The sequence below is a fragment of the Pistacia vera genome, unplaced genomic scaffold (genome assembly GCF_008641045.1).
Source record: "Pistacia vera cultivar Batoury unplaced genomic scaffold, PisVer_v2 Contig127, whole genome shotgun sequence".
Taxonomy (NCBI): domain Eukaryota; kingdom Viridiplantae; phylum Streptophyta; class Magnoliopsida; order Sapindales; family Anacardiaceae; genus Pistacia; species Pistacia vera.
In genome coordinates this window covers 527728-599816 of record NW_022195325.1, presented here as the reverse complement: position 1 = coordinate 599816, position 72089 = coordinate 527728, and the positions used below count along the sequence as shown (strand labels likewise).

General features: G+C 33.6%; 3 protein-coding genes, 1 long non-coding RNA gene and 1 pseudogene across 5 annotated transcripts; 3 read left to right on the top strand and 2 right to left on the bottom strand.

Annotated features, from left to right (window-relative positions):
• Nucleotides 1-19533: 19533 nt before the first annotated feature.
• On the top strand, nucleotides 19534-31414 carry LOC116121628 (probable polygalacturonase At1g80170). Its single transcript, XM_031407573.1, has 10 exons — nucleotides 19534-20107; nucleotides 20662-20793; nucleotides 20910-21080; nucleotides 21170-21190; nucleotides 21331-21538; nucleotides 22208-22289; nucleotides 22366-22474; nucleotides 22609-22725; nucleotides 23020-23692; nucleotides 31359-31414. The coding sequence occupies exons 1-9, from the start codon at nucleotides 19895-19897 to the stop codon at nucleotides 23347-23349; spliced, it is 1383 nt and encodes a 460-aa protein (XP_031263433.1). The 5' UTR covers nucleotides 19534-19894; the 3' UTR covers nucleotides 23350-23692; nucleotides 31359-31414.
• On the bottom strand, nucleotides 24523-27202 carry LOC116121629 (annotated as a pseudogene).
• Nucleotides 31415-43394: 11980 nt separating the features above from the next.
• LOC116121631 (probable polygalacturonase At1g80170) lies at nucleotides 43395-48741 on the top strand. The gene is made up of 9 exons (XM_031407574.1): nucleotides 43395-43669; nucleotides 46025-46162; nucleotides 46278-46448; nucleotides 46538-46558; nucleotides 46699-46906; nucleotides 47555-47636; nucleotides 47713-47821; nucleotides 47959-48075; nucleotides 48363-48741. The coding sequence occupies exons 1-9, from the start codon at nucleotides 43457-43459 to the stop codon at nucleotides 48648-48650; spliced, it is 1347 nt and encodes a 448-aa protein (XP_031263434.1). The 5' UTR covers nucleotides 43395-43456; the 3' UTR covers nucleotides 48651-48741.
• A 1702-nt stretch (nucleotides 48742-50443) lies between these two features.
• On the bottom strand, nucleotides 50444-53024 carry LOC116121685 (peptide deformylase 1A, chloroplastic). The gene is made up of 4 exons (XM_031407622.1): nucleotides 52617-53024; nucleotides 51887-51976; nucleotides 51731-51798; nucleotides 50444-50970 (listed from the first exon to the last, which is right to left on the bottom strand). The coding sequence occupies exons 1-4, from the start codon at nucleotides 53007-53009 to the stop codon at nucleotides 50730-50732; spliced, it is 792 nt and encodes a 263-aa protein (XP_031263482.1). The 5' UTR covers nucleotides 53010-53024; the 3' UTR covers nucleotides 50444-50729.
• An 11242-nt stretch (nucleotides 53025-64266) lies between these two features.
• On the top strand, nucleotides 64267-66578 carry LOC116121705. Of its 2 annotated transcripts, none has more exons than XR_004126758.1 (5): nucleotides 64267-64394; nucleotides 64861-64981; nucleotides 65494-65538; nucleotides 65647-66257; nucleotides 66369-66578. It is a non-coding gene; the product is annotated as an uncharacterized LOC116121705 (long non-coding RNA). The 2 variants fall into 2 exon arrangements; XR_004126759.1 differs by having other exon boundaries at nucleotides 64267-64403.
• The last annotated feature ends 5511 nt before the right edge of the window (nucleotides 66579-72089 follow it).

Here is a 72089-nt window from a genome sequence, read left to right as displayed (position 1 = left end):
ATCCTTGATTAATTATGAACTGTTATATCGTGTTTTGGAGAAAAAATTAGTACGCTTGTATACATAGCTATTTTATCATATAAATATGATATTTTTTCCTCCATGTAAAACTCTTTTTAATTTAACTTTCTTATGTGTCAGTTAATTATCTTCGTTAGGATAAATTAAATTAAATATATAGTAAATGAAGAAATTTGAATTGGAGTAATTGATTTAATTTAAATGAATAATTGGGGGTTCCCGTTGTCTCATATATTTCCAAATCGATACCGGCCATTGCTTCACCAACCCCATAACAGAGAACAGCCAAAAAGACAATTCAACCCATGCCAATACCAACCATTCATACACTCTCAAAGGACAATAATGTATTTTTACGATATGATAATTAATATAGTATGTAAGTTTCAGTTTCAAAGCGTTGAAATTTGAAATTTTGAAGGGTGGATAATAATACACTTATACACGTGTTTGGTAGGTCTCACTTCTCAGCAAGCCAAATCAAATCAAATAAAAATCATCAATCAATCAATCAAATATTGTGTGCTACTTTTGATGTATTCTGGAATTTGATTGTCTTCACATGCAAGCTCAAGTTAATCCCATCTATCATTATTTTAGTTCAATTTAATTTAATTTCACGTTATTTACTTTTTTTTTTTTTTTTATAAATTTAAAACATAACATTTCTAATAATTTTTTATTATTATGAGATATATTCAGACCAGTTTACGCATATCTCAATTAATCATTCGAGATTCTAAAATTATTAACTGAATACAAGCTTTAGTAATCACCCTTATTAGCAACCGTGGAGACTTAAATTCAAATCCTTAAACATTCCTGGTATTGATCTCCATTTCGATATTAAAAAAAAAAAAAAAAAACTCTTGTACAAACACTTTTGTGCAATGATGATATTAATACCAATTTAATAATTTGATTATATTAATTAAATTTCATAAATAACATTTTAAATTAATCATCTGAGATAATTATAAATGACCAGCTATTTGGCTGATATTTTTAATCAAATCATACATATATTTATCTCTTGCTTCCTCATCCTTTTTCCTTTTTTTTTTTTTTTTTTTATGTTTATGGCGTAATTTCTAAAAATAAAGTCTGTTTGTTTTATTATTTTGGATAAAATTTTGGGAATAATATTAGGTAGTTGGATAGGAGTATTACGACGTAAAGTTTAAAAATTTATAAAAAAACCCCCTAGGTTTGCTAATTTAATAAACACCCCAATATATAAAAATATTGTAAAATGACAAAAACACCCCTACCACCCGCAGTGCCAGATTTCGGCCACCACCGCCAGAATCTGGCCGAAAAATTACGTAACGACACATACCGATCGGATCTGGCAGGTATTCGATCGATATGGCCTTTTCCGGCCAGATCCACCACGGATCTGGCTGGAAAAGGCTAGATCTACGGCTAGATCTATAGCTAGATGTGGCCGTCGACGGTCGAAAAAGTCCATCTTTCCAGTGGTGGTGTAGACCATTGTGACAGATTCTGACTACCACCGGTGGTGGTTGCCGGGATCCGGCAAGTATTGGTGGGTGGGGGTATTTTTATTAATTTTTAAACTTTTTTCTAGGGGTATTTAATGAAATTAATAAATTTAAGGGGACTAAAAGTAATTAAAAAATAGACTAATATTTCTCAAATAATGTGCCAAACAATATTTGGGGAATAGGATTGGGAATATGAGTAGAAATAATAAGCCAAACAGAGCCAATGATTTTTCTGAAAGCAAAAAAGGGTAAGAATTTTTCAGAACTGAAGAGTATTGTAGAAAGAGAGAATATTGACACAATTAAGAAGTTTTGGGCAAATATCACTCTAGTCCACGCAGATTTTCTAATATTGGGGCTTATTGGTTTATACACATCAATAGGAAGTTGAAGTGATATTTTCCATGAAAAGTAAGACATGTCACTCATGCCATGGTCGACATGTTGTTTTAACATAAATGACGGAGTTCCAGAAACGAAAAAAAAAAATTCTTTATGATAAATATCACTTAAGTCCATTAAGATTGGCACATGTTTAAAATTAAAAAAACTAGGGGTAAGATTGATATTTAGAAAACATACGACATGTCATACGCCGAATAAAGCATATTACCTGTCATATTGCATGATAGAGAGTACAACATGTCATCTACAACGAAGGAAGACAACGACATGTCATACATTATATCTTGCGTATGACATGTTGTCCATGAGAAATCGAAAAACCTACATGTCATATGTTTGTCGTAACATACAACATGTCATTTGCAATGATTTAGAGAAACGATAAGTCATACGTGGGCTACAGTGGATGACATTTCATCTGCGAGAAATGGAGGAAACAACATGTCATACGCAAGATAGAGAGTATGACATGTATTTGCAAGGAATATATAAAGCGATCCGCCGTACGTACGATGAAGAGCATAACATGTCTTTTGTTTGCATTCAGAAAGATTGAAATGTCATACACATGAAAGAGAGTATGACATGTCATCCTATAGAAATCCAGAAACTATCATGTCATAAATTGTTGAATAATTTTCTTCCTTGCACGTTTTTATTTTACTGAGTCAATTTTGTCCTAGTCTTTAGGGAATAGATTATTATTATTTTGCAAAACATAATCAAGTAGGCTAGTTTTTAGCAGTTGGTTTTGCTATTTTCTATTGGATATAAACCTATAAATAGGCTGTAAGTTTTCTGAATAAGCAATAGCTTGAAAGTAATTTCATTTCTATTAAAGTTATTAGTGGTATTGAAGTCACTTTTGGAGAGTAAAGAAAGAGAGGTTGAAAAGAGCAAAGTCACGCGAAGGTCAAAGAACAAAGTCATGTGAAGGTCGGAGAGCAAAGCAAACAGTGAGAGTCCTCAAATAAACACAAAGTAAGCAACAACCATGGCTTCAGATTTCAATTTTGGGTAGGCCGTAATCCCATGTTTCAATGGTCACTATGACCATTGGAGCATGCTAATGGAGAATTTTCTACGGTCTAAAGAGTATTGGTTAGTCATTGAATCTGGAATTGGAGATTCTGCAACAGATGTAGTCTTGACGGATGCCCAAAAGACAATTGGAAGGAAGGAAGTTAAAGGATTTGTGTGCTGATGTGGCTTATGATTTGCCACATTGGAAGTAAGCACTTTGTCAAAGGGTCAAAGGAGCATGCAATGTCGTTTCAGTTTTGGACCAAGATACATATCGTGTCTTTTGGTCCTTGAGTCTTGCAAAAGCTTCTCATCTCTCTCTTTTCCTCACACAATGCATGGTTGAAGAATCTTCTGGATTGTTGGCCATCTCACGGCTATGGAGAAATCAAAGACAAGTGGAGGCTGTTTTAGAGAAGGATGATTGTGTATTTAAGTGTGACTGCTGCAGAAAAAGGAGGTAGATCTTAATTGCAAAACTTAGGGTTTTCAATTTGGGTGTGTTCCTTCATTTGTATTCTTGTTTGTTTGTTGTACATCTATTGCACATTCTTGGTGATTGAGTAATGAAAATACCCTACTGTGAGCCTTGGAGAGTGGATGTAGGCTACAAAGCCGAACCACTATAATCTGCTGTGTTCTGTGTTCTTCTTTGCTTGTTTATTTCTTTCCTTTTGGTTAATCAATTAGTCTATTGATTGTGTTATTTGGGCTGAAAGTGTTAATTAGTAAACCCTAGGATCCTAACAATTTGAAAGCAAAAAATTACCTTTTCAAGGCAATTGATCATCCCATCTTGGAAACAATTCTTAATAAAGAAACTTCCAAGGATATATGGGATTCTATGAAGAGAAAATATCAAGGCTTTTCTAGAGTGAAGCGTGCACAACTTCAAACCTTGAGATGGGATTTTGAGACTCTACAAATGAAGGATGGTGAATCTGTCACTAGCTATTGTGCCAAAACCATGGAGATAAGAAACAACATGCGATTCCATGGTGTGAAGATGGTAGATGTCACCATTGTGAAGAAGATATTAGGTCCCTTGACACCAAAGTTCAATTATGTCATTTGTTCAATTGACGAATCCATAGACATAGATGAACTCTCTCTTGATGAACTTTAGAGCTTCTTGTTAGTCTAAGAACAAAAGATGAACCAAAATTCAACTACAGAGGAGCAAGCTTTAAAAGCTTCTACCTTTATTCATTCCTCAAATTCTAGAGGAAGGGGTAGAGGTAGAGGTAGAGGAAAGGGAAATCAAGGCAATAGAGATGGTGGCAGACACTTCAAAGACGATGATGATCAATTTAAAGGCAAGGGTAGATTTGACAAATCTAAAGTAGAGTGCTTTAGATGTCATAAACTTGGCATTATCGTTCCGATTGTTATAGTAAGTTGCCTAATGACAAAGAAAATGGGGAGAGATCAAATTTTGTAGAAAATAAGGAAGTAGAAACTTTGTTGATGGTGGTTCAAGCTAATAAGGAACCCGAGTCAAATGTTTAGTATGTGGATACGGGCTATAGTAGCCACATTTGTGGAAGTAAGATTCTTTTTCTTATTTAAATGAAGGCTTTTCATTTTACCTTTTGGTGATTGTTCTACTGTGAATGTGATGGGAAAGGGTGATATTAAGATAACAACCAAGAATGGTTTTGTAGAAACAATTTCCAATGTCCTCTATCTTCATGACTTAAAATGCAATTTCTTAAGTGCTGGTCAATTGCAAGAAAAAGGTTATGCAATCACTATTCAGAAGGTTACTTGTAAGATATATGATCCTCCTAGAGGAGCTATAACTGTTGTCCAAATGAGTTCAAACAGGATGTTTCCATTGAAGATTGAAAGTGTTCGAACTTGCTTGATGGCTAAAGTGAAAGACTCTTCATGGTTGTAGCATTGTCGCTATGGCCACTTGAGTTTTGGTGGACTAAAGACCCTTCAATAGAAAAATATGGTCACAAGTCTTCCTCAAATTGCTATTCCTTCCAAAGTTTGTGAAGAATGTGTTGTTGGCAAACAACATCATTCTCAATTCCCTTAAGGCAAGTCATGGAGAGCAAAAACTGTCCTGGAGCTGGTTCATTATGATATCTGTGGACGAATAAAACCATATTCTAATGAGGTAAAAAATACTTAATTACTTTCATTGATGATTATGCTCGAACAACTTGGGTTTCTTTTTTACAAGAGAAATCAGAAGCTTTTAGTGCGTTTAAAAGCTTCAAGGCATGTGTTGAGAATGAAATAGGAAAGACCATTAAAAATCTCGGTATTGTTGTGGTGGGGAATATTCCTCAAAAGAATTTGAAGTTTTTTGTGAAGATCATGACATTCGAAGAAAGCTCACAGCCGTTTATACAGCACAACAAAATTGTGTATTAGAGAGGAATAATAGAACCATCCTCAATATGGTGAGAAGCTTACTGGCAAGAGGGAGAATTCTAAAGAATTTTCTGCCAAAAGCAGTAAATTGAAGCATTCACATCTTGAACAGAAGTCCTACTTTTGTCGTTCTAAACATGACATCAAAAGAGGCTTGGAATGGGTGGAGACTAACCGTGGATCACTTCAGAATTTTTGGTTGCATCACTTATGCATATGTTTGAAATGAGAAAAGGAAGAAACTTGATCATAAAGGTGAAAAGTATCTTTCTCGGTGTCAATGAAACATCCAAAGCATATAAATTGTTCAATCCATTGACAAAAAAGATTGTGACCAGTAGAGATGTTGTTTTCAACGAAGAAAGCACTTAGGATTGGAATAGGCAGCAGCCTACTCCAATCATTTTGGATAATGATGTTGAAGAAAAAAAAAAGTCAACTCTAGCAACCTTTATGCCCAAAAATTCAACTTTAACAGCGGCTGAAACTTTACCAACAACAGCAAAAGCTATTGATGCAACAGCCCAATCTCTTTACCGTGTTCGAAAAGGGCCCACATGGATGAAAGATTATGAGGTAATTGGAATTGATCAAATTGAAGATCCAGTCACCCATTTAGTTTATTTTCAAATTATGACCCTACAACTTTTGAAAGTGCTATCAAAGAATCAGAATGGAGGAAGGCAATGGATGATGAAATTGAAGCCATTGAAAGAAACGATACTTGGGAGCTATGTGATCTTCCAAAAGGGCACAAAACCATTAGTGTAAAATGGGTCTTCAAAATAAAACTAAGGGAAAATGGTGAAGTTGATAAGTATAAGGTGCGATTATGGGGTTGACTATACATAAGTTTTTGCTCTAGTTGCAAGACATGATACAATCAGATTGGTGATCACGTTGGCGGCACAAAATTCTTGGCCTATCTTTCAACTGGATGTTAAATCTGCTTTCTTGCGTGGACACTTGGAGGAACATGTATTTGTAGAACAACCTCCTGGTTAAATTAAAATCAGAAATGAGCATAAAGTGTGTAGATTAAAAAACTGCTCTTTATGGATTAAAACAAGCCCCACGGGCTTGGTATAGTTGCATTGAGGCTTATTTTTTGAAAGAAGGTTTTCAGAAATGTCCATTTGAGCACACACTTTTGTTAAAATTGGCAATGAAGGGAAAAAGCTTGTCGTCTGCCTATATGTAGACGATCTTATATTTATTGGACATAATAGTGTCATGCTTGAAGAGTTCAAGAAGTTTATGATGATTGAATTTGAAATGACTGATTTTGGTATGATGCATTACTTTCTCGGCATAGAAATAGTTCAGTTTGCTAATGGGATCTTTATTTCTCAAAAGAAGTATGTACGAGGAATTTTGGATAGTTTTCAAATGAAGGATTGCAATCCTATAAGCACTCCAACTGAGTTTGGCTTGAAGCTAAACAAAGATCATGAAAGAAAGAAAGTTAATAGCACACTTTACAAACAAATTGTAGGTAGTCTAATATATTTAACTGCAACAACACCAGACATAATATATTCTGTGAGTCTAATAAGTAGATATATGGAGAATCCAAAAGAAATGCATTTGTTAGCTACCAAAAGAATCTTTTGTTACTTGCAAGGAACTAGAGATTTTGGGTTGTTCTACAAGAAGGGTAAAAGATTAGAATTGTTCAGGTTTACTGACAATGATTATGCATGAGATCAAGATGATAGAATGAGCACTTCAGGTCATGTTTTTATGTTGGGCACATAGGCTATTTTGTGGTGTTCCAAGAAGCAACCAATTGTCACCTTGTCAGCTTTTTTTGCAACAGCTTGTGTTTGTCAAGCTATCTGGCTAAGGAGAATTCTTGAAGATCTACATTTCAAGCAAGTAGGAGCTACTGTAGTGTTTTGTGACAACAACTCAGCCATCAAACTTTCCAAGAATCCTGTGTTACATAGAAGAGGCAAACATATTATCTTTTTAAGAGATCTCAGCAATGATGGAACAATTGATCTGAAGTATTGTCGAAGTGAAGATTAGCTGGCTGACATATTTACTAAAACTCTCAGACCTCTTCCGTTTCAAAATTTGAGAAGGTTGTTGGGCATTTGCACCTTGGAAAGTTCTAATTGAGGAAGGAGTTGCACACATAAAATGAAGCTCAAAAGTTTTTCGGTTTAAGGGAGGGATAGTTGAATAATTTTCTTCACTGCATGATTTTATTTTATTGAGTCAAGTTTGTCCTAGTCTTTAGGGAATAGATTATTATTATTCTGCAGAACATGGTGAAGTAGGCTAGTTTTTAGCAATTGGTTTTACTATTTTCTGTTGGACATAAACCTATAAATAGGCTGTAAGTTTTTTGAATGAAGCAGTAGCTTGAAAGCAATTTCATTTCTATTAAAGTTATCATAAATAAGATAGAGCGTATGACATGTCAATCTGAAAGAAATATAGGAAATATTGTATCATATGCATGACATAGAGTATGATTTGTCATTCGCTTACTAGTATTATAATAACATGTCGGATAGGGAAACAGTTAATTTTAGAAAACCCTAATTTCATGTATCTTTGTGGGCCTAACTGATATTTACCATATTTTGGGATTCTAGGCTTTTTTCTTTGCCGATAAACCATCTATACCTTGAGAATTGATAGGTGTAAAATATTTTGAGGAAAGCATAAAAGTGCTTTTGTTCATGAGTTAATTGAAGCCATGATCAGTTACAATCATTTTATGTATGAGAGCAACAAAAGTGAGATATGAGTGGATTTGCCTATAGGGGTGAGCATAGGTAACAGTTCTACTCGAAATCGATGGGTAGAACCAGAAGCGGAACCAGCCTTCACAAGGTAGGGTCTCGTTCTAGTTTTTGCATGAGCAAGAATCGGAACCAAACCTGGAACCTAGGATTGGAACCAAGGTCGAATATCCGAGGTGGAACTTGTCTTGGAATAGGGACTAAACCATAATATCGGTAAAGTGTGCAGGGCTTATTGTAGTTGAAAAAATTTAAAATGCAATGATGAAGACACGTGGGTGAGGTGGCTGGGCGGATTATATTAAACCAGACGGAAAGATGCGCGTTGCGCGAGTATGTTTATTATATTTTGTTTATGTTATTATTTTTTTTTTTTTTTGTGTTTTAAATATATATTTTCTATATTGAAGTTCATTTTATATTGAATTGATAATTAAATAAATCAATAAATAAAATATTATATATGAAATAAATATTATATATTTATTGTTGTTGTGTGTGATTTTTCTACCAAGCTCGGGGAGTTATGAGGTAGTATCTCGACCCAGAATCAGTCCGACCCTACCGGTTGTCCGACCAGCATAAGCTCGTCGAGATATAGCTTGACCCAGCACAAGCTAGTCGCGAACAATCCGAATGATCATTCCATCAATTCCCAGATAATTTCAGATCTTAGATATTACAGGAATAATCAAATTGACAACAATCTTTGCGCAATCACAACACCCAATCGAGAGAATATCAGACTTACATTTCAATCTAATTGTAATCCCTTTAACTTCACTCTTGCTTCTTGTACAAACTTTGTATATAAACCCCTCAAATGATGAAAAAGGGGTAGGAAATTCTGATAGAACTTAGACTGTAAGCTCTCACAGCAAATACAAAGTGTAGTGGACGTAGGCTTAAGAGTTTTCTCCCCGAATCACTTTAAAAATCTTTGTGCCATCTTTTTCTTTACATTCATTATTTGTTCATTGCTGATTTTCTATAATCACGCACACACCAGTTCTGATCCCACCAAGGTCGATCGGATCACTCTAGTTGGTGCAGATCTCTGTATCAACAATTGTTGATTGTATAAAGAAATATTATGTACAAAAGAATTAATATTAATTTTATCATATTGTATAAATGAAAGTTATGTTTTCAACATTTATGATAATTTATTTATTTATTAAGATTAATGACTTTGTTTTTGGTGAAAAAAGTAAGTCACGGAATTGAAAGCTTAGTTTACTGTAATATGCTATTATTGTACCAGACAGGTTTGAAGTTGATGTTTTGATCTAGAGATTCTTGCAATAAGAAGGTACTCAAGATTTGCGAAAAAAATATTGATTGGCAATTTCATTGCATCAATTATCATGAAAAAAAAAAAAAACTTTTAATATAGTATTAATTGAAAAGGGTTACATTTGGTAAGGGAAAATGTACAATAGATAGTCTATTCTAATTGTCCTATACAAACTAATGACTTTGCATCTTGACTGTTAGCATTAAACATGATTGTTAAGCAATGGTTAAAATTATAGGATTAAACAGGATTGTTCAACAATTGCTACTGTTAGTGTTTTTGTCATCTTATGATCTTGCCTTGTATCTTGCATAATATTTTCCTTATCTGCCAATGTAGCCACTCTCTCTAAAGGTGAACACCTTCATAATGTGTGAACACTTTAGAGTCTGTGTGGTCATAATGCATCTGATAGATATTTTTCTCAATCATACATTACGCACCCATTTTGCTTTTTAGACAATATTATTCCTTGTTGATATTCTATTATGTGCTTTTCCACTTGTCCACTTTTTACTCGGTGTGTAAGAAAAGTTGTTTTGCTTTGTTTGTGGTCCCAAAGATTCTTTTCTAAAAAGCAAAACACAAAAATTTAACTTTTAACTTTTTTGTCCCCTAACCCTTGACGCCTTGTTCTCTATATATTCATACTTTTATGGTGTCTTCATTAAGAAACCTATTTGCCTCTTAATCATCACTGAATATCCTCTAAGGGTTTTGTATTGGTCTAAGGTTTCTCATATATATATGCTTTAGTAGGCTTAAAATTACATTCTCTTACATTGTCTTTGTTGTGACGATTTTGGAACATGGTTCCATGTTGATGCTTGTACGTGTGCAAGCTACTATTCTAAAATTGATTCTTCACTGTTGAAACTTGAGAGGAGCTCAAGTGCGACCTGGTGGTCTCATGTGTGAAGCTTGCTATGGTGGCCTGAAGTTCAACCGAAGAAGAGAAGATTGATGTGTTGAAAACAGGGAGTGTTTTGCAACTATGCTTTTCTTGCTTTGTATTTGAACTCATAAGTTTACATAGCGGATTTGCTTCTTCTGGACTTGGTCCCATGGATGTAGGCATGTTGTCGAACCATGTAAAAACGAGTGCGTTCTTTTCTTGCTTTGATGGATGTTTCATTTATGCCTTGAACAACTCTTATGCACAATATGAACAAGCAACCCATTCTGCATCAGTTTTAATCACTTGATAACCCCTTTAAAACTTTCAGCTACAATTATAGTGAAATGGTACGGCCAATTGTTAGTAATAATAGCAACATGTTTTGGTAATTTAGTAAATTATTTGTAAGTGTGAGCTGGCATGTTTGAACCTGTTTATTTATTAGTGTTAAACCGGTTTTTTTTTTTTACCGGGTATTTAACTGGTTTATTAGTTTGTTTAGGATTTTAATTTTTGCGTTTCCCTTTTTCATTTTGCATTTGTTCACGGGCATTGTTAGTTTTTTTTTCTCTCTTTGAAGATTGAAGATTGTGTTAGCAGAGTCTAGTGCTGCTATTGCAATTTACTTCAAAGATGATTACAGTGTTGGTCCTATTTCTTTGTTATATTTTGTTTCGTTTATTTTTTTGTTACTATTGTTGACTATTAAGATTTTAGAGAGTAGGTTTATTGTGAATTATAAGTTTTTAATTTGTTAAACAGGCTATTTCGACAGAATGCTAGATAATTAAACCATTATTTTGTTTTTTCATGTCGAATTTGTTGCTATTATTAATAGAATAGTGAGTTAGGGTTTTATATTGTAAGGAAATTAGGTGAAGTTTAATTGTTATTGGAGTAAATTAAGCAAAAACATCAGTTTAAAGGAGATTTTGTTACCAATCTTTCAAAGTTGTCTTTGATGTGGGTCCTTAGAAGTCGACTGTTTAGATCTAGTATTTAGGCATTTTGATAGTGTTGCAGAGTATGAGTTAGTGATTAAAAGTTGTTGCTGTTTTTCAGTTTATTTTTCATTGATGTGTTTCCTATTTAAAAGCTTTTAGTTAGTTGAATAATGATATAACAGAAAAAGTTCTATTCTAACCAGGGAAGTTTGATTGTTGTAGGAGGTTTATTTTTTCTTGTTTTTTGGTTGTAAATCTTTATTTTGTTATAATTAGTTGTTAACATATTTTAGTTATTTGTTTTTATTTATTTATTTTGTGTTTCTAATAAAGTCTTAATCTTGATAGAATTGAAAAAGGAAAATAGTGTGTGAATGACGTAGATGTTTCTTCAAAAAGGAAACGGAAGAGAGGCATTAATTAATGCTAATGTTAGACGTTCTACAAGGCTTCAGGGTTCGGTTTCAGATAGTCAGCAATAGAAAATTGATCGTTTGATTGATTCAGTTGTGTTTACTGAAAGTGAGAGAGATGATGAAGCTACTGTATTTGAGGAAGTAACAGACAATGTACCAGTTTCTGAAAAGAAGAAGTTGGAAGACAAACTTGATTACTTAACAAAACTTTTACAAAATCAAGAAACAAAATATTCTCCTCGTGAGAATGTCTGTCTTTGTCATGCAAAATACAAAAGCATGTATTTTGACTCGAGAAAGAAGGTATCATAATTGTTTTAGAATATGTTTGTTTTTTTAATTATTTTAAATGTCATATTTTATCAAGTATTATATATCGTTTTTGTGTTTTTTTTTTTTATTGGAACACAAATAGAAAGCTTAACAAATGAAAAACATCAGTTGGCTTTGAATGTAGAAAATTTGCAGGGTAGACTTGAATCATTATGTGTTTCTAAATGTAATGTATTCCTATTTAACTTTTAATTTGTTGATATATAATTTTAAAATTATTCTTTTTATTGTAGGCTGAAAAGTGTTATTCAAAGGTGTTGCAGGAAATGAAGGCTATGTCTTTCTGTTCATATCAAAGAATGCCTAATAAAAATGTAGTACAAGTATCATCTGCAGCAAAAAATGTGGAGTAAGAAAAAAGAGGCAGAGGTAGACCATAAAAAAGAGGGAGAACGAAAAAAAATAGATTTTAGCAAAATGATGATATAAAAATGCAGAACTTGTTTAACTTTTTAGTCAATGGGCACGCTGATGTTAATTGATATGTTGATTTAGTATATTAAAATGAATGGTTCAACAATAGGTCTACAGTTATCCAAATTCAGCGTATAATATATCTATTAAAGCCATATCTGTCTAGTTTTCAAATATTCAAACCGTTCATCAATTAGATTTTTATTGAGTATGTTATAGCCAATTTACTACTAACTATGCAATGAAAATCGAGAAACGAGAGAAACCGAATTGTGTGTGATGATAAAATAAATTGTTCAGCAATGGGTTTACAGTTATCCAAATTCATTGTATAACATATCAAATTAAAGGTCTATCTGTGTAGTTTCAAATATTCTAACCATTAATCAATTGGATTTTTATTGAGCAACTATCATCAATTTACTACTGACTGTTCAGTGGAAACTGAGAAATAAGGGAAACCAAAATTTGTGTGATGATAAAATGAATGATTCGGAAATGGGACTATAGTTATCTAAATTCAGCGTATACTATATCAAATTAAATCTTTATCTGTCTAGTTTCCAAATATTCAAACTGTTTGTCAATTGGATTTTTATTGAGTAAGTTATGAGTAATTTACTACTGACTATTCAATAGAAACCGAGAAATGGGAGAAACCAAAATGTGTGTAATGATAAAATGAATGGTTTGACAGTGGGTCTATGGTTATCCAAATTTAGAGTGATAATATATCAAATTAAAGTTATGTCTGTCTAGTTTTCAAATATTCAAACCGTTTGTCAATTGGATTTTTATTGAGCAAGATAAGACTAATTTACTACTGATTGTTCAGTGGAAATTGAGAAACGGGAAAAACCTAAATGTGTGTGATGATAGAATATATCAAATTAAAGACTGTCTGTCTAGTTTCCAAAGATTTAAACCACTCGTCAATTGGATTTTTATTGAGCAAGTTATGACCAATTTACTACTGACTGTTACAATTCTATAGTACAATGAATAATGGTTCGACATCTGGTCTTTTGTAATTCTACAGTACAATCTTCCTTTGATATGTTTATTGATCGTATTTTGTTCGGCAACTTGCTTGCAACAATTATGATGAACAACATGAAATAAACTTTTCATATAGTGTTAACTAAAAAGGACATTAAAATATTACAATTGTTAATGGATAATGTTCGGCAAATGGTCTATTGTAATTGTAATGCAAAACTCGACTCTTACAATTAAACAAAATGGTTTGGCAAGTGACTACAATTATAGAATTTTCAGCAATCCTACATGGCAATCATATTGAGATTTTCAACAATCCTACATGGCAAGCAATAACAAGGGTGTGCTTCAGAGCCGGCGCGTTATTTGTATATTAAATAATGACATTGTTTTATCTTAAATAAATTAAAAAAAATCTAAAAATGATTTAACATAATATACTAAATAAATTATATTATGCAAACATTATTTAATGCCAAAATGTTACCATAAATGCATTTTTATACCATAAATATCTTGGAAATTTGAATTATTTGTAACAAAAAGAAAATAAAGCGAAGAAAAGTATACACTAAATGTCGTCCTAATTAATCTACTTGATAACATTTAGTTAGTCTCCGTAATGAACACATCACAATGTTAATTAACAGAACGTCAAACCTTGAGTAGCCTCATTTTAATGTATAAATACATGAAATTAATACACAATTTTGTATGTACGGAATTGTTGAAGAAAAGAGTTCCAACATTTAGACGCACTCACACCCTTGATAAGTTGGCAGCATAACACTGATCTCACTCTATTCTTCATAAAACCTGCACTTCGATGCTGCCAACTTTTCATTGCGGATTTTGAATACCTCCTCTCTCTTATATATTCTCGAACACTTCCATTTCTTTGTCTTGTAGCTTTATGAACTCCGCCGTTCTTTCAGTTTTGTGTAATAAAAACATCATCAATAGATACCTAGAACAAAATATGCCCAGATTCTAAGTTCGTCTATTGTATTTGTATATGCATTCTTGGCTAATTATTATTATACCTTTGCTTTATGTCTTCAGTGCTGGAAGTGTTTTCAATTGATTGCTTCGCTTTCTCCCGCTCACCTTGTTGTAGCATTTCGAAATCAACCCGACTGGAGAAAACAATTACCATAAAGCTACTTCCTCATTGCTTAACTGAAAAAAAAATATTTACTTTCAGTAAAAAACTTTAACTTCTTGAATTTATGAAGTATCATAGTGAACTTTGAGACTCATAAAACTGCATATTGATTCAGCCAATATAACATATAAAACCCTTTTAATATTAGAGAAAGAAAACCCTTTTAGATGAGGCTATGTTACCTGAAACCAAGATATTTGCTTTGCTATATAGAGCTGTGCATAGTCTATAAATTAAGATAGAGAGAAAGCACTAGAAAGGAACATATCAACAAATAAAAAGACAAACCAATTCCAACAATATATTAAATCTTGAATAACAACATATAATGATAATATCAATAGTTTGAATTTAAGTGAATGCGAGGGGACAAACATATATATATATATATATATAAACAAAGTTTTGTTGAGACCTTTGAGATATCATTATTTAATTGTTATTAATATTTAGGTTAATGTGAACAGACTAATATGAATCTATATCATTTAGTTAGACATTTTGATGCCCAATATATGTTATTAATACTAATAAATAGCAATTTTAGAACTGCAATTGAAATCCTGCGTGTATATTTCACATATTCATGAAGCGTTTGTATCTAAGAGTTGAATGTGGAGGGATTAAACCTTTGGAATGCCTAATGAAATAAAATCACTAATTTATTAATATGTCATTAATAAAATTTTGAATAAAATTCTTTATGATTAAATTTTGGGAGGTGAAAGGTTAGTATTAATGAGAATATATATATATATAATGTCAAACTTAAAGTTTTGATTAATTAAGTGCATAATTAGAATTAGGATCTACGTAAAAGTGTTTTAATTTTATTAAAATAATTATTTTTGAATAAAATAATAGATTTGATTGAATAATATTTGCTTCAATTATCAAGTTCTAAATATAACTATAGTAAATTAGTAATTATATAAGATAAATAGATGAACATTAATACATTATTTAATTAAATAATTAAATATTTAATTATTTATAACATTATAGTATGACAACTCATGGTATATTAAGAAAGGTAAGTGTTTTGTAATCAAACTTAAATAATTGACATTAGTACATGATAATTTAATTATATATTAAGAAAAGTAATTATATATGATAAATTGATGAAAATTAGTACATTACTTAATTAAATAATTAGATATTTAATTAATTATAATATTATAGTATGACAACTCACGGTATATTAAGAAAGGTAAGTGTTTTGTAATCAAACTTAAATTAATGAAATAAAACAAATTTAGAATCATACTAATTATTTAATTAAAAATTCATAAATCATTTTAATATTAATATTTAATTTGATTCTTTTGTCACAATTTATGTTAATTTAATTTATGGGTAAATTCAAAAACTTCATTTTCACTCTAGCAATTATAATATTATATAAATTATTTTAATTAACTCATAAGTATGATTGTATGAATCCAAGTTCAACGAGCATTAAAGATAAGTGATTACTTGTTAATTTATTTAAATACAAAAATCCAAAACCACCTACTAATTGTGTATGAAATATTTTCCTAAATAATTTAGTTATTAGTAATTATATTTTATTTCTCTATCTAAAAAAAATATTATAATGTTAAATTTTTGAGGGCTTGTGATTAAGATTTAAGAGAATCAAAATATATTAGATTCATTAATTAAGTATATAATTTGAATTATGATCTAATTAAAAGTGTTTTAATGTTATTAAAAAAAATATTTTTGAAAAAATAGTATATTTGATTGAATAATATTTACTTCAATTATCAAAATCTAAGCATATCTATAGTAAATTAGTAATTGTATATGATAAATTGATGAACATTAATATATTATATAATTAAATGATTAAATATTTAATTAACTTATGGGCAAGTTCAAAAACTTCATTTTCACTCTAGTAATTATAATGTTATATAATATTATTTTTGGAAAATAAAGTTCACTAAAATTTAATTCCCAAAATTAATTCCACAACTATACTTTGATGTAAAATTTAACATATATTATTTCCAAGGATCTATGACTGTGATTAGACACAAATGAATGAGTAATGAAAATCGAAAATTACTAAATGCTCGTTTTCTTAAACTTCAGGGTGTAGTTGTAAACATTGTTTTAAAACTTGGCCCGACCGGGCCGGTTGAACCGGGACCCGACTGGTGAGTCGGGCCGGGTGAGGCTCAAAACCGCATCAGTTGCCCACTTACACTCGCAATTGGATCGATGCACTGTAGTACCCGTTGGTCCAACCGTTATTTAAAAAAAAACCGGGTCAACTAATTTATAAAATTAAAAATTTAAATTAAACTCTAAAACAGTAAAACCCATAAATTATAATTATATAAATTGAACAGTAAAACCCCCCTATCCCAAAGCATCTATCAACATTCCCGCCACCCCCCCCATTTTAACGACATTTCCCACACTTTTGGTCTGAAAGTCTGAAATTGAAATCTTCCACCGGATCTCCCATTCATAGTAAAATCTCGTCGCTTCAGCCTTCACCGTCAACTGCTTACTTCGTCGTCAGCTGGGGTACCGCGAATCTCCTCCCATTTCGCAATCTTCTCTATCCTCTCACACTCTTCTTCACCGCCGATCTACGATGTTCATCCGTCGTCGTCAATCTTCTCGGAGCTACACAGTCGATCTCGTCTTCTTCTTGCCCAAGAACTGTCACCTCTTCCCCTCACATTGCTTGAATCTCAGCTATTCATAGTTGCATTGTTCACAGTTGCACTATTCACAGCTGAGCTCCATCTCTCCGACGGTCAACTCAACTGTCAACGGCAACTCATCTTCACCAGCACCGGGTAATTGTCACGATGTCACCTTACTGATGTACATTCCACTATTCCAGTAGCAAACCTTTAATTTTGTTTTGGTGAATGATGAATGAACACTTGATTTGAGTTGTTAATTTTGTTTATGTGATTTCTTCCTTTATTTTGTTTTTTTGATTTGTAATTTGTTGTATTATTGATGTAATGATGTTTGATGATGCTTTGCTAAGGTCTTTTTATTAAGGGGTTTATAATTTGGATTCAAATTTTGCAATTTTACATTCTGTGAACAGTAATGTTGCTGACATCATCATGTTGACGTCAACATGATGATGTCATCGGTTGAATCAGCTAGTTCAACTGATTGAACCGGTCAACTTAGGACTCCGTCAGCTTGTCGGGTTTTGTCTCAGGTCGGTTTTTAAAACATTGGTTGTAAATTTTTAAGGTTTATTTGATATTTTTTAAATTAATAGGGAGTAATTAAATTTTATAGGGTACCCGAGTAAGAAACCTAAGAATCAGAACAGATCGGTTTCAGTTCTGGTTCCAAATCTTAAGAACGGTTTCGGTTTCGATTCCGACAAAAAGTATAGGGTACCCGAAACCGTTCACCCGTAATTGCCTAACAAGTTCCATGAAATTATGTAAACTCTATGTTGTCATTATTCACTTGATGTTCTGGTGAGCTTATAAGTTGACAGTAATTATATCTAAACACACATCAGTGAAATTTTTGGGTTTGAATAACAACAATTGTGAAGTGGTTCGGTCTTAATGATAGTCATAGTTGTGATTGATTGAATGAGTTGCCATTATCATGTACTATAAGTAAGTAGAAAACACTCCATCTGTCATCATGTGATGATATCTTGTATAATCAGTATGACATGTCAATCTGCACGGAATTATAGGAAACGCCATGTCATACTGATTAAAAAGAGTATGATTTGTCATCCGTCTTAGAAGTATTATTAAGTTTATAACGTCAGGTCGGCTACAATAGAAGGATAATATCAATTACACCCACTGTGGTTCAGTAAATATCACAAAAACCTTAATTTCATAAATGATATTTACCATATTTCTTATTGTTTGCGATAGCAGTAAAAATATTTCGAGGAAAGCATAGAAGTGATTTTTCTTACTGGATGTTGGCACCTGAGTGGCAGAAATTTAAGGTCGAAGCTTTTGATCTCAATTTTCGATTATTGCATAGTTTGGCTGCCTCATAGTAATAATAATCAATCCTTCAACAACAATTTAGTGCACAATTATGGTTGTGATTATCAGAGTTAATTTCAGAAAGCAACAAAAGTGAGAAAGTTTCTATTGATATCTTCTATGCAACTCATCTATGGATTATTTCCATTGTTGAATGTATGAAGTTATTTTGTTAAAAATCGGTAGTCTAGGGTTTTTATTGGTAGTGCTTTGATATGTCTGTATGGTTAATTAACATTCATTAGTGACGCCTAGAAAGTGTTCGATGAAATTCCGTTGAAGAACGATACGTGCAGAATTGCTCTTTTATGAGTTCATTGGTTTTTCTTGAGGCTAAATTATGGGTTGAGTGACTTGAATTGGTTAGATTGACGCCCGTATTGAAGTTGGGGTATGACCCACCAGGGAACTGATGATACGAGTAGACTATAGTTAACGAATTAATTGTAAAAAAAGGACATTCAAGAAATAGTGTCATTTCACCCTCATGTACTCATCCTGTTGCTAATGTAACAAGTTCAGGAATAAAGATGGTGTTTCATCAATGAGTTAACGACTTTTTCCCACCCAAAAAATCCGGCTTGAAGAGTTAGCCGTGCGAATGGAGGTGGTGGTGGGAAATGGTGAGTGATGACAAAAAATGGAGGTTTGGGCTTTGCAGAGGAGGTGATGGAGATTCTGTGAGAGGTCTCGGAAGTGATTTTGAATGTTGGGATCGGCCGAAAACCGACAAAAACCATCGGTTGTGACGCTGCTAATGTGCATCATCTCTTACTAACATGCACCATCTCTTTTTCTTTTCTTCTTTTTCGGTGATCAAATGTTTGTTAACCATTCTGCCCTTACTAATAATAGACTTTTGATCATTTTGCCTTTCTCGTAACGAAAATTAATATCAAAATTATGTTTTGGATACTGAAATGGTATTTAAAAAGTGGGCGAGTATGGATTTGTGAGTGGGCCATTTTTTGGTTGGGAACACATAAGTCACCCCACATATAATTTGTGATATTTTTCCAACTCAAAATGCATTCAAATAGTGCTTACATGGTAATAATTCATATACAAACAATATACATGTCATTTCAATTTCGAGTAAAAGATGTTGCAAAAGATGCCGACCCCGTGTTGCTTTTCAAACGTGTCATGCTTTGGCATATTTCATATTTTTATAGTTACTTTTTGACTTCACGAGCTTCTTTACATTCTCCAACAAAGTCTGTCTCTTAAATCTAACAACAAATCTTTATATACCCTCCAAATCTTTAACCAACTCTTCAAGTAGTTAAGTTCATGTTCTTTTAACAGAACATGGAGCTTCGACTTCCAACGTTTTCTTCATGTGTTACAGTTCTAATTCTTGCATTTGTCTGTTTGTCTCTGAGTTTTGTGTATGCCGAAGGCTTTGACTCTCTGTTGGAGCTCCCACGTTCTGGCTTAAATAGAACCCGACTCAGATCCAAAAGGGTCCTTTTTGTTGCTGATTTTGGTGCCAAAGGAGACGGTCTCCATGATGATACTGAGGTAAGTTATCTACAACTTATAATACATGGTGATCAAAGCTTTTAATTGTGTTTTTAATTTAAGCTGAGGAGTCGGTGCTTCGGTTAGTTTGTTTTAATATCTTGGTATATGAACTTAGAGAGAGTAATTTTGTAATGTCTGTGAATTGTGAGTTGTCTTGGAGAGTCGAATTTTGTATAGTTTTAAAAAAAAACTGCAGTTGGTTGAGGAATTTCATGATTATGATGTCAAGTTATGTACAATAAAGACTAGAGTTACTGATTAGGAATTTCTTTCTGGGAAATTTGAACTTGTAATGGCCAAATTATGAGTTTCATTTGTGGAAATAATTTGTAAATTGAGTTGGTTTAACCAAATCTTTTGTAGTCCGAGGAAAGCTTGATATGGAGAATCGTGAATGATCACCGTTAGGGTGTTACTGTGGGATGCAAATATTCTTTTATCTTCTTCTGTTGGAAATTTGATGCAGTACTAATTTTTGCTGTTTCACTTTGTTTACTAATAAATGGAAAGATAAAGCATTTCATATGTTACGGTGCATTTTATGCTTTCAGGCTTTTGAAAATGCTTGGAAGCTAGCATGCTCTTCACGAATAAGAATTGTAATTGTAATTCCAGCTGAGTATACTTCTCTGATCCGTCCTATTGACTTTTTTGGGCCATGCAAATCGAAAGTCACTTTGGTGGTAAGAGCAAAAAAGTTTATAAGAACTGATTTTTCATAAATAATATCTTCCTATTCTATGTTAGTGCCTGAGATCAATTTTGTTCAATTTATTTCAATGGCATTGTATTTCTATAGATATCTGGTACAATTGTTGCCCCCAAAGATCCTGATGCGTGGAAGGGTTTAAATCATCGGAAATGGCTCTTCTTTCATGGGGTGAACCTTCTTACTGTTGAAGGAGGAGGGACAATCAATGGGATGGGATGGGAATGGTGGGCTAGATCATGCAAGATCAACCCTGCAAATGTATAGCTGTATTGCACTTTTAGATTTTTGTCTACTTTACAGTTACTTACCTGCATTTTTCTGAATCTGATTTATTTGATATATTGCAGCCATGTCGACATGCTCCAACGGTTAGTGCTGGTTTATTCTTTGATCAATGTATTTAGTTCTGCTCCTCTGTGCACCTTAAACACCCCTAATTATGGCTCCAAATGTTACTTTTCCCATATGGTTTTGTATGCTTAATATCTTATAACAACCACGCTTGCAGGCTGTTACTTTCCACAAGTGCAAGAATTTGAAAGTCAAGAAGCTTATGATTGTCAACAGCCAACAAATGCACATTTCATTTAGTAGCTGTCTTCGGGTTGTGACTTCCCAACTCAAAGTGATAGCACCTGCCGCTAGCCCTAACACAGATGGAATCCACATTACGGCATCACATGGTGTTGAAGTCAAAAATTGCATTGTAAGAACAGGTTGGTTATTCTCAGAAACTGCTGCATATCCGAGTGGTTGTACAATTTTTTTACCACGGCTAAAATTCTTCTCATACTCATTTAAATGCAGTAAGTTTCCTTTTTGTAGAAAATGTGGATGATAGTCTGCTTCATTTTAAGACAACAAGATTGTGGATTAGGATTTTTGGTTGTGATTGCATGTCTGTTTCGGAAAAGTGATTGTCATCATGAGTTAATAAGTTGAAAGTTTGTTTTGAGAATGAAATATCAGTATTCTAATTGTAATTTATGCCCACCTATAATTGTAATGTGCAATGGATTTGGCTACCCTGGTTACAATCTTTAAAGTATTTAACTTGTTTCCATTCTATTTAGAAAAACTTGATCAGTAGTACTTTGATGGAAACTAGTCCTACTCCTGGTTCAGATTTACTAAAGACATGTATTAGAGTGGATAGTTTATGGATTTCTTAAATAAGTAATAATACTCAATCTGGTCTGTTTACATTTGAGAAAACAATTATATCGCATCTTCAAACTCCATACAGTTAAGTTGTATGAGGTCACATCTAGTTTTCGCTTCTTTGTGACCTAACAAAGGTAAAGGTTGTATGTCCTATTTCATGAAAAAACCGTTGTTTTCTTTTGAGATCCTTATCTGTTTTATTCTTAAAATTCTTCATCCAGGAGATGACTGTATCTCTATAGTCAGCAATTCTTCACGAGTCCAAATAGAAAATATTGTCTGTGGACCAGGCCATGGTATAAGGTAAGAACAACTTTCATCCAAATTAGACCATGGGTAGAGTTATTGACCTTTACTCATTTAGATCATTGTCCATCAGCATTGGAAGCTTGGGAAAATTCAACTCATGTTCACAAATTCAAGATGTAACGGTTGATGGAGCGTTTATTTCCAACACCGAGAATGGGGTGCGAATTAAAACATGGCAGGTAGTTTTCCTAAGATGGTAGTCTCTCTTGCTCCACCTATATACATATACATGTAACTGTCAATTTATGTGTTATAGAAACTCAAACAATAATATATAGTAAATTGATTCTGTGCTTTCTTATATCTTCACCAGGGAGGTAGTGGTTTTGCCACTAACATTTTGTTCCGGAATTTGTTGATGGAAAACGTATCGAATCCAATTATAATAGACCAATACTATTGTGATTCTTTGACACCATGTGCAAACCAGGTAGAAAATTCTTACTTTTGTTCAAGTTCAAGGTTTGGGAATATCAAATCTTTTCAGCATATGTCAAAAGAAACATGGTTATAATGATAGCTGCATGTCACTGAAAACGCTATAATTGGATATTTCTTGTTTAGAAAATCGAAACACTGCTCTTCATGGTTTTTCGTTTTGAATTTAGAATTTAAACAGTCTTGCATACCTATTTCTTGTCTATGAATTTCGCTTGACGTATTTGCAGTTTGTGAAAGGAACTGTTTTGTTTTTATGTGTATCTATTATCCTGATGAAATGCAGACTTCAGCTGTTAAAATAGAGAACATATCCTTTGAGCACATTAAAGGAACTTCAGCCACAGAGGAAGCAATAGTATTTGCATGCAGCGATTACACACCATGTGAAGGCTTATATCTGGAAGACATTCAACTTGTGTCACACTCTAGGGGAATCACAAGTTCATTCTGTTGGAATGCTTACGGGTCAAGTGTGGGTTTAATATACCCGCCTGCTTGCTTCACATGCACAGAAGGGTTAATTCGACAGTATGTCTCATCTAACTACACTTTAAGTACCAAAGGTACGCTTTTCAATCCTTCTAAAGAGACTAGAGAGGTCAGTCTTTTCTAATATGTGCAAGGCCACGCCCTTTCTAGTGCAAAGTATGTTATGGTACAGGGCTCTGCGTTCTGCATATTTTTTACAGCTCACCAATGAGTATGTTGAGTAGGGTTGTATGATTATTGTTGTATATAGTATTATGCTATTTACACGAATCAAGTTTCATTTGAGCAATATATAGTGTTCTTCCATTTCTTTTACAGTTCAATCGATGAGTTTGTTGAGTAGCATCACTTGAGAGGGGATTGTAATGTACGGCGGTTCAACTCCATCATATAATTGCAAATTTCTTTGAACATCAATATGTGGCTGCCAATTTGATTATCGCCATAGCAATAATGATACTCGGAAGGTACAAATACATTTCAAGTTTTTCTCAAAATTCTACTAATAAAAAAAGAATACAGAGTTTTCTACAGATTATAGAATTTGTAAATTTCTCAGTTCAGATTATTAATATCTAGGAGTGAGTAGTTTTGGGTACCTTACACTTTTTTAAGGAACTGAAATCGACTAGTTCCTAAGATTTGGAATCGGAATCGGAACTAGCTGGTTCCCGTTCCTAGAAACCTGGAACCAGAACTTGAAACATAGTTTCTGCTTCCGATTCTCCAAACCTTTTTACCCCCCTACTTTTTAAAAAATGACAAATACACCCCCAAAACAGTACACACCCAACAGTTTATAAAAATTACAATTAAGTCTTGATTCCTACCTAGATACTTGGACCTTGATTCCGGTTCCCGGTTCTTGCAGTGCTAGAACCGGAATCGGACCCAGAAATTCTTGGTTCCAATTTTCCAGAATCGGAACTTGACCCTAATGTGGTCGGTTTTGATTCTACCCTTTACCCATGCTCATCCCTAATAATGTCTTATGTAACAGTTAATCCGATAAATCTGTCATATGAATTCATTGGATTACAAACAATAAACTAAAATCTGTGAGCATCCTGAAGCTAATATCTTAAATCAACATAATTCTTGTTCATAACATCTAATTCTTTTGCTTCCTGTACTTTATAACTCATTTAGAATTGAGTCTCTCCAGAATACCAGTCGGAGACCACAGTGAAATTTGGGGTTGTTGTAGCTGGAGAAATAATAATAGTTAAGCTCTGAAGCAATACAATTTAACATATCACATCCTAGTAAACAAACATAAAATTCTTTATATTCAAAATGATGTTCAATCAATGCCCATTTCAATTGAATCATAATAACAGTTACAACTGCTTCAAATCTTTCTGCAATAAACAAACAATTTGATACATGATAGGAAATACAGTGAAATGAAGAAATTTTTTTCCCTGCATTTCCTAAAATGCAAAGATAAAAGAACATGAACGATCTCTAAAACAGTGAACTACATCCTGGAGCATCACCAAAAGTCGCGATAAAGCCTCTTGACACTAAAATACAAACCTTCATCCTTGTTCTTCAGACTAACAGTTCAGCTCTATAGGATGAGCTAGCGAGCCCCAAGCTTGGGGCATCCCTCGGCAAGAGGCAAGTCCAAATTTTCTGTAATTCTAAATGTTTTCAGTACCATCTTATCAACATAGAGGGTTCCCTCTAGATGATCACACTCATGCTGTAAAATCCGTGCCTGCCAACCTGTAGCATCTACTTTGATGGGCTTGCCATCGCGATCCAAACCTGTAACCTCAACATCTAGATATCTCTCCACGACCGCTCTATATCTGTCAACACTGAATGACACGGCAATAAAATAAAGAAAAAGGATTACGAAAAATAAACTAAAATCTTTCGTAGCATCAAAGTCAAGGTTCTAACTGAATTTTCCGAAGTGCTGAAATCGTCCTTTTCATGTCTAGCAACTTGCATATATTTGTCAGTATTCATCGACTAACAAGAGAATCTATAATATAATTCTAAATTTACAATATCCAGATGAAAGAGAATAATTGCACACAGATCAATTATTTGGAGGATGGAAACTGACTGAACACCTGTCATATTTGATTATCAACAACTAATTCCTCCTATCAATGACACGAGTACCATTCATAATGCTTATTATCTATCAAATAACTCCATTATTTTAAGGAATTCATCCTAAACGAAGGATTTAAAACTTTAGAAAAGAGAATGGAATGATTAAATTTCTCTTAAGTTATCTTAAAACATCTAAACCATATTTGCGGCTAGTATGATTTTAATTTTAGTACATTTCTACAGCTTGTAGGAAGTTTAAAGGAAAAAAAAAGGAGAGATATTGCATGCTCGGGTAGGAGCAAAGCTAATTCATCCACTGTAATACTGAGTTTATAGAATTAAAAGTTGTGATAATGAACTGTACAACAGAAGGTAGAACTTGGACTCTAAAGTTTTGTGTGTCATCACATTTGACATAAAATAAGAATGGACAAGGCAACAGAGATCTGAAAGAGAATAATATCTACTCGGGAGAAAACCATTTTATAGCTGAAATTAACTGTTTAATCTTACCTCAAACAGCCCTCAAAAAATAGTTCAGTCTTGTTGCTCTTCTTTTTAAGCTTCGGGTTCAGAATCACCTGCCTCAAAAGAACTAATAGAGCGTAACTGTAAAGTGAAAACTCTTGGATGATAAGGATACGGTTGCCCTTGGATGAATTAACATACCAGAAGATTGAAAGGGTGTCTATCTTGTGCTTTAATTTCTTCCTTGGGCTGATAACTGATATATTCTCTTGTATCTTCTAAAACTATAATCTGCACAGATGAAACATGACATAGTTTTTACATAAATATGGTTTGCAATATCAGTATGTAGATTGGTTTGGAAGTACCAAACTCGCGGCCAGTGTCCCAGTTTGCACATATGTTAATACTTACTAACTAAAAGAGGTTCTTGTATCGTATACATTTCTTTTTTCACTTTATACACCTTATCTTAGAGAACCAGATAATTAGGCAAAAATTTCAAACACCATACATCAAGTACACTCATACAAAGCAAAAACTCAAAACAAAATTTCTCTTAGACGTTCAAGGTCTAAACCATTACTCATAAAGCACTAGTTTTACAGTACAAAAGATTTTCTTTGAGCACATTCGCATCAATGACCATCCACACGTCACATTATAGCCATCAGATTTCTCCAAAATTATACTCAACATTTCAGGATTTATCATCAATATAGGGAAAAAATACACATAAAAGAGTTGAAAATTTTATTTTATTTTTGTCTCAAAAGAACATCATCCTTTACTTGACATAGCTGAAAAAAACCGAACCATTAAAACAAACTACCAAATAAATTATGCATTAACTATCAACTTAAGCTTTCTCTAACACAGTTTAATCCTACTCAAAAACTTAAAAATGCAAGATGTAATTAAAAAACTTACTCTTAATGGGATTCCAATCTGAGGAGCAGCAAGCCCAACACCAGGAGCCGACTTCATAGCCTTAACCATATCGTCAATAATCTTCTGGATCCTCTCCGACAACTTCGCGGGCTGGCTCATGCAAAACAGGGTCACCCGCTTTTACTATCTCAGGTAAGCTAACTTTCTTCTTTTCTCCCAGACCCAGAAGCCAACCCGCCCTTCTAACCGTAGAGGACGTCCGGGATTTTCGGGTGGTGGAGAATGGGGCGGGGGTTTGGAGAGAGATGGGTATTCGGGTCGGGATAAAAATTGGGGCGGACTTTATATGTTTCTGGGCCAGAGTTAATGAAAGCAGACGGCCTGAGAAACGATGGATGGTCTCCATGGTGGCTGTGGTTCGGTTTTCTATGGGCGTGGCAATGGGGCGGGGCGGGACGGGGATTTCATTCACCGTACCCATCCCCACCCTCAAAATCATTCCCCACCCCCGCCCCATCCCCGTTACGAAGATGACAGGAATTCCCCTTCCCCGTCCCAAAGGAGAATGTTAGACGCCTGTCCTCGCCCCGTTAATTTTATATAAACATAAATTAATTTGAGCATTACCAAACACAATAGTTAATTCTCGTCCACATAACAAACACTTAAATTAATCGTTTAAACATAATTTATTATATATAAATATGGGTCAGGGTTTGTTCATGTTCAATTGTTTAAGGTGAGAGAAATTAAGAAAATATGAGTTTATATAGGTAGGATAATTTTGTAATTATGTGAAATATAGGGATATTAGTGAAAAGTAAATATATATATATACATTTTTTTAATTTTATATATTATATACGGGGCTGGCCGGGGGAAATGAATCACCCACCCCCGCCCCATCCTTGAGGACAGGGATTAAAACACCCTCCACCCCCGCCCCTATCCCCGAAAAAATCGGGGTTTCCCCGCTCCATATAGGGCAGGGCGGGACGGGTCCTCGAAATCCCGGTGAACATATAAATATTCACATATAAATATAATATTCACATACAAATATTAAGTAATTACCCTAATTTCTATATTGGGCTTAGTTGATATTTTATTTTATTCTTTGCACCCATACGTCTCAAATTATAGTCGAAATTTCCTTAAAATTCGAATATTATTTAAACCTTAATATTGCTTATGTTTTCCTTCAATACAAAAAGAATCTTATTCACTTAGTTTTTGATACGTCAAATTCAAAGCAATAATAGGAATTTAATATGGAAATAAGATAAGAATAAATATATTAAAAGAGTTAAAAACACTTTCTCCTAGTGTCTGGGCTAAGTAAATAAAAACCAAAAGAGTCTTTAATGAGGTCTAACCTAAACATTCTGTCTTTTAAATTTCACGCAATGGTAAAATTGAAAATTTGTAATAATAAAATAAATGAAAGACAAATGAATGATATTAGTAAGGGTGGACTGGTTGGAGTACCCGTCCAAATTCCATGAAATCGGAACTGGAATCGATCGGTTTCGGTTCCTAAATGTCTGGAATCAAAACTTGAAACACATGTTTTGTTTTCGGGTACCTGGAAAAATTACAAGGACCCCCTACTATTCACAAAAATGAAAACGTACCCTGTGAAAATAACAAATACACCCCCAACTGTTTACAAAAACTACAAATACACCGGGTTCCTCCCCACGTACCCGGATCTCGGTTCTGGTTCCAATTTTTGAGAATGGGAACTGACCTTGATAGGGTTGGTTTCGGGTAGGAACTGAAACCGAAACCGGAACCTTGGGTACCCGCCCGATTTCGGTTCTACCCTAAATTTCTATACACCCCCTAGATATTAGGTTCACATATAAATATAATATGCATTTAGAAATTCATAATATATATTTGAGATATTTTTAGTAATTTTCATTCAAGGTTAACATGTATGTTTATCTAGGGATGTATACAAGCCGAGTCGAGCTGAGTATCTTGGTACTCGAGCTTGGCTCGTGATGAACAGTAGCGAGCTCGAGCTCGAGCTCGAGCCGAGCTCAATCGAGCTTTAATATTCCTGTTCGAGCTTGAGCTCGCGAGTCTGAAGTGGTACTCAAGCTCGAGCACGAGCTCGAGCCTAATCGAGCTCAATAGTTTATTGTATTTTCTCTTTCTTCTTTTCACCTATCAATATCATCTCTTTTTTTTTTTTTTTTTTCTCTTTCTCCCCTCATTTTCTCTTTCTTCTTTTGATCTATCACCTCATTTTGTCACCTCAACTTTTTTTTTTCTCTTTTTCTCCCTCTTCCCTTTTCTTACTTCTTTAGATCTTCTCCTTCGTCTGTATTTTTTTTTTCTCCCCATTCTCTTCTCTTTCTTCTTTACTTCTTCCATATTCTCTTCTCTATTCTCACCTCCTTTTCTCTTTCTTCTCCTGCTCCTTCAGATTTTCTCCTTCATTAATTTTCTTTCACATTCTAAGCTCGAATGGAACCGAGGATTAATCAAGGTGAAAGAGATGAGTTTTTGTTTGAGCTTTGAAATGGGTTTTGAGTTTTTGTCTGTGAATGGGTCATGGGTGTTGTTTGTAATTTTGACAACTTAAAAATAAAACTTTTAAAATCTTGCAAATTGCCCCATAAGCTCGTTTAAGCTCGCGAGCCTGACGAGCCGAGCTCGGTCCGAATCGAACTCGGCTCGTCACTGTTTACGAGCTACTAGAGCTCGAACTCGACTCGACTGATTTCGAGCAGAGCTCGAGTAGCTCGCGAGCTACCCAGCTCGTGGCTCATCCCTATGTTTATCCATGTGAAACCTGTACAATATTATGACAACCAATTCACATATACCTACCCTAACTATCTTATAACAATAAATTTGCACCCTAAGTCTTGAAAACTAATCTACTCTGACACACCCATCCTTTTGTTCTTTAATTTTTTGCATCTTCTTTTTTTACATGCATAATCAGTCATCACCGTATTTTTTTGTCTTTCAATTTCTTTGTAGTCATATTTTTAGAATAATCTACCTGCCGACATGTCATTTCAAGATATAGAAATACGCCATTACCATTAAAGTATTTTTGATGTGTAATGTTGTTGTGATATCTTGCAACAACGAGAAATACAAGAGCCTTTCTGGGGAGTTTGCGCAAAGGATCTATGTTGCATGAGACTGTGAAATATGTTGTTGAACCCTTGGCTGATGACAAAAATAATGCGTTAAAGTAAATAAAGAATATACAAAAGTAGTTTTTAAAGTGGTTCAGATACAAGGTGAAATTCCTACGTTCATTGTATCTTATTGATGTGTTTATAAAAGATATTTGCTCTTAAGAGACAACTGCTCTATAGCTATGAGAAAATGAAATTCTAGATCCTTCATTTGGGATGGCAGACCCCTAGTTATAGTGTTGTATGGGTGATCTTACTCATGAAGCAACCCTCTTATCCTCTTATCGCATGACACATGGCCTAGCAAACCATTCCGTTGTAAGCTTATTAGTGAAATAGTCCACTCATAGCTCAATTGTGAATCTTATTGTTGAAGTAGAGCCCGGCAGTCTTATAGAGGAAGCCACCCTTCCTTGATATAACACATGGCCAAACACTTGCATGGTCATAAACACGTGGCAAGAGTTTAGACACCCATTGCTTAGTCATAAGACATGTGTCGAGATTTCATGCCTAACCAATATACCGTATAACATATAATGTGTTAGAGCAGGTACCGTACAATAGTGATCAGAGGCAAAGCAAAACATTTTTACCATATATATATATATATATATATATATATATATATGAATTCTATACAAATTCAATCAGAAGAGCAAAGTGGGTGTCGTCCACCTTTCATTGAAATTTGAAACCAATTAAACAACCTCAAGACCCTAGGCAACAAAGGGAGGCAAGATTTTCAGTCTTAGTCCTCTTGAAGCACTTGGTCAACTATTCAAAGTAAAATGTTTGATTTAGATATCTTAAGATTATTTTCTGGGTTGAGTTATTTTATTTTATTTTTTTACTTTGAATAGATTAATAAGGGGATATGTTCATGAATTGAAGAAAAAAATAATGTTATACATAATTTTTCAATTGGTGTCCTCTCTTAAATCCATGCACGTACATATGATATGCATTTAGAAATATTCACCTTTTAAAAGAATTATTGAATCAAATAACATTTACAAGCATTAATTGAAAAGTCATTAAAAAAAAAAAAAAAAACAAAAATATAGTAAACAATTCATCTTGGTTGCATGGGGAGTTGATTTTTTTTTTTTTTTAAATATATTCTATTTGAGTGAAATAACAATTGTGTGAATTATTTATATATCATGATTAAATAAACAGATTATATAGATATATATGTGTGTTCAAGAAACTTTCATTTCATTTTGTCACAATTTATTATAGTTCAAGTTTAAACTATGGTGCGTAGAGTCTATACCCTTCTAGTTAGCATAGAACTCAACCTGGTTGACATTGAACCCACTCCCACATTCATAGGGGTTACATACTCGGTGCAGGTGCGGTGTGCCAATAATAATTGCCAATATGCAATGCCTAATCATTTTCCTTTGAGGGTGCAATATATGCCAAACAGACCTATGACTTTTTAACCTAGAGTAATAAATTTTTGATTTTTCCTTTTATTTATTTTTTATATAGAATCTATTTTTTTTTTTTTTTTTCATTCTTTTAGTGCAAGGTTTGTAGACATCGTGGTTGTTTAATGATGGTGGGAAAACCAACGGCAACAAGACTTAGAACCGATAACGACTACAACATAGTCGTTTTTTACTGCAATAACTTAATGTTGATCGGATGTAGTTTCAACATTACATGTGTTATGCCTGAAAAGATAGGTCTGACGTGGAGCCTCGTCAATAAAGTATGGTCAGAGCTCAGAAGGATTCTGTACTGTCCAGGCGCGGCCACGTCGCCCCTAGCGCAAGTGGTGTGGCTCCTGTCAGTACAGTTGGTGAGTGCCAGGCTAGCAAGCGGCTGGAGATTGCCAACGTGTCAAAGCCCTGCATTAGTCGAGGAAATCCCTCGAGCAGGTGACCAATGAGACACAGAGAAAGATTTGCACGACACCTACCCACTTGCAGCTTTTATAATCATTACCTTGAACTCTCCCACTATAAATAGAGGAATTCTCTCTCATTTTGGGGGATTAGTCAATTTTACGCTTAAATAGCTCTCTCTCTCTCTTTCTCTCTCTCTCTCTAAACTGTAACTAAGCTCGTTGAACGCGACCTGGCTTCTCTCTTATCAATACAATAGCAGTGGACGTAGGATTCACTTTTGAGCATCCGAACCACTTTAAACATTGCTCTTTACCTTTTTATTTAATTCGATCTTTTCATATCACGTATGACTTCTAAGTTCTTTTAGCATTTTGCATGTGTGAGTAGTTGATATCAAAATCAAGCACCAACAGTTTGACGCTAAAAGGAGGGCCTGATTTAGTACCTACTCTTCATCAGAGAAATTCTGACTAATCGGTCCCATAACAACAAATGGCTCGTAGCTTCAAATCTGAGCGAACCAGTCATGGTAATGAAGCAATCCCCCAGGTATAGGAGGGTACTTCTCCCGAAGTGCCACCAGTCCAGCAAAATATCATAAGAGATATTCCTTCAAGCTCATAGCCCGACCCAACTATCATGAGTTACCTGGAGAGGTTCAATAATACTCTTCAAACGGTTAGCCGAAGGCTAGACCGATTGGATCGGGTCGTGCCATCCGAATCCAATGAGGCGGTGCTACCGCCAAAAATACCTGCAGGTCGCGTGAAAGCGCAGAAAATGGCAAAAGCCCATGCCTTAAAGTTTTGATTAATTAAGTGAATAACTGGAATTATGATCCAAGTAAAAATGTTTTAATTTTATTAAAATAATTATTTTTGAATAAAATAGTAGATTTGATTGAATAATATTTACTTCAATTATCAAGTTCTAAATATATCTATAGTAAATTAGTAATTATATAAGATAAATTGATGAACATTAATACATTATTTAATTAAATGATTAAATATTTAATTAATTATAACATTATAGTATGACAACTCAAGGTATATTAAGAAAGGTTAGTGTTTTGTAATCAAACTTAAATAAATGCCATTAGTACATGATAAATTAATTATATATTAAAAAAAGTAATTATATATGATAAATTCATGAAAATTAGTATATTACCTAATTAAATGATTAGATATTTAATTAATTATAATATTATAGTATGAAAACTCAGAGTATATTAAGAAAGGTATTCACAATTTATATTAACCTGACAGGCTATTCGCAATTTATGTATGATAAATTGCGAGATTTTGTCGCCATTTTTTTTAATTATTATTTTTTATTTTTCTTAAATTATTTTAATATAATATTATTTTTTATTTTTAATAATTATTTTTTATCAATATTATATATATTTTTTAAATTGGGCTACATCTTTAACCCTAGAAAAGGGATTTAGTTCATAATTGCAATAATAAAAACCATCATTGTATTCAATAACATGAGTTCAAGAAAGAAAAATATAAAAACTTCTCTAATTGGCGAATGAGAACTACAAGAATTTCGATCTCCAAAATAGTAGCCATCTTTTCTCCTTCTCTAATCCATTAAAAACTACTTAAAGACCCTTATTTATAGTGCTAGGGTTTGGAGGTTACTTAGGAAAGAATTAAATGCCTTAACCCATTGAGTTTCGGACTAGGAGAATGCAATAACCCAAACAGGCCCGTGACCCATCGCTGTGGCGATAATAAACGGTTGCTGCGGCGATTGTTCTTTCTGTCCCATGAGTCCGTGATATTCAGAATTTAGAAAAGTCTTCAACATGAGCTCTCTGAATAAGCTTTCCAATGCCACAAGAATTGTTGAATTCCGATTTCTACAGCTCAAGTTATGATCGAAACATCGAAGCATACTCATCTTAAAGGATTTCCAGATCTACGTTGTATCTTCAACGTATCACAACTTTCTCGTTTCAACTCCGATTCTTGCACTGTTTGTTCATACTTGTCATGAATTCCATCGACATCATTCTTTTTCCATCAAATATCGGTTTGAACCTAAAAATACTCAAAATACACCTGTGATCCCGTAAAAGGTATGTATTAAATAATTAATTCAAATTCCATAAATTAAACACATTTTTCCACAAATAATCCAATTAAATCACTAACAAAATATATACTTTTAAGCTCTTATCACAACCCCCAACTAGCTTTTTGCTAGTCCCTAGCAAATTAAGCGATAAAATTAGTCTCTAAGCTTAAAAATAAAACAACCAATTAAAACCTATATCTAAACTATTTTAAATCACTTTCGTAGATTGACACGATTGCATTTAGCGTATGCAACAAGCCTTTAAACCCCTAAGCGGCTCTAGTTGGACGAGTTGTAGTCTTGTGAGGGTTTCCAGCGATGATAACCCCAAACATCCACACTAAACTTAACCTAAACTCCAAAAATAAAAATAAACATAAAAAGAATTGAAACTAACAAAAATTCTTGGATCAATTCATAAAGTTGTCTCAAAATCGCATATACACAAAACAAATAGAATAATTAAAAATTGCCTAAACTCACAGACAATGCAAACGTCAATTCCATTTTCGTTATCAACCCTAAAACATTCATACAACCATAAACCATTAGTCTACAAAACTCGGATGGTTTTATGCATAACATTCATGAACAGAATTTTGATCTCAGTATTTGGGTTATGACTTTTATGTGAATCATGGAATCAAACTCCATAGGCTCACTTTTCAAATCACTCTCCACTAATGTAGAATTTCACATTACCTTGGATCAATAGGTCTTTGTAAATGTTGTAAGGTTAGGCTAGGGTATGAGCTCATGAAGGAATGAAAAGGGAAATTAACAAAAATCAAATTAAGAGACTTAATTTTCATTCATTCTTATTACTATCATACAAAAACACTTCCCTTTTTCACTCAATAGCTTCCCAACCTTTATCGAGGTCTTTCTTTTCGACAGTAATAAAACCCATTTGCATAATTCCAAATCTTCACAATGCTTTTCAATGCCCACTTTTCTTTTCTTTCTCTTTTTTTTTCCTTTTTTTTTTTCCTTTTTTTACAACAATAATATGAAGAAACTAGAAAACACACACACAACCCCACTGATCTTACAAGCACTCCACAACCCCCAACCAATTTCTTCGCATAAACCTGGGTTGTGGCAAAACTACAGTTCCTCACCAATACTTGTACTAAGCTTGAATAACAGTTAAGTCTCTTAAGGATTAAATGGGTAGGATTGTGTTTTAGGCTCATAATCAGGGTAGGGAAAAAATTAAGTTCAAAGAAAGAAAAACAAGGCTAAATTGTGTTTAAAAGGCTCAAAGGGTTAACTAGCGATGATAATAAAAAAGGTCGGCTTGAAAGACTCAATCGGTCTAAAAATAGCCTAAATAATTTCCTAAGTGATGTGAACTCTAGGATTTCGCCTCGAGTGGTTGTCAAATGAATTCTAGAGTTTGTTGAGATCACAAAAAATGTTCATGGAAAATTTACACATAAAACGTCTCTAAGTAGGTAAACTTAACCACTTCCAATCCACAAATCGCTAGGGTCTCAAACTAAATGTCATTAACATTTACAATCATCCGTAATTAAAGGCAAAAATTAATTTCCTCCATTTGTTACATGTTATTGCAATCACATTCCTATCATAGCCATATAAATTAATTCAAGAATAGAACCAAAATTCAAAACAGAACACAAAAATAAAAAAAATAAAAATTCTCATAAATCCATAAATTCAAAGTCTTTGGGAAGAAACTTCCCTTACCCCCAACCTAAAATCTAAATTTTCCCCAATGTACAAATATAAACAAAAGGAAAAAAGAGAAAAAGAAAAGTTACCCCTTTTTGCAATAGTGAATTGCGAATATGCGTGACAATTCGATCACCAACACGTTTCATTCCATTGTTCTCTTTTAATTCTGTCAAAACAAAGAAACTTGTAGTGCACCTCATAAGAAACACACATCACGTGTTAAATTTATGAATTTAGAGAAACAACCACAACATCAAAATTATTTACACAAAACAGAAAAAAAATAAAAATAAACATACTTGAAAATTAGCACTTGCAAAAATAACACACTAATCAATAAAATAAAAATAAAAATAAAAAGCTTAGGTTGCCTCCCAAAAGCGCTTGGTTAAAGTCATAAGCTTGACTTTTCATTTTCTTCAATCCGGATCATCTAGGAAAATCCAAGCCCTCATATCCTTAATTTCACCATTTAGATAGAGCTTTAATTGTTGTTCATCTACATCTCAAAGTCAACCTCCATAGTCCCAGAGTTGACTAAACAATTCTCTAGGGGTGAACTAGGGTAGTTTTCTTCTAATTTTTTATTCACTATGTTATCAAAGACACTAATCTCAAAGCATGTGTCTAAGTCGGATGGATGCTTCTTAACATAAAAAACATTAAACTCTACTTACTCATCTTCTACTCTTAAGATTAGTTTCCCTTGATGAACATCTATCAATGCTTTACCCGTGGCTAGGAAAGGTCGTCCTAGGATTAAAGGCATTTCCTGATCTTCCTCCATGTCTAACACTATGAAATCTATTGAGAAAATCAGTTTATCTACCTTAATCAAGACGTTTTCTACCACCCCCCTAGGATATGTTATTGATCGATCTGCCAATTGGAAAGACACAGTGGTTGGCTTCACTTCTCCTAATCCAAGTTTCCTGTAAATAGAAAACGACATCAAATTTATACTTGCCCCTAAATCACATAAGACTTTATCAAAATAACAACTACCAATAATACAAGGGATAGTAAAACTCCCTGGATCTCGTAGTTTAGGTGGTAGTTTCTTTTGAATCTACACTTCTCCGTTAGCATTACTTTCTCATGTTCCTCAAATATTCTTTTATGCGTGAGGATCTCCTTCAGAAACTTGGTGTATTTGGGCATCTGCTCTAACATATCAACAAAAAGAATATTAATATGCAAGCTTCAAAACATGTCGATAAACTTACCAAATTGCTTGTCAAGCTTCTGATTCTTCAATCGGTGTGGGTACGGAAGGTTTGCATGGCTCGAAGAAAGTTTCTGCTCAGATTCACGCTCGTCGCAGCCACCAGATTCATCGCCGTGGCAACGAGTTGAAAATTCTGTCGATTCGGGGCTGTTTCACGATCGTCGTGGCCACCAGTATCATCGCCGCAACGATCATCCTTCATGTTGACAATCTTCTCCATATTTTCACGCTTGCCGCGGCGATCGTTCTTCTGCTCTTCCTTCAAATCTTTCTCTTGTTCTTGGTTCTGTTTTTCATTCTCTGAATTCTCCAAAGTTCTTCAACTCCTCAAGGTGATTGCATGCACTTGTTCTTTAGGATTCTTCTCTGTATCGCTCGGCAAAACTCCTTGAACTCTTCCCGCTAATATATTATGAATTTGCCCAATTTGAGTCTCAAGGTTTCAAATAGAGGCTGATTGATTTTGGGCAAGGACTTCAGTCTTCTCAAACCTCTTACTTGTCTCTTTAATGAACTTGGTAGACACATTCTCCAAGTTAGATTTTGGCTCTTGAGTTTGAAAAACAGGAGGTGGTGTAGGATCATTGTTGTTGCTTCAAGAGAAATCAGGGTGATTCTGCCATGCTGGGGTATAATTGTTGGAATATGGATTCCCTTGCCTTTTTTGGAAGTTGTTGATGTAATTGAAGTGTTCGGGTTGTGCAAACAGACTTCCTATTTGGAAATTTCTAATTTCAGAAATTGAAGTAGGAGACTTGATAGCATTAACTTTAAGTGTAGCACCCAATTGTTGTTGAATAGTTGAAACTTGAGCGGCCAAAGCAGTGTAACCATCTAAATCTAATTCATGAACTTCTACTGCTCTCCTTGAAAAATTCCATTCCGAAGGCATCATATAGTTGTTGCTTGCCATCACTTTTCTTAACTATCAGATTGTTCTCTTGTTTTTAGAGTTAAAATGAACTAAGTCTACACTCTTAGTATGTGCACGATCCAAGACCTAAAAACAAGAAAACTTTGGTAAGCTAAAAAAAATGTATTTATAAAAGAACAAACTAAACCTAATATTAAAACTAAACTAATTAAAATAACAAAAAATCAAATTAGCAACAAAATATTTCGTATTGATATTGGTAAAAAAAAATAGTTCCCCGACAACGACGCCAAAAACTTGACAGGCTATTCGCAAGTGTATGAAATCGCACAAGTAATAAAGCTCGAGTAAACGAGTGTCGAATCCCAAGAGAACTACCTACCAAGTACCAAACTAGTCTATTTTGTTGCTATTTGATGAAACAGAATTTTAAGAATGAATTTAATGAAAAAGAAAACAAACTAAAAACTAAACAAAAGTAGAATTTTATTAATACTTTGGTAAACAGATCAATATGACTAAACCTATGGCACAGATTTCACACCAATTTAATCATATGCATTGACAATTATTGCTAACCTAATTAAGCTTATTCTAAAAGCCAAACTCCCTAATATTCTACTAACTTTCTCTCGAACAATTAGTGAATTAACCCTTAAGCAACAACCTAAAATATCTCTAAGTGGGATTTAGGAGCTAAGAGATCATTAAGTTCTATGGAATTTACCATAGACTCATAGATCGCGGTAACCTATTTCTAGCATTCACTCAATCTATGGTTTTATTACCTTAGACAAATCAGGTTTCATCTCTCGATCTCAACCCAACCCATGATATCATTCAACTCTCAGATCATTAAGAATTGAAAGCATTACACACAATAATAAATCTTATAATTAATGCTCAATAAGAATTAACAGCAATAAAGTCAACACCTATTCATAAATTGGGCTACATCTTTAGCCCTAGAAAAGGGATTTAGTTTATAATTGCCATAATAAAAACCATCATTATATTCAATAACATGAGTTCAAGAAAGAAACATATAAAAACTTCTCTAATTGGCGAACGAGAACTGCAAGAATTCTGATCTCCAAAATAGTAGTCGTCCTTTCTCCTTCTCTAATCCCCTAAAAACTATTTAAAGACCCTTATTTATAGTGCTAGGGTTTGGAGGTTACTTAGGAAAGAATTAAATGCCTTAACCCATTGAGATTCGGACTAGGAGAATGCAATAACCCAAACAGGCCGTGACCTATCGCTGCGGTGATAATAAACGGTTGTTGCGGCAATTGTTCTTTCTGTCCCATGAGTCCGTGATCTTCAGAATTTAGTAAGGTCATCAACATAAGCTCTCTGAATAAGCTTTCCAATGCCACAAGAATCGTTGAATTCCGATTTCTACAGCTCAAGTTATGATCGAAACATCGAAGCATGCTCACCTTGAAGGATTTCCAGATTTTACATTGTATCTTCGATGCGTCACAACTTTCTCATTTCAACTCCGATTCTTACACCGTTTTTTCCTACTTGTCACGAATTCCATCGACATCATTCTTCTTCCTTCAAATATTGGTTTGAACCTAAAAATACTCAAAATACACCCGTGATCCCGTAAAAGATATTTATGAAATAATTAATTCAAATTCCACAAATTAAACATAGTTTTCCACAAATAATCCAATTAAATCACTAACAAAATATATACTTTCAAGCTCTTATCAAATAATATTTACTTCAATTATCAAGTTCTAAATATATCTATAGTAAATTAGTAATTATATAAGATAAATTGATGAACATTAATACATTACTTAATTAAATGATTAAATATTTAATTAATTATAACATTATAGTATGACAACTCATGGTATATTAAGAAAGGTTAGTGTTTTGTAATCAAACTTAAATAAATGCCATTAGTACATGATAAATTAATTATATATTAAGAAAAGTAATTATATATGATAAATTGATGAAAATTAGAACATTATTTAATTAAATGATTAGATATTTAATAAATTATAATATTATAGTATGACAACTCACGGTATATTAAGAAAGGTAAGTGTTTTGTAATCAAACTTAAATTAATGACATAAAACAAATTTAGAATCATACTAATTACATATTTAATTAAAAATTCATAAATCATATTAATATTAATATTTAATTTGATTCTTTTGTCACAATTTATGTTAATTTAATTTATGGGTAAATTCAAAAACTTCATTTTCACTCTAGCAATTATAATATTATATAAATTATTTTAATTAACTCATAAGTATGATTGTATAAATCCAAGTTCAACGAGTATTAAAGATAAGTGATTACTTGTTAATTTATTTAAATACAAAAATCAAAACCACCTACTAATTGTGTATGAAATATTTTCCTAAATAATTTAGTTATTAGTAATTATATTTTATTTCTCTATTTAAAAAAAAATATTATAACGTTAAAGTTTTGAGGGCTTGTGATTAAGATTTAAGAGAATCAAAATATATTAGATTCATTAATTGTTTGATTAATTAAGAATATAATTTGAATTATGATCTAATTAAAAGTGTTTTAATGTTATTAAAAAAAATTATTTTTGAAAAAATAGTATATTTGATTGAATAGTATTTACTTCAATTATCAAAATCTAAGCATATCTATAGTAAATTAGTAATTGTATATGATAAATTGATGAACATTAGTATATTACTTAATTAAATGATTAAATATTTAATTAACTTATGGGCAAATTCAAAAACTTCATTTTCACTCTACTAATTATAATATTATATAATATTTATATTTTTGGAAAATAAAGTTCACCAAAATTTAATTCCCAAAATTAATTCCACAACTATACTTTGATGTAAAATTTAATATATATTATTTCCAAGGATCTGTGACTATGATTGGACACAAATGAATGAGTAATGAAAATTGAAAATTACTAAATGCTAGTTTTCTTAAACTTCAGGGGTGTAGTTGTAAACATTGTTTTAAAACTCGGCCCGGTTGAACTGGTTCAACCGAGACCTGGCTGGTGAGCCAGGCCGGGTGAGGCTCAAAACCGCTTATATCAGTCTGCACACTTACACTCGCTGTTGGACCGATGCACTGTAGTATCCGTCGGTCCAACCGTTATTTAAAAAAAAACCGGGTAAACTAATTTGTAAAATTAAAAATTTAAATTAAACTCTAAAACAGCAAAACCCATACATTATAATTATATAAATTGAACAGTAAAAACCCCCTATCCCAAAGCAAATATCAACATTTCCTCCCCATTTCACGGCATTTCTCACACTTTTGGTCTGAAATTCTAAAACTGAAATCTTCCACCAGAGTCTCCCCTTCATCGTCAAATCTCGTTACTTCAGCCTTCACCGTCAACTACTTACTTCGTCATTAGCTGGGGTACCGCAAATCTCCTCCAATTTCATGATCTTCTCTGTCCTCTCACACTCTTCTTCACCGCCGATCTACGCTGTTCATCCGTCGTTGTCAATCTTCTCGAAGCTACACAGTTGATCTCGTCTTCTTCTTGCCTAGGAACTGTTGCCTCTTCCCCTCACATTGCTTGAATCTTAGCTCTTCATAGTTGCACTGTTCACAACCGAGCTCCACCTCTCCGACGGTCAACTCAACTGTCAACGACAGCTCATCTTCACCAGCACCAGGTAACTGTCACGGTGTCACCTTATTGATGTACATTCCACTATTCCAGCAGCAGACCTTTAATTTTGTTTTGGTGCATGATGAATGAACACTTGATTTAAGTTGTTAATTTTGTTTATGTGATTTCTTCCTTTATTTTGTTGTTTTGATTTGTAATTTGTTGTATTATTGATGTAATGATGTTTGATGATGGTTTGCTAAGGTCTTTTTATTCAGGAGTTTATAATTTGGATTCAAATTCTGCAATTTTGCATTCTGTGAACAGTAATGTTGCTGACGTCAGCATGATGACGTCATCAGTTGAATCAGCTAGTTCAACCGATTCAACCAGTCGACTTGGGACTCAGTCAGCTTGCCGAGTTTTGTCTCGGGTTGGTTTTTAAAACATTGGTTGTAAATTTTTAAGGTTTATTTGATATTTTTTAAATTAATAGGGAGTAATTAAACTTTATAGGGTACCTGAGTAAGGAACCTAAGAATCAGAACAGAATGGTTTCGGTTCCGGTTTCAAATCTTAGGAACGGTTCTGGTTCCGATTTCGATTCCAGTTTTGGTTACTCCAAAAAGTGCAGGGTATCCAGAACTGCTCACTCGTAATTGCCTTGCAAGTTCCATGAAATTATGTAAACTCTATGTTGTCATTATTCACTTGATGTTCTGGTGAGCTTATAAGTTGACAGTAATTATATCTAAACACACATCAGTGAAATTTTTGGGTTTGAATAACAACAATTGTGAAGTGGTTCGGTCTTAATAATAGTCATAGTTGTGATTGATTGAATGAGTTGCCATTATCATGTACTATAGGTAAGTAGAAAACACTCCATCTGTCATCATGTGATGATATCTTGTATAATCAGTATGACATGTCAATCTGCATGAAATTATAGGAAACGCCATGTTATACTGATTAAAAAGAGTATGATTTGTCATCCGTCTTAGAAGTATTATTAAGTTTATAACATCAGGTCGGCTACAATGGTTTGGCTGCCTCATAGTAATAATAATCAATCCTTCAACAACAATTTAGTGCACAATTATGGTTGTGATTATCAGAGTTAATTTCAGAGAGCAACAAAAGTGAGAAAGTTTCTATTGATATCTTCTATGCAACTCATCTATGGATTATTTCCATTGTTGAATGTATGAAGTTATTTTGTTAAAAATCGGTAGTCTAGGGTTTTTATTGGTAGTGCTTTGATATGTCTGTATGGTTAATTAACATTCATTAGTGACGCCTAGAAAGTGTTCGATGAAATTCCGTTGAAGAACGATACGTGCAGAATTGCTCTTTTATGAGTTTATTGGTTTTTCTTGAGGCTAAATTATGGGTTGAGTGACTTGAATTGGTTAGATTGACGCCTGTATTGAAGTTGGGGTATGACCCACCAGGGAATTGATGATACGAGTAGACTATAGTTAACGAATTAATTGTAAAAAAAGGACATTCAAGAAATAGTGTCATTTCACCCTCATGTACTCATCCTGTTGCTAATGTAACAAGTTCAGGAATAAAGATGGTGTTTCATCAATGAGTTAATGACTTTTTCCCACCCAAAAAATGGCCCATTGACACTTTTCCAACTTCACTTTTAAAATATCATTTTGCTACTCAAATATTATATTTTCCTCTGGTCTAGGTGGGAAATATAGTGATTTACGAGAAAGCCCACTCTTTTTTCTTCTCTTCTTAGTCTCTTTCATTGCCGGCAATTGCTCTCGACATTGGGGAGTACTGCCGACTAGAAAATCAACAAACAAATAAAAAATATTACAAATAAACATTCTTCAATCGAATTTCAACCCAATAAACACAAAAACTGAATGAATCAAACTCAATTAATCAATCAAAACTCAAAAAACCCTAAGGTGGGGAAGCTTCAATCGCCACATATAATTTGTGATATTTTTCCAACTCAAAATGCATTCAAAATAGTGCTTACATGCTAATAATTCATGTACAAACAATATACATGTCATTTCAATTTCCATTTCAAGTAAAATATGTTGCAAAAGATGCCGACACCTTGTTGCTTTTCAAACGTGTCATGCTTTGGCATAGTTGCTTTTTGACTTCACGAGCTTCTTTAGATTCTCCAACAAAGTCTGTCTCTTAAATCTAACAACAAATGTTTATATAATCTCCAAATCTTTAACCAACTCTTCAAGTAATTAAGTTCATGTTCTTTTAACACAACATGGAGCTTCGACTTCCAACGTTTTGTTCATGTGTTGCAGTTCTAATTCTTGCATTTGTCTGTTTGTCTCTGAGTTTTGTGTGTGCCGAAGGTTTTGACTCTCTGTTGGAGCTCCCACGTTCTGGGTTAAATAGAACCCGACCCAGATCCAAAAGGGTCCTTTTTGTTGCTGATTTTGGTGCCAAAGGAGACGGTCTCCATGATGATACTGAGGTAACTTATCTACAACTTATAATATATGGTGATCAAAGCTTTTAGTTATGTTTTTAATTTAAGCTGAGGAGTCGGTGCTTCGGTTAGTTTGTTTTAATGTGAACTGTGAGTTGTCTTGGAGAGTCGAATTTTGTCTAGTTTTAAGAAAACTACAGTTGAGGAATTTCATGATTATGATGTCAAGTTATGTGCAATAAAGACTAGACTTATTGATTAGGAATTTCTTTATGGAAAATTTGAACTTGTAAAGGCCTGCTTATGAGTTTCATTTGTGGAAATACAATGTAAATCGAGTTGGTTTAACCAAATCTTTTGTAGTTCGAGAAAATTTGAACTTGTCAAGTTATGTAGCTCTGTAAGTAATTGATCTACCATACGCAGCGGAAAACGAAAATTTAATTGGTAAATCAATTACCCTTCTTTGCCTAGATCTGAGTATAGATTATATTGTTTACATGTTTATAAATAAAAATCTGTATAAGGTAAATCCATTCAAGGATTAGAATACTTATGTACATTTGGAGGCTCTTTCGAATATCTCTGATTTCGAACAGGAACACTGTTTACGGTACTGTTCACGGTTACTGTTCGTCGTCTACTGTTCACGTGATTTTTCGTCAATCGATCCAAAGTAGGATCGCACTCACAAAAATCCACACGAAGATAATCCGAAGAACCCTTGATTATTTTGTTAGAACAATCAAGGGCTTCAAAAATCAAGAAAGAAGAACAAGAAAAGTTTTCTCCTTGAGAGAGAGAGATAGGGTGGCTAGGGTTTTAATTGAATAAATAATTCTATTATGTTTTAATTTTAAGTTGCATTTATATAGTGTAACAATTAAAACTCTATTCCACTTAGGAATAGCTATGGGCTCCAACCCTAGTTCACCCTTGTAACCAAACACACCATTTATGGTATTTTAATTAATTATTATTATAATTAAAATCAATTAATATATAATAATATATTAACATTTAATTAATAATAATAATTTATTTAAACATATACAGAGATATATATTTAAATATAATCTCACTAATTTAATTTTAATATTAAAATTAAATACAGACAATAACCTCAACAAATTTAATTGCACTATGAGATTACCAAAATACCCTTTCGTCCTAAAAGACGAAAATACCCTTCTCACAAATTGATTCTAAAATTATCTTCTAAGTGTGTGACCTGTAGGCTTCTTATCATATCGGTAGTGAGTAGTATCGTGATTAACACCAATTAATCGTCTTATTACACACAGACCAAGATTGGCCCCTAGCAAGGCATCATGGCCACCCGATAGATTCGGATTCAGCGAAACCGCAGCCTATCAATGTTATGGTTACCGTGCAATCAAATCCTTTCATTAACTGTTATCTCATCGAGACTGAGGTACAGAAATAGTGTCAACCTCAGATATCCTCGACATGTTTGTATTCAGTTACTAGACCAATGACAAGAATATTAAATTGGATTGAGCATCAACTCAATCCCACTGTGACCACAGATTTAATGTCATTGCCATTTACTTAATTACCTAGTGAGATAACTTCTCTTGTACCTAAGAGTGATGAATCCTTTGTCGATCCACCATAGTCTCGATACACTTCTTAATGTAGTCAATCACTACCGTATTGATAGCTCTGAATAGAACTACGTTGGGCTAGTGTCAAACTACACAAATTGGTGCACAAGGCACTCTCAAGTCTAAGAATCACATGCACCACCATCCGTTAGAAGATTTATTTCATAGACACTGGGGTTATTATCCATATGGAATCTTCTGGTGGGTCTGTCCAGTGAATTTTCTGGTGGGTCTGTCCAGTGAACTTGCCTCTAGCAAGCACCCATGTGTTGCACTAGGTTTTTAGCAAACAACCTTGACAAGTGAGATCAGTCACTGCCTTTCGACAGGGTCGTTCAACACAATGATAGTCTTACCGTATTATCTGTGTCCTTGGTCAGAATAATACTGGGGCTACGGACGTTTCTAGAATGACCATCATATGTGATCATATGGTTCTCACTATCAAGATTTGAAACACTTGATACACTCGTCACGATTCTACCATCCTAAGGACATATATCATTATATACACGATATAGAAGAATACGTCTTTTATTTATAAACATTTATTACAGAGTCAATATTACAATAATTGATTGGCTCTAGGGCACCTACTCTAACAAGCTTGATATGGAGAATCATGAATGAATGTTACTGTGGAATGCAAATATTTTTTTATCTTCTTCTGTTGGAAATTTGATGCAGTACTGATTTTTGCTGTTTCACTTTGTTTACTAATAAATGGAAAGATAAAGCCTTTCATATATTATGGTGCATATTATGCTTTCAGGCTTTTGAAAATGCTTGGAAGCTAGCTTGTTCTTTTTCGTCAGGAGAAAGAATTGTAATTGTAATTCCAGCTGGAAATACTTCTCTGATCCGTCCTATTGACTTTTCTGGGCCATGCAAATCGAAAGTCACTTTGGTGGTATGAGCAAAAAGTTTATAAGAACTGATTTTTCATATATAATATCTTCCTATTCTATGTTAGTGCCTGAGATCAATTTTGTTCAATTTATTTCAATGGGATCGTATTTCTATAGATATCTGGTACAATTGTTGCCCCCAAAGATCCTGATGCGTGGAAGGGTTTAAATCATCGAAAATGGCTCTACTTTCATGGGGTGAACCGCCTTACTGTAGAAGGAGGAGGGACAATCAATGGGATGGGATGGGAATGGTGGGCTAGATCATGCAAGATCAACCCTGCAAATGTATAGCTGTATTGCACTTTTAGATTTTTGTCTACTTTACAGTTACTTACCCGCATTTTTCTGAATCTGATTTATTTAATATATTGCAGCCATGTCAACCTGCTCCAACGGTTAGTGCTGGTTTATTCTTTGATCAATGCATTTAGTTCTGCTCCTCTGTGCACCTTAAACACCCCTAATTATGGCTCCAAAATGTTACCTTTCCCATATGGTTTGTAGGCTTAATATCTTATAACAACCACGCTTGCAGGCTGTTACTTTCCACGAGTGCAAGAATTTGGAAGTCAAGAACCTTATGATTGTCAACAGCCAACAAATGCACATTTCATTTAGTAGCTGTCTTCGGGTTGTGACTTCCCAACTCAAAGTGATAGCACCCGCCGCGAGCCCTAACACAGATGGAATCCACATTACGGCATCACAGAGTGTTGAAGTAAAAAATTGCATTGTAAGAACAGGTTGGTTATTCTCAGAAACTGCTGCATATCCGAGTGGTTGTACAATTTTCATACCACGGCTAAAATTCTTCTCATACTCATTTAAATGCAGTAAGTTTCCTTTTTGTAGAAAATGTGGATGATAGTCTGCTTCATTGTAAGACAGCAAGATTGTGGATTAGGATTTTTGGTTGTGATTGCATGTCTGTTTCGGAAAAGTGATTGTCATCATGAGTTAATAAGTTGAAAGTTTGTTTTGAGAATGAGATATCAGTATTCTCATTGTAATTTATGCCCACCTATAATTGTAATGTGCAATGGATTTGGCTGCCCTGGTTATATTCTTTGACTTGTTTCCATTCTATTTAGAAAAACTTGATCTGTAGTACTTTGATGGAAACTAGTCCTACTCCTGGTTCAGATTTACTAAAGACATGAGTTAGAGTGGATAGTTTATGGGTTTCGGAAATAAGTAATAATACTCAATCTGGTCTGTTTACATTTTGAGAAAACAATTATATCGCATCTTCAAACTCCATACAGTTAAGTTGTATGAGGTCCCTTCTTTGTGACCTAACAAAGGTAAAGGTTGTATGTCCTATTTCATGAAAAAACCGTTGTTTTCTTTTGAGATCCTTATCTGTTTTATTCTTAAAATTCTTCATCCAGGAGATGACTGTATCTCTATAGTCAGCAATTCTTCACGAGTCCAAATAGAAAATATTGTCTGTGGACCAGGCCATGGTATAAGGTAAGAACAACTTCCATCCAAATTAGACCATGGGTAGAGTTATTGACCTTTACTCATTTAGATCATTGTCCATCAGCATTGGAAGCTTGGGAAAATTCAACTCATGTTCACAAATTCAAGATGTAAAGGTTGATGGAGCGTTTATTTCCAACACCGAGAATGGGGTGCGAATTAAAACATGGCAGGTAGTTTTCCCAAGATCGTAGTCTCTCTTGCTCCACCTATATACATATACACGTAACTGTCAATTTATGTGTTATAGAAACTCAAAACAATTGAATATATAGTAAATTGATTCTGTGCTTTCTTATATCTTCACCAGGGAGGTAGTGGTTTTGCCACTAACATTATGTTCCGGAATTTGTTGATGGAAAACGTATCGAATCCAATTATAATAGACCAATACTATTGTGATTCTTCGACACCATGTGCAAACCAGGTAGAAAATTCTTACTTTTTTTCAAGTTCAAGGTTTGGGAATATCAAATCTTTTCAGCATATGTCAAAAGAAACATGGTTATAATGATAGCTGCATGTCACTGAAAACGCTATAATTGGATATTTCTTGTTTAGAAAATCGAAACACTGCTCTTCATGGTTTTTCGTTTTGAATTTAAACAGTCTCGTATACCTATTTATTGTCTATGAATTTCGCTTGACGTATTTACAGTTTGTGAAAGGGACTGTTTGGTTTTTATGTGCATCTATTATCCTGATGAAATGCAGACTTCGGCTGTTAAAATAGAGAACATATCCTTTGAGCACATTAAAGGAACTTCAGCCACAGAGGAAGCAATAGTATTTGCATGCAGCGATTATACACCATGTGAAGGCTTATATCTGGAAGACATTCATCTTGTGTCACACTCTGGGGGGATCACAAGTTCATTCTGTTGGAACGCTTACGGGTCAACTATGGGTTTAGTATACCCGCCTGCTTGCTTCACCGAAGGCTTAATTCGACAGTATGTCTCATCTAACTACAGGGCTCTGAGGGAATCAATTTTAATTTGAGCAATACATATTGTTCTGCATTTTTCTATACAGCTGACCAATGAGTATATTAAGTAGGGTTGTATGATTATGGTTGTACAATAAAACCTCTCTATAGTGATATTCTATATAAGAATAAACTGTATATAATTATAAAAAATTCAATTCTCAATTTAGAATAATTATAAATAAGAATAAATTCTACATTATAATAAGTTATAATTTTTCTAATTCCCGTCTTAAAAAAAGTTGCCTCCACATAGTAATAATTATCTGTATATTACAAAAAAATATATAATATGTTACATTAAAGGTTTAAGATGAAATAAAATATTTATCTAAAGTTGTTTGAGATAATGATTTATGCTTTAGAGTTGTTACTACATCTTTTAACTTGCGGGTAAATTACTCGTTAGTATGAACATTTTCTTATAGAAGCCAAATATTTCTAGTTTCTCAAGTATGTTTAAAGTTTTTTGGCACAAAACTTTTTGTATTTTCGTACTATCATCCTCATTATTATTTCCTTTATCTTCTTGTCTAATTATAGTAATGAATATTTCTTCTTTAGTTAAAACATACATGACTTATTGGTCATTTGGATGATTGAGAAAGACATTAATATCCATTCGATTAGTGTAATGAAATTCTGGAATCTGATCACTAAATTCTACAATGACTCTTTGATTCTCCTCATCCACTTCATTCGCAACTTACAATTCATCGACATCAAGATCCTAATTTGATAATGATTAAAACAATTATAGTAATGTGGCTTCACATTAATTTGCATATCACTTCATTTCTTGTACTGTTCAATCGATGAGTTTGTTGAGTAGCATATCACTTGAGAGGGGATTGTAATGTAAGGCGGTTCAACCCAATCATATAATTGCAAATTTCTTTGAACATCAATACGTGGGTGCCAATTTGATTATCGCCATAGCAATAATGATTCTCAGAAGGTACAAATACATTTCAAGTTTTTCTCAAAATTCTACTAACAAAAAAGAATACAGAGTTTTCTACATATTGTAGAATTTGTAAATTTCTCAATTCAAATTATTTATGTCTAAGAGTGAGCGGTTTTGGATACCTTGCACTTTTTTAAGGAATCGGAATCGGAGTCGAAACCGGCTGGTTCCTAAGATTTAGAATCGGAATCGGAACTGACTAGTTCTAGTTCATAGAAATCTAGAACCAGAACCTAAAACATAGGTTTTGTTTCCGGTTCTTCGTATCGTTTTTACCCCCATATTTTTTAAAAAATGACAAATACACGCCCAAAAATTACAGGTACACCCCCAATAGTTTATAAAAATTATAATTCAGTCTTGATTCCTACCCAGATACCTGGACCTTGATTCCGATTCCCGGTTCCTGCAGTGCTAGAATCGAAACTGGATCCAAAAATTCCCGGTTCCAATTTTCCAGAACTAGAACCTGACCCTAATGGGGCCAATTCTGATTCTACCCTTTACCCATACTCACCCATAATAATGTCTTACGTAACAATTAATCTGATAAATCTGTCATATGAATTCATTGGATTACAAACAATAAACTAAAATCTGTGAGCATCCTGAAGCTAATATCTTAAATCAACATAATACTTGTTCATAACATCTAATTCTTTTGCTTCCTGTTACTTTATAACTCATTTAGAATTGAGTCTCTCCAGAATACCAGTCGGAGACCACAGTCAAATTTGGGGTTGTTGTAGCTGGAAAAATAATAATAGTTAAGCTCTGAAGCAATACAATTTAAAATATCACATCCTAGTAAAAATTACGCAAATTCTTTATATTAAAAAAGATGTTCAATCAATGCCGATTTCAACTGAATCATAATAACAGTTACAACTGCTTCAAATCTTTCTGCAATAAACAAACAATTTGATACATGATAGGAAATGCAGTGAAATGAAGAAAAAATTTCCCCGCATTCCCTAAAAAACAAAGATAAAAGAACATGAACGTTCTCTAAAACGGTCAACTACATCCTGGAGCATCACCAAAAGTTGCGATAGAGCCTCATTACACTAAAATACAAACCTTCATCCTTGTTCTTTAGACTAACAATTCAGCTCTATAGGATGAGCTAGCGAGCCCCAAGCTTCGGGCATCCCTCGGCAAGAGGCAAGTCCAAATTTTCTGTAATTCTAAATGTTTTTGGTACCATCTTATCAACATAGAGGGTTCCCTCTAGATGATCACACTCATGCTGTAAAATCCGTGCCTGCCAACCTGTAGCATCTACTTTGATGGGCTTGCCATCGCGATCCAAACCTGTAACCTCAACATCTAGATATCTCTCCACGACCGCTCTATATCCATCAACACTGAATGACACGGCAAAAAAAGAAAGAAAAGGGATTACGAAAAATAAACTAAAATCTTTCGTAGCATCAAAGTCAAGGTTCTAACTGAAATTTCAGTAGTGTTGAAATCCTCCTTTTCATGTCTCGCAAATTGCATATATTTGTCAGTATTCATCGACTAACAAGAGAATCTATAATATAATTCTAAATTAACAATATCCAGATGAAAGAGAATAATTTCACACAGATCAATTATTTGGAGGATGGAAACTGACTGAACACTGTAATATTTGATTATCAACAACTAATTCCTCCTATCAATGACACGAGTACCATTCATAATGCTTATTATCTATCAAATAACTCCATTATTTTAAGGAATTCATCCTAAACGAAGGATTTAAAACTTTGGAAAAGAGAATGGAATGATTAAATTTCTCTTAAGTTATCTTAAAACATCTAAACCATATTTGCGGCTAGTATGTTTTTAATTTTAATACATTTCTACAGCTTGTAGGAAGTTTAAAGGAAAAAAAAAAGGAGAGATATTGCATGCTCCGGTAGGAGCAAAACTAATTCATCCACTGTAATACTGAGTTTATAGAATTAAAAGTTGCGATAATGAACTGCACAACAGAAGGTAGAACTTGGACTCTAAAGTTTTTTGTGTCATCACATTTGACATAAAATAAGAATGGACAAGGCAACAGAGATCTGAAAGAGAATAATATCTAATCGGGAGAAAACCATTTTATAGTTGAAATTAACTGTTTAATCTTACCTCAAACAGCCCTCAAAAAATAGTGCAGTCTTGTTGCTCTTCTTTTGAAGCTTCGGGTTCAGAATCACCTGCCTCAAAAGAACTAATAGAGCGTAACTGTAAAGTGAAAACTCTTGGATGATAAGGATACGGTTGCCCTTGGATAAATTAACATACCAGAAGATTGAAAGGGCGTCTATCTTGTGCTTTAATTTCTTCCTTGGGTTGATAACTGATATATTCTCTTGTATCTTCTAAAACTATAATCTGCACAGATGAAACATGACACAGTTTTTACATAAATATGGTTTGCAATATCAGTATGCAGATTGGTTTGGAAGTACCAAACTCGCGGCCAGTGTCCAGTTTGCACATATGTTAATACTTACTAACTAAAAGAGGTTCTTGTATCGTATACATTTCTTTTTTCACTTTATACACTTATCTTAGAGAACCAGATAATTAGGCAAAAATTTCAAACACCATACATCAAGTACAGTCATACAAAGCAAAAACTCAAAACAAAATTTGTCTCTTAGACGTTCAAGGTCTAAACCATTACTCATAAAGCACTAGTTTTACAGTACAAAAGATTTTCTTTGAGCACATTCGCATCAATGACCATCCACACATGTCACAATATAGCCATCAGATTTCTCCAAAATTATACTCAGCATTTCAGGATTTATCATCAATACAGGGAAAAAATACACATAAAAGAGTTGAAATTTTTATTTTATTTTTGTCTCAAAAGAACATCATCCTTTACTTGACATAGCTGAAAAAAACCGAACCATTAAAATAAACTACCAAATAAATTATGCATTAACTATCAGCTTAAGCTTTCTCTAACACAGTTTAATCCTACTCAAAAACTTAAAAATGCAAGATATAATTAAAAACTTACTCTTAATGGGATTCCAATCTGAGGAGCAGCAAGCCCAACACCAGGAGCCGACCTCATAGCCTTAACCATATCGTCAATAATCTTCTGGATCCTCTCCGAGCCGATTTCTTCCGGGTCAACTTCGCGGGCTGGCTCATGCAAAACAGGGTCACCCGCTTTTACTATCTCAGGTAAGGTAACTTTCTTCTTTTCTCCCAGACCCAGAAGCCAACCCGCCCTTCTAACCGTAGAGGACGTCCGGGATTTTCGGGTGGTAGAGAATGGGGCATGGGTTTGGAATTCGGGTCGTGAGATGGGTATTCGGGTCGGGGTAAAATTTGGGGCGGACTTTATATGTTTCTGGGCCAGTGTTAACGGAAGTAGACGGCCTGAGAAACGATGGATGGTCTCCATGGTGGTTGTGGTTCGGTTTTCTATCCAGAGTTTATTTTATTTGAAAGGGAGAAGGCCAAATTACGTAATTACCCTCTTTTATATATTGGGCTTAGTTGATATTTTATTTTATTCTTTGCACCCATACGTCTAAAATTATAGTTGAAATTTCCATAAAATTCGAATATTATTTAAACCTTAAAATTGCTTGTGTTTTCCTTCAATACAAAAAGAATCTTATTCACTTAGTTTTTGATACGTCAAATTCAAAGCAATAATTATATTAAAAGAGTTAAAAACACTTTCTCCTAGTGTTTGGGCTAAGTAAATAAAGACCAAAAGAGTGTTTAATGAGATCTAACCTAAACATTCTATCTCTTAAATTTCACGCAATGGTAAAATTGAAAATTTGTAATAATAAAATAAATGAAAGACAAATGAATGATATTAGTAAGGGTGGACTGGTTGGGGTACCCATCGAAATCCCATGAAACCAGAATCGGAATCAATCGATTTCGGTTCCTACATGCCTGGAATTAAAACCTGAAACACATGTTTTGTTTCTGGGTACCCAGGAAAATTACGAGTACCCCCTACTATTCACAAAAATGAAAACATACCATGTGAAAATAACAAATACACCCCAACTATTTACAGAAACTACAAATACACCAGGTTCCTCCCCACATACCCAGATCTCGATTCTAGTTCCAATTTTTGAGAATGGGAACCGACCTTGAGAGGGTTGGTTTCGGGTAGGAACCAAAATCGAAACCTTGGGTACCTGCCAGGTTTCGGTTCTACCCTAAATTTCTACACACCCCCTAAATATTAGGTGGGGGATTTTACATTATAAAAGTTGCTTTTACATTATTCACATATAAATATAATATGCATTTAGAAATTCATAATATATATTTGAGATATTTTTAGTAATTTTCATTCAAGGTTAACATGTATGTTTATCCATGTGAAACTTGTACAATATTATGACAACCAATTTACATGTACCTACCCTAACTATCTTATAACAATAATTTGCACCCTAAGTCTTGAAATCTAATCTACTCTAACACACCCATCTTTTTGTTCTTTAATTTTTTGCATCTACTTTTTTTACATGCATAATCAGCCAACGTATTTTTTTCTCTTTCAATTTCTTTGTTTTATTTTTAGAATAATCTACCTGTCGACATGTCATTTCAAGATATAGATAAATATGCTATTATCATTAAAATATTTTTGATGTGTAATGTTGTTGTGATATCTTGCAACAACGAGAAATAAAAGAGCCTTCCCGGGGAGTTCGCGCAAAGGGTCTTTACTGTGTGAGACCGTGAAATTTGATGTTGAACACATGGGTGATGATAAAAATAATGCGTGAAAGTAAATAAAGAATATAGAAGAGCAATTTTTAAAATGGTTCAGATGCAAGGCGAAATTCCTACGTCCATTGTTATCTTATTGATGTGTTTACAAAAGATATTTGCTCTCAAGAGACAACTGCTCTATAGCTATGAGAAAATGAAATTCTAGATCCTTCATTTGGGATGGGAGACCCCTATTTATAGTGTTGTATGGGTGGTCTTGCTCATGAAGCAACCCTCTTATCGCATGGCCTAGCAAACCGCCCCGTTGGAGACTTAATGGTGAAATAGTCCTCTCATAAATTGCCACGTGATCTGAATGACAGCTCAATTGTGAATCTTATTGTTGAAGTAAAGTATGGCAGTCTTACAGAGGAAGCCACCCTTTCTTGATATAACACATGGCCCAAACACTTGCATGGTCACAGAACACGTGGCAAGAGTTTAGACACCCATTGCTTAGTCATAAGACATATCGAGAGTTTATGCCTAATGAATATACCGTATAAGTTTATAACATATAAGGGGTGTTTGGATCATATAATGTTTTATTATAGGAGGATATTATATTAACGGAATAAAAGATCACCTTGAAGATTATTAGGAATGTTTAGAAGATGTGTTTGGTTGGTTCAAATATATTAGTGAATAATATGTTTGGTTGGAAGGATAAATGGGTAAGTATGTTATATGGATTACTAAATTGCCCTCTTTTTTAAATATTAATTTAACAGTATTTTTTATTATTATTCTTTGAATAATTTCTTTTAACCCCCTACTTTTTAGATTGAGCAAAAACACCCTAGCAACAAAAAACGTTTTAAACTTAACAAAAACACACTTACCCACCCCAAGTCACTGCCGGTAGCCAGCCACCACCGCTGGCAGTGCCATAGATCTGGTCATGAAATGGCCAGGTCTTTGGCCGTGAAACGTCGATCGTTTCACGACCAAAGACCTGGCTGTTTCATGGCCAGATCAGTCGTCATTTCACGGCCACATGCTTGGCTGTGAAATAGCCATAGATCTGGTTGTCAAACAGCCAGATCTGGCTTTTTCCGACCATGGATCTGTGATCCATGGTCGGAAAAAGCCTCACCGACACATGGCCGGCCATATACAGTCGGTCGTATGCCATTATGGCGACTTTTGGCAACCTCTGGTGGCGATCAATGGTGGTTGCCGATGGTGACTAGTTCTGGGTATAAAGGCATTTCTGTGAATAATGATAATAACAAGGGCAATGTCGTCCAAAAAATTTAAAAAGCGAGGACAAAAGTGTTTGTATGAGTGATTTGGTGTTTTGTAAATATTAGCAAATATAAGGTTAATTTGGACCAAATGCTCAACTGTTTAGGGGCAATATGGGAAAAAAATTGTAATACCAGGGTCAGTTTTAATAACAACCCCCCTAGGTATTAAGATTACCGAAAATTTACCCCCCAAATGCTACTGTTTGTCATAAAATATTCCGGGAATTATTTGTTACAAACCAACCAAACATCGTCATCTACTCAATTAAAAAATATTGCCCTAGTTATCTAATATTAACCCGATCCAAACAGCCCCATAATGTGTTAAAGCAGGTACAATAGTGATAAAGAGGCAAAGCAAAACATTTTTACCCCTGTGTGTGTGTGTCTATATATATATATATATATATATTCTATAGGGGATATGTTCTGAATGAAGAAAAAAATAATGTATTATAATTTTTCAATTGGTGTGCTCTCTTACATTATGCCCGTATATGATATGCATTTAGAAATATTCCACCTTTAAAAGAATTATTGAATCAAATAACATACAAGCATTGAAAATTCAATTAAAAAAAAAAAAAACAAATATATATATATCGTTTTATTTATTTATTTATTTTATATAAAATCTGTTTTATTTAGTTTTTTCATTCTTTTAGTGCCATGCTTCTGGACATCATGGTTGTTTTATGACGGTGGGCCAACCAAATGCAACAAGGCTTAGGACCGGTAACCACTACATAATAGTTTTTACTATGACGACCTAGTGCCCATCAGATGTAGGTTCGACACTACATGGAAAGCAAGGGGTTCAGTGCCAAAATCCAAACGATTCGTTCCATCGTCACGTCATAACATACATACCTATTGTGAATTACACCAATAATTTGGCAGAGGATAACCCTAGACGTATATCGCTCCAGAACTTTCAGTTGTATTTCAAGAGGATGTTGTAGAGGGTATGGCACCATCATTAATACTAGATAAGATAAAGATTTCTGTTTCCAACTAAATGTCCTGGGTAACACACGTGCTACCCACCTGCTACTCACGTGCTACAATGGTCGGGACAAAGGGTCATGATCCATTAAAATTAAGGAAGTGAAAACATGAGAGATACATTTTTGTTAGAAAAGAATGGTTGAGTGAAATCACAATTGTGTGAATTATTTATATATCATTATTAAATAAATAGATTATATAGATATATATGTGTGTCCAAGAAACTTTTATTTCATTTTGTCTGTTGTTGATTTTTGCAAGTGTACGAAATTGTGCAAGTAATAAAGTGTATAAATACGGATATCGAACTCAAGGGAATTACTAATACCAAGTACCACACTAACCTATCTTATTGCTATTTGATTAATTAGATTTTTCAAATGATTCAATGAAAAATAAAACAACTTAGAAGCAAAACAAAAATAGACTTTTATTAACACTTTAGTAGGAAATCAATATGACTAAACCTAGGGCATAGATTTCACACCAATTTAATCCTATGCATTGACAATTATCGTTAACCCAATTAAGCTTATTCTAAGGACCAAACTCCCTAATATTTCACTAACTTTCTCTCGAACAATTAACAAATTAACTCCTAGTTACTAACCCCAATTATCTCTAATCAGATTTAAACAATTGGAGATCATTAAGTTCTATAGAATTTACCAGAGCCTCACAGATCACGATAACCTATCTCTAGCGTTCGCTCAATCTATGGTTTTATTACCTTAGACTAATTAGGTTTCATCTCTCGATTTCAACCTAACCCATAAAATCATTCAACTTTAGGGCCCTTAAGAATTGAAAGCTTTAAGCGCAATAATAAAACTTAAAACAAAACTTAATAAAAATTAGCAATAAATAATTCAATGCATATTCATAAAATTGGGCTATATCTTAGCCCTAGAAAATAAAATTATTTCATACTTTCAATAATAAAAGCCATTATATTCATAAACATGATTATAAGAAAGAGTAGAAAAACTTCTCTAATTGATGACTCAAAATTGCAAGAATTTGCAATCTTCAAAGAGTAGCTGAACTTCTTTCCCTCCTAATCTCATAAAAATCAGCTAAAGACATCTATTTATACTCCTAGGGTTTTAGCGTTATGATTCCCACTATCCTAATCACTTTAGAACTCTTAAAACAGGAAATACACGTCATATATTTAATGTAAAAAAATTCAGAATCGCAATTGTGCCACAGCATAGTTGATTCTACCCCAGAACTCACAATCTTGACAAGACGGTGGTTTTTGAGCATGATAACGTTCGAATCTTGCCAAGTGGTAAACATATGAATTGTAGCCCTTTGAATCAGATTTCCAACAGTTCAAGAATCATCTCAACCCAAAATCTACAGCTCAAGTTATTGTCAAATTACTGTCGCATGTTCAAAACTGGAGCGTTTTCCAGGATTTTCACTTTAACTTCAAATCGCCCTAACTTTTTCGTTTCAGCTCTGAATCACGAACCATTTGATTCTTGTCGTCCCACATTCCATCATCGATATAACCTTCATTTGAATATCATCTTTAAGAACCTGAAAACACTCGAAACATACCCGTGATCTCATAAAAGACATTTATGAAATAATTAAGTTAAAATTCACAAATTAAACACACTTTTCCACAAATAATCCAATTGAATCACTAACAAAATATGTATTTTCAAGCTTTTATCATTGTCTCGATTTATTATACTTCAAGTTTAAACTATGGTGCGTAGAGCCTATACCCTTCTTGTTAGTATAGAATTCAACCTGGTTGACATTAAACCCACTCCCACATTCATAGGGGCTACATACTTGATCGGTGCGGGTGCGGGTGCGGTGTGCCAATAATAATTGCCAACATGCAATGCCTAATCATCTTCCTTTGAGGGTGCAATATATGCCAAATGGACCTATGACTTATTAACCTAGAGTAATAAATTTTTAATTTTTCGTTTTATTTATTTTTTATATAGAATCTGGTTATTTTTTTTTTTCATTCTTTTAGTGCAAGGTTTGTAGACATCGTGGTTGTTTAATGATGGTGGACAAACCAACGGCAACAAGACTTAGAACCGATAACGACTACAACATAGTCATTTTTTACTGAAACGACTTAATGTCGATCGGATGTAGTTTCAACACTACATGGAAAGCAAGGGTCCAACACCCGAATCAAAACGATTCGTTCCATGGTCACTTCATAGCGGCCATAACCTCTGTGAATTACACCAATAATTTGGCAAAGAATAACGCTAAACGTAATCCCTACAGAACTTCACTGTTGTATTTTGGGACGTATTCCTTGGATTTACCTATTGTGGTTAGTGGCTAGAAAATCAGAGTAATCAAATGGCTAAAGAACAAGGGAAGTTAAGTTTCTTTGGTCTGATAGTGGAGACCACTTGTGTTATTTTTTTCTCCTCTTATTCATTGCTCTTTGCCCTTTAAATAAGCAAGAATTTACAAATGTTTAAACACCCACGTTGTAGATTCGTGGCATGAAAATAGCAACAATACCAACTGAAAGCAAATAAAAAGGAGCCATCAGAAGACCAAGACTGAGCTATACAATTATTAACTGAAATGAAACAAACAAACAAATAAACCTTATCTCTCTCACCAATGTATACCCATGTGCCATCGTATCATTCCGTCCCGCTTAAAAAGCGCTCTTGTCCTCAAGAGCGAGACACGGTTATTGCTGCTGAAGGATCTTAAGGACTTCCTATGTTGCCATTGAAGGTGAACACCCAGCCTAATGGACTAGAACTTCATGTGTCTTTCCCTTCATTCTTCGCTCAAGTATGGCAAGCGGATAAGGAAAAGGATCTTCGACGCCAACGTTGGGTAGCTACTATTGGACTGTTACCTGAGTACCCAAATGTTTCTTCAACAAAGAGATGTGGAAAACTAGATGGATACAATTCTAGGTGGTAACTCCAATTTGTAAGCGACAACTCTGATACGTTGAACGACTAAGAAGGGACGTAAAACTTAGCTGCTAGCTTGTGTGACTGTCACTGAGAGACCAAAGATTGCCTATACGCTTGCAACTTTAAATACACATAATTGCCAACTTGAAATTCTCTCTCCCTATGCTTTGAGTCATAAATTTTTTTCATCCTATTTTGAGCTTGAGCTATTTTGTCCCTGGCTTCTCTCACAATAGAATCTCTTTCAATAAGTTGTTGCTTCACAAAAGCAACCTTAGCAGTGCCTGGAACATATGTCAACAAGTTTGGTGCTTCTCTTCCATAAAACACTTCAAATGGTGTTCTTCCAATTGTAGAATGAAAGTTGGTGTTGTAATAGAACTCTGCCCAGGACAACTACTTATACCATTTCCACAGCTAAAAACTTGTGAAACAATGAAGATACATCTCCAAGGTTCGATTGACTACTTCGGTTTGGCCATCTATCTGGGGATGATATGCAGAACTGAAGTTAAGTGCAGTTTCGTTTAGCCTAAATAGTTATTTCCAAAACATGCTGGTGAATGTTGGATCACAATCACATAGGATAGTCTTAGGCAACCCATGTAAACGAAAAACATTGTCGAAGAAAACTTAAGCGACTCCAGTGGCGATGTAAGGATAGGTAAGAGCCATGAAGTGGGCGTATTTCGACAGTTTATCAACGACTACCAAAATAGTAGTTTTTCCATTTGAATTCGGCAAATCGTCAATGAAGTCCATTGAAATTTCCTTCCAAATTTTGGTGGGAATTAGGAGCGGTTGAAGAAGCCTTGCTGCCGAAGTTTGTTCTACCTTGTTTTACTGACAAACATCACACTCTTAAATAAATCTTCTAACTTTTCCTTTTAACTCCTTGAAATAAAAGTTGGCCCTTACTCGATGAACCCTTTTTTAAGAAATCTTCATGTGTGCTATTATGAAACTGTTGGATGATCTGATTAATTAACCCAGAGCCTTCATCTAAGTAAATCTTTTCCTTGTAAAATAGGATGCCATTGTGAACTTGCCAAGGTCCCACAACCTTATCTTCTTGCACCAATTGTATGAGATTTTGAGTTTTTGGGTTGGAAGTATTTTCCTCTCGTATGGTTTCGAGCCAATTAGGAACTGGTTGAGACAATGCTAGAAATGTCGCATGATTTCCTTGTCTTGGTTATTGGTTTCTTCCTCCTTTTGGGAAAGTGCATCTGCCACAATGTTTTATTTTCCTTTTTTATACTTCACGGTAAAGTCTAAGCCCATGAGTTTTAATAGCCATCTTTGTTGGGTATAAGTAGTGATCTTTTGAGACCATAAGTGTTTCAAGCTTTGATGGTTAGTTTGCATAATAAATTGTTTGCCAAGGAGGTAGGGTCTCCATTATTGGACTGCCATGACTAAAGCTAAGACCTCCTTCTTGTAAGTTGAGAGGAGAAGATGCCTCCCTTGCAAGGCATGACTGAAGAAGGCAATAGGCTTTTCTTGCCTTAAGACTGCACCAACATTGGATCTTGATGCATCGCATTCTATGATGAACTCCTTAGAGAAATCAGGAAGTGCAAGAACTGGAGCTTGTGTCATAGCCCTCTTGAGAGTGTCAAAGGCTTCCTCGGCCACCATAGTCCAAGTGAAATTATTCTTCTTGAGCATTTTGGTACGGGGGCTTGCAATTCTACCGAAATCTTTAATGAATTTGCGGTAGTACCCGCATAAGCCGAGGAACCCTCTCATTGCCTTCACAGTTTTCGACTTGGGCCAATTTAAGATAGCCTCATTTGTTTCTAGATCTACACCAATTCCAAAATTGGAAAAAAAATATGGCCAAGGTACTTAACTTCTCGTTGGCCAAAATGAAATTTTTCCAATTTTACAAACAATTGGTGATTTTGTAAAATGGAAAATACAATTTCTAAATGTTTAATATGATCAGCCCAATTCTTCATATAAATTAGAATATCATCGAAAAAAAACAAGAACAAATTTTCAAAGATAATCTTTAAATACCGCATTCATGAGAGATTAGAATGTTGATAGAGCATTGGCCAACCCAAAAGGCATCACTAAAAATTCATAATGACCCTGGTGTGTTCTGAAAGCTGTCTTTTCAATATCTGGCGGATGAACCTGAATCTAATGATAACCAGATCATAAATCCAGTTTGGAGAAGAATTGTGCCCCGTGGAGTTCATCAAGAAGCTTTTCTATTATTGGTATAGGGAATTTGTCCTTGATTGTGATTTTATTTAAAGCCCTGCAATCCATGCACATTCTCCATGACCCATCTTGTTTTTTTAATAGGATTACTGGAGATGAATATGAGTTGTTGCTTGGTTGAATCGCTCTAGTGTTCAGCAAGTCAATCACAATTTTTTTAATCTCTGTCTTTTGGAAATATGGGTATTGGTAGGGCTTTGCTGACATAGGATTAGAACCTTCCTTCAGAGGAATTTGATGGTCATGTGCATGGATGGGAGGAAGTCCTGTTGGTTCTTTAAGAACTGATTGATGCCTTTGCAACACTTGTCGAATCTCAGGTAGAATGACGGTGCTCTTAATTTCTTGAGGAGTAACCTCCACCATGTGTAGGAGAACCCCATGTCGCTGTTTTCTTGTGGCTTGTTCAATTTAGTGATTGTTGAAAAGTTTGTTTTCTGGAAGCAACTCTCCTTGCAATATTACCTCTCTTCCCTCATATCGAAATCTCATTCGCATCTTTGAAAAAACCCATGTTCTAGGCCCTAAGGTTTGTAACCATTGGGTGCTAAGAACAACATCATAGCCTTCTAAAGGAAGCAAATACAAGTCAATAGTGAGAGGAATATTTTGTTAAATTACCTACACTTGATCACACCTCCCTGAACTTGTCAGGCTTTCTCCTAAAGCCATTATCACATTAAACTTCCCTTTATGGTTCAGCTGTAACCCCACACTATCTGCAAAATCTTTGTTCACAAAATTATGGGAGCTTCCCAAGTCAATCAAAATGAGTGCAGCTCTATTGTTGATTCGTCCTTTTACTCTCATGATTGGTGTGTCTGTTGGTGAAGGCTCCTCGATCTCCATCTCCACATCGTCATCGCTATCATCAAGGATAGCCTCAATGGAAAATAGCCGCTTACACTGATGTCGAGGCCCAAACTGCTCATTGCATTGAAAACAAAGGCCTAATCTTCTTCGCTTGTTCAGTTCCTCCCAATTTAACTTCTTGACTGGAGGATTGGGGGTTGTGATAGTTGGGGGACGTGATACCGTTCCAACAAGTTTGCTAGGCGGAAGAGTTTTTTGTTGGGTCAGAAGTTTAGCCTCATACAAACGCGCCAGACTGATGGCAAACGATAGTGTCTGTGGCCGATTTGCTTAGACCTTAGTGCTGATAGAATCCTTGAGTTCACTTACAAAGCAGCTGACTTGTTGTTCAGTTGTAAGGGAACCCACCTTGGCTAACAATCGTTCAAATTGAGTCTAATATGCTTGAACTATCCCTTGTTGTTGTAACTCTGTCAACTCACCGAAAAAATTGAAAAACTGTTTTGGACTGTATCTTGAGTGGAGTCCTTCTTTAAACTCTTCCTAAGTGACAACCTATTTCTCCTGTTTAAGAAGTTGGTACCATAGTTGTGTGTCATCTTCCAAATGAAAAAAAGCTGGCTCGTGGGATCTTCTCGGCCATTAAACTAGGAAAATCCAATTTAACGAATTTTGGTGCATATGTTGCTGAGGAGTGATTGCTATTATTGTTCCCATGAGTCGCTGCTGAAATTTCTTGGACAGATGAGGACTCTCCCTCTTTGTGCAAAGACATTTGTTCGAACTTTGTATTCAACTGCATAGAGAACTCATTTAACTGATTAAGAATAGCTTGTTGACCTCCTGTTAAGGCCTGGACCATCTTTTCTAGCTGCTCCACTCTTTAGTCCATGCCTGTGCTCTGATACCACTTTGGGACGTACTCCTTGGTTTTACCTATTGTGGTTAGTCGCTAGAAAATCAGAGTAATCAAATGGCTAAAGAACAAGGGAAGTTAAGTTTCTTTGGTCTGATAGTGGAGACCACGACCACCTAAGCAATTGCTTAAAATTGTGTTATTTTTTTCTCCTCTTATTCACTATTCTTCGCTCTTTAAATAAGCAAGAATTTACAAATGTTTAAACACCCACGTTGCAAATTTGTGGCATGAAAATAGCAGTGATACTAACTGAAAGCAAATAAAAAGGAGCCACCTGAAGACTAGGACTGAGCTCTACAATTATTAACTGAAATGAAACAAACAAATAAATAAACCTTATCTCTCTCACCAACGTATACCCATGTACCATTGTATCATATTTGAAGAGGTTCAAGAGGGTGTTGTGGAGGGTATGGCACCATCATTATTGGATACGGGTTGGACACCCATGATGAAACTTACCCATTATATAATATAAGTAGGGGAGAACGATATTTTCCCACCCAAGGTCTGGCAAAATGACACTTTCCCACCCGTGAAGTTTTAAATCAACACTTTCCCACCCACCGTTATGTTCTGTTAGGCAAATCCGTTTTGAAGAAGGGCAAGATGGTTAATTTCCATGAAGCCCCAAAAATCAAAATTCAAAAATTGAAATCTCTTCGCTGAATGGTTGCCACGTGTCCCACTAAAGTAAAGGGAGAACGATTTGCCTTTTCTCCCTGTTCTCTGTAACTGAAGCTTAAACAGTTAGGGTTGGCGACTGGCGACTGGTGACGACGACTACTGAACAAAAAAAAGGATTGCAAGCGGCGACCAACTCGCTACGACGACGGCTGAGCAGAAAAAAAAGGGTTGAAAGCGGAGACTGGCGACTGGTTAGTGAGGTCTATCATAGGGTTTAATCTTTTCATGCTCTTGTCTATGGTTTTACAAAGACGGAAGGCTTTGAGTTGTTTTTTCAGAGTAGTGGTTATGTTGTTGCCCCATGTAAATAATGATTTCCATTGAATTTTAGATTCCATACATGGCACTTTGATGTGTGCACTTATGCTTAATCTTCATTTTGATTCGAACTGTAACAATGGTGGAGTAACTTGATCATGTAATAATCACTTGTGCTATACATTTCATTAAGAAAAAAAGAATTGGGATGACTTCATTCTACTATTGGAACAGTAAATGCTCCCCTTTAAATTGATCCAGACTTGAAATGTTTCTTTGATTTTCCCCTAGTATTTGTTTCACCTTTGAATAAGATGCATATGGACATGTGATTCTATGGCAGAAGTGGCGTCAATTTAATCCTGACTATTTTTTATTTCGGCTAATCAATTGATCCAGGCTGTGGACTCGAAAAGAGAAGGAGGTAGCAGCTGTTACTCACAGTGGATTCTTATATCATACCCTAAGTGCATTTGGAAATGATTGTCATCCATCTTTTAAAGGATGAAATATGTAAACAGTAAGTGTTGCCTTATATTTCAATGTCAATTGTTGGTATATAGCTTTAACGTGTTTACCAGATCCTTATTTAGAAATTAAATTAAAGATATTTAGAGATGGTAGAGATTTGTGTTCACTGTTCAATTTTAGCTACTTGTTCCTTTCTGACATCCTTCTCTGCTTGAAATTCTACTTCTTTATGCTATTTTGCATATTCTTTGAACTGTTGGATCATTTCTTAAGACTAGAAGCTGAAATTAGTTTTCTTTGCTTTATTTCTTTACCTGTTCTGGATTCAACTCTGTCTAGTGCCTCATTTATGGTTATTTAACTCTGTGTAAACCTTCAGTCCTGGATACAAAAAAGTGATAATTTTGAATTACCCAAAAGTTCCAATTTCTGGCAATCTATATTGTACTCCTCTGAGATAATGTTTTTTCCTTAAATTATTGAAAGTGGGTGTAGTAAATAACTATACGTTGGATTCAACATGGATAACATGCTAATATGCTTTGCAATTTGTTGCTGCAGCTTTGCTAATTGTGAGCTTTGCCCAATGGTTATTGTTGACAGAAGGTGAGCACAATTAGATTAGAATAGAACTCAGAGAGAACTCTGTTTCCTATCGTAGCCACAACTAGTTACTTTTTTTTTCAATTGATTACTTCTCTTTTTGTACTGCAGTATGTTGTGTTCAGATTCTGCGACAACAAACTTCCCTGGAAAGATTCCCAGTGGTCTTGATCTACCTAGTGATGTAGCATCCAGATAAAGTAATGCCCGACTAATCACAGCCTGGGTTCCATGATCGAACAGGAACCCTGATATGGTATAAAATAATTGCAGAATTCACTGACAAAGTTGTACTTACTGCAGATTTTTTTTACCAAAAATATTCATGAGCTCGCTGTTCTTGGAGACAATGATAAGATTCTTTATTGGTGTAGGCAAAGATTTGGAGGCCATAGGAGACTTGTAGGCGCCAATTCATTTTAGAATAAAACTATGTGCACTAACCAATGTGTACTAATTCAAGTATTAATATTGAAAATTTGAAATTCCCTCAAAAAAAAAAAAAAAAAAAAAAAAAAAAAAATTCAAATTTTCAATGTTAATACTTGGATTAGTATAAATTGGTCAGTACACATAGCATTACTCTTCATTTTAAGATGAAGTGATGAACGAAATTGATTCATATGTTAAACTCAAGAATGTTTAACTTTCAATGATTATTGGCTTTTGCAAAATATAATTTACATGAAACGTGGAGTCTCAATTCAATCTGTTAGGGAGAGGTACTGCTGTGAATACTTAAGTTTGAGTTTTCATTGTTTTCTATCCACTGGTTAAATGTGATAAATAGCAAATTTAATTGATGTCTCTTTCCTATTGAAAACATTTGATAGGATAACTCGAGCTTTTCTTGGTAGAAGAGCAAAAGATTGTGAAGAAGGTTTTAAAGATTCAGAAAGCAAAGGAAAAACAAGCTTCAAGGAGCTAGAAGTGGGAGGGTGAAAGCAAAACTCGTTGGATTTTAACAAATGAATGAGAAACTGTCTTAGAAAGATCATCACTCTAGGAGGCTTGAAATGCTTGTGCTTTCTTTGTATTGAATTCCCCATATATATATATATATATATGCATTGTAATTTTGCAATTTGGATTCTTATTTAAGCAAATCAGCTGAGAGCATATCAGTAATTATTGGTAATTGAAAATCCCATATATAGTTGACGGTAATTTACATTTTTATATATAATTGAGGGTATATCAATAAATTCATATTTAAACAGTTGGTATATTGGTAATTGATCCTATTGATATGACATAAAATAATAAAAAAATTATTAAGTTTAATAGTAAAGGGTATTTTCGTCTTTACAGTTAAATAGTAACAGATTTTTCTAATAGAACATAACGAGAGAAAGTGTCGTTAACCTTGGGTGGGAAAATGTCGTTCTCTCTACACTCACATGTAATTACCTTGGCACCTGTAAGGTAATTGCACATATATAATATATATTGACATTTGCAAATAAAATACGTGAGAATAAAAAAAAAAAAGAAACAAGAATATTAGTTTTTTTCTCTGATTTTGCAATTGAAGGATTTGGATTGAGTATTTTCAGTCTGTGCGAAATTATACTATAACTTGGGTCTACAAGAGGTATTTATACTATATAATTTATATTGCAATTCGTCATATTTATATACATATAATTGATTACAATTATGACATATTCGATAAGTTTTTAGAATTAGTTTTTTCATATCCTTTGTGGTCATATGTTGTTTATTTAACATTGGTATAAGAGCCAAGTTAGGCTTTAACTTTTGCGTGAAATCTTTATAAATAATATTATGCATGTTTAGGATTATATTTTTTTAATATTCTGATATATATTATTATTAAGGTTCTTGTATGAAACTGAAATCGGTTGGGAGGGTCAGGAAGGAAATTGAAACTGGAGTTTGTGGATTGTGCATAACTGAAATTGGGAAAGAAAAGGAGACATATTCTGGTTAAATTCCTGTGAAATTCCGATTCACCAGATTATTTTTTTTAGGGGTGTAATGACGCAATTTTCAATTATTGGGCCCATTTTAGTTTAAATAGATCCAATAAGCATTAAAGGCCCAATCTTCAATTTCATTATTTGAGTCCCTTTTTAGCTTAAATAGAGCCAATAAGTTTTAAAGGCCCAAGCCGTTAAAATTAAAACAACCTTTTCAAGTCATCACCACTAGGTAACCCGTTTATCAAAACGAGTCAAGTTGGTCAACAAGTGAAACCAGTCAACGGACAACGAGTTACTCAAAACGGGTTAAATCTGTCAATAAGTCAAACTCGATCAACGGGTTAGTCAAACCGCGTCAATATAAAAAAAATTTATGGCTCCTGCTCACTTGGAACTCAAACTCAGAACCTCTTAAATGACAACCTTGTACTTAGACCATTGAGCTAGAGAGGCTGATTTATTCTTTTAAATACATGTTCTTTATAAAAGACGATACACCGACTTAGGATTCTAATAGTCAAAATTGGGGCCATTTTTATTTATTTATTTAACAAATAATTAATTTTGTGTATATCACATATAGATTTATTAATTTGAAAATAAATAAAGGAATATTAATTAATTTTTTTTATTCTTGTATTTGTTATAGGAAGTGAATTCATGGTGTTGATTAAAAGAACCCCAAAGGCTATTAGGACAATTCACCAAAGATAAAAGGTGGATAGGATGACGAGGACAATGGTTATAAGTTTGAACCAAATGGAAAAGAAAACGAGTCAGTTCAACTAGTGAATCATTTTATTCATGTGAATGAAATGATACAAGAAATTGTTTGGGAAGAGGGTTTACTTTGGGAGGATATGAAGTTTAATGCTCTCAAACAACTCTCAATTACCCAAGTCTTGTTGGTTTCCTGCTATGGAAAAAGATGGAGTGTAAAGGTTATCTGACTCTTATTTGAAAATTTCACTAAGCAATATTTAAATTGGGGTGCTAAGAGAACAATTGGTGCTTCAATTGGTGTTTCCACTCGTAAGGGACACCATAAGATGATAGGAAATCCATTGCCTAAAATCCATTATGAGCTAGATAAGGACCTTAGAGATAGGCTACATAAGTCATTCTCGGTCGATATAATGGAGTATAGGATTTAATGTATTATTATTATTATGGAGCATTTGAATTTCTGTGTAAATATTAGAACTTGTTTTATGCAACAAAATTTGTTTTTTATATATATAGAGAGAGAGAGAGAGAGAGAATTATACTTAAATCATCATTGGAATGAGAATTGTATGTTCGTTGAGTAGGCATGACAATGCTCCTCAGAATTCTGAGGACCCGTCCCGCTGCACCCCATATAGGGCGGGGTAGCACCAATTTTTTCAAGGATAGGGGCGGGGGTGGTTGATGCCTTTCCCTGCCCTGCCCTACCCCGTATATAATATAAAGTTATATACAGTAGAACCTCTCTCTAGTCATAATATTGGGACCAATTAAATTTATTACTATAGAGAGGTTATAATTTAATAGAGGTATAGTTACAAAAATTATTGTTTTGATTTCTTATTTTATAATTTATGTTTTAGTAGTATTATGACTTCAATTCATTGTTTTACTAGCATTAGGATAGTATGGAAATGGATATCAAAAAGTTATTGTAAATCTGAAGTGATCAGATTTCACAACTTCACTACATTAATCAAATAAATATTAATGTCTTCCTCAACCATCCAAATGAATAACAAATCGTGTATATTTTAATTGAAGAAGAGATCATTATTGGAATTAGACAAGAAGAGGAAGGAGATAATCTTGACAATGGTAGTACGGAAATACCAAAAATTTCATGCCAAGAAGCTCTAAACATGTTTGAGAGCTAGAAATATTTTGGCTTCAACAAGAAGGTGTCATGCTAGCGGCTTATTACGTATCCGCAAGATAAAAAATGTGGTAACAACTCTAAAGCACAAATCATTGTCCCAAACAACTTTAGATGAATATTTTATTTCATCTTAAACTTTTAGTGTAACATAACATATATTTTTTGCAATATACATATAATTATTATTAAGTAGAGGCAAGTTCCTTAAGATGAGACCTAGAAAAATTATAACTTATTACAATTTGAAATTTATTCTTATTTATAATTAACCCACGTTGGGACCAAAATTTTTTATGACTACATGGAGGTTATTCCTATATAGAGTATCACTATAGACAGGGGTGAGCGGTTCCGGGTACCCTGTATTTTTCAGGGGAACCGGAACCAAAACCAGAACCGCATAGTGCAGGTTCTCAAAAAAAGGAACCGGAACCGGAACTACATAGTGCAGGTTCTTAAATTCAAGGAACCAGAACCTAAAATGTAGGTTCTGGTTCCTTTCCCCGGTACCCTATAAAAAATCAATTACCCCCTTATTAGTTTAAAAAATGACAAAAATACCTTAAAATTTTACAGATAAACCCCTAACAAATTTTGATTACTCATTTATTTGTGTCCAATGTGACTCATAAATCCTCTAATCTCTAGGCAACACTTGAATTCAATCAATTCATTACAATTCACATAAAATTCCTCAATCAAAACCAAAACACAAACAATTAATTAAACAATCATACTATAAATCTATAATTTAATATTATAATTAATTAAATTTCGAATCATTTAATTAAATATTGTACTAATGTTTATCATGGAATATTATAATTAATTAAGTAATCATACTATAAATTTATAATGTAATGTTATAATAAAATAAATTTTTAATCATTTAATTAAGTAATGTACTAACGTAGTAAATTATTAATGTTTATAATGTAATGTTATAAATTTATAATTAATTAAGTAATCATTTAACTATATAATGTTATAATTATTTAAGTGATTATAATATAATGTAATGTTATTATTAATTAAGTAATTATTTAATTATAATGTAATGTTTTAATTAATTAAATTTTTAATCATTTAATTAAGTATTGTACTAATGTTTATAATAGAATGTTATAATTAATTAAGTAATCATACTATAAATTTATAATGTAATGCTATAAATAATTAAAATTTTAATCATTTAATTAGGTATTGTGCTAATGTAGTAAATTACTAATGTTTATAATGTAATGTCATAATGAATTAAGTAATCATTTCATTATATAATGTTATAATTAATTACGTGATCGTATTATAATGTAATATTATAATGAATTAAGTAATCATACTATAAATCTTTAATATAATATTACAATTAATTAAATTTCTAATCATTTAATTAAGTAATAATTTGTTTATAACATAATGTTATAATTAATTAAGTAATCATATTATAAATTTATAATGCAATGTTATAATTAATTAAATTTATAATCATTTAATTAGGTATTGTGCTAATATAGTAAATTACTAATGTTTATAATATAATATCATAATTAATTAAGTAATCATTTAATTATGTAATGCTATTATTAATTATATGATTATATTATAATGTAATGTTATAATGAATTAAGTAATCATACTATAAATTTTAATGTAATATTATAATTAATTAACTTTTTAATCATTTAATTAAGTATTGTACTAATGCTTATAATGGAATGTTATAATTAATTAAGTAATCATTTGTTTATAATGTAATGTTATAATTAATTAAATAATTATACTATTAATCTATAGTGTAATGTTATAATTAATTAAATTTCTAATTATTTAATTAAGTAATGTACTAAATTACTAATGTAATGTTATAAACTTATAATTAATTAAATAATTATTTAACTATAGTGTAATATTATAATTGATTAAATAATCATTTAACTAGTAATATATTAGTGTTTATCAATTTATTTTTATATAATTAATTCATTACTAATTTACTATAGATATACTTTGAACTTGATAATTAAAGTAAATAACTAAATATTATATTATTATTCAATCAAATATACTATTTTATTCAAAAATAAATTTTTTAACATTAAAATACTTTTAATTGGTCTTAATTCCAATTATACACTTAATTAATCAAAACTTTAATATTAATATATTATAATACATTAAAGTTTTTTATATGATGTAGTTTATATGTAATAAATATAATTGTATATTTATTTAATTAGGTTATTGTGAAAATTTAACTTTTTCCATTTTAATTTTTTTATATGTAAAATTACAATGGACCCCCATTCTTCATAGATATTTCATTTTAGCCCAAGTTCCAAAACAGGGTACCCGTTGTAGGTTCCAAGCTGGGTACCCGCTGTAGGTTCTTTTTTCCAAGTTGTAGTTCTTACACATGTAGGAACCGAAACAGGAACTGCATAGTATCGGTTCCAAAAAAAGGGAATCGGAACCTACTCGCATAGTGTCGGTTCCGGGTACGTTCCGATTCCGGTTACGGTTCTACCAGCAGGTTCTGGTTCTACCCGCTATTCGTGTTCACCCCTAAGTCTATAGAGTGGTTCTATATATATATATTTCACTTTTCACTAATACCCTTATAGGGGTATTTCACCTAATTACACAATTATCCTACCTATATAAACTCATATTATGTTTTCATAAGGAGAATCCAGGGAAATGCTCAAATTTATGTTTACATAAAA

What these genes read in the sequence shown, in the direction of transcription:
- LOC116121631 (XM_031407574.1), top strand. Translation starts at nt 43,457, where the DNA reads ATGGAGCTTCGACTTCCAACGTTTTGTTCATGTGTTGCAGTTCTAATT. An exon ending in AATCGAAAGTCACTTTGGTG is followed by an intron (nt 46,163 to 46,277) that starts GTATGAGCAAAA and finishes GTATTTCTATAG; the next exon opens with ATATCTGGTACAATTGTTGC. An exon ending in GCAAGATCAACCCTGCAAAT is followed by an intron (nt 46,449 to 46,537) that starts GTATAGCTGTAT and finishes AATATATTGCAG; the next exon opens with CCATGTCAACCTGCTCCAAC.
- LOC116121685 (XM_031407622.1), bottom strand. Translation starts at nt 53,009, where the DNA reads ATGGAGACCATCCATCGTTTCTCAGGCCGTCTACTTCCGTTAACACTG. An exon ending in AGATTGGAATCCCATTAAGA is followed by an intron (nt 51,977 to 52,616) that starts GTAAGTTTTTAA and finishes TCATCTGTGCAG; the next exon opens with ATTATAGTTTTAGAAGATAC. An exon ending in GACGCCCTTTCAATCTTCTG is followed by an intron (nt 51,799 to 51,886) that starts GTATGTTAATTT and finishes CTTTTGAGGCAG; the next exon opens with GTGATTCTGAACCCGAAGCT.
- LOC116121628 (XM_031407573.1), top strand. Translation starts at nt 19,895, where the DNA reads ATGGAGCTTCGACTTCCAACGTTTTCTTCATGTGTTACAGTTCTAATT. An exon ending in GTCTCCATGATGATACTGAG is followed by an intron (nt 20,108 to 20,661) that starts GTAAGTTATCTA and finishes TTATGCTTTCAG; the next exon opens with GCTTTTGAAAATGCTTGGAA. An exon ending in AAATTGCATTGTAAGAACAG is followed by an intron (nt 21,539 to 22,207) that starts GTTGGTTATTCT and finishes TTCTTCATCCAG; the next exon opens with GAGATGACTGTATCTCTATA.